Raw genomic sequence first — 72089 nt, 5'->3', positions numbered from 1 at the left:
AGATAAGAGGTCGGGCTTCGAGTCGTTAGAGGAGAGGTCAGGCCTCAAACCTTCAGGCGGAGAGGTTTGTGTGGTCAACCCCGAGTCTTTATGATAGGAGGTCGGGTCCCGAGTCGTAAGAGGAGGGATCAGGCCCCTTACCAACAAGAGGAGGGGTACAAGTGGTCACCTCGAGTCATTACGAGGAGAGGTCAGATTTCAAGTCGTTAGAGGAGAGATCGGGCCTTGAATCGTGCAGAGGAGAGGTAAACCTCGAGTCGATGCGAGGAGGGGTCGGATCTCAAGTCGTTAGAGGAGAGATCAGGCCTCAAGTCGCGAAGAGGAGAGGTTTGTGTGGGAACCTCGAGTCATTGCGAGGAGATGTCGGTTCTCAAGTCGTTAGAGGAGAGTTCAGGCGTCGAGTCGTAAGGATGAGAGGTTTTGCTGAAAGTGGTCTCGTTAATGAGTATTGCCTTTGAGCGCATTAGCGCGAATAGACCTCCCACTATTGAAGCATAGTGTACTAAACAGTTCGAGGTGGGAACCAGGTCTGCGGCCCCAGGTGGAGTTTAGGGAGTAGGGGGTATACACGGAGTATATCATGAGTCTGCCCATTGTACCCATGGACCCAGAGTAGCAAACTGGGGGGACGCGGTGGCTCGCCGTGCCTTGGAATACAATCCGTAAACCGGGATTTACCACCTGTGGTTACCAACTAAAAAAAAAAGTCTGCTCGTTAGTACGCAGCGTCTTAGAATATGCGGTTTCAGTTTGGACACTCTACCACTCCGTTCACAGCGACAGGATTGAAAGAATCCAGAAAACAATTCTGCGGTACACATTACGCCGTCTGCCCTGCAAGATCCCGTACGGCTACCTCCTTACTCTGAGAGGTGTGGCCTACTATCAATGACGCCTTTGAGTCAAAGAAGAAACTATCTTCAACGAATGTTCATCTACGATATTTTGACCAACGCTGTTGACTGTCCTCAACTGCTCCAGAGTTTAAACCTCTACGCCCCAGCTCGACAACTACGCAGTCAGTTGATTTTTTGAAACAGAACAGAATTTGGACAAAATCACCCCTTACACCGATGTTGTCAAGCTTTTAATGTTGTCTCGCACTTATTTGACTTTCATATATCTAAATCTACGTTTAAAAGTGCAATCCGTGATGTAAACTAATTTTTAATAGTTTTGTAATCTTATTCATAAATTAGTTTTAATATTAAGTCTTAATTTTGTCTAGATTATCTAATTTCAGAAATTCAATGCTTTACTTAGAAAAAAAATTTAATTCAACAATTTTTAGGCAATTGCAATTGAAATGTCATGTCAATATATCCTAATATCAATATCCGAAGATGAGACTTTTAGATACGCTTTCTCGGAAAAGAAAATACTAAAAGTGGAAAGAATTAAAAGAAAAGAAGGAAACAAGCTGATAGATAAAAGATCAGTAAAAATTACTTTTGAAGGTCCTGAACTCCCAAGAACCTTGCAAATTTTCGATGTTTTGACGAACCCTGAAATGTATGTGTACCCAGTAAGAATTTGCCATAACTGCTGGCGCTTTGGACAGCATGTAACGAAAAACAAAAACTGCAATCACTGTGGTTTGCTACTTACTGATGATCACAAAGATTGTTCGAACATTAAACCAAAATATATTAATTGTAAAGGAGATCATCTCTCCAATTTTAAAGATTGTCCGAACGAGCTAGGAGACAAAGTATAAATAAATCAATGGTTTTCAACAAAATGCGGAAGCTAAAGATTTATACCCAAAAACACAAAATCGATTTACGACATTAGAATCACTCGAAGAATTTCGGACACTGGAACCTCCGATAGAGAAAAATGCAGGTTACAGACCAACCCAACAACAAAAAGTATTACAATATAATAATATAATCAATAGTTACAAAAAAAACTAACAGAAATAAAAAAAACACAAATTAGTTCAAAACAACTGGTAATAGGGGAACCTATCACAATTAAAGAAAAACCAATAGAAAATAATCCTCTTAGAACCACAGAAAATGAAAAAATGAACATCGAATATATACAGGAAATAACGAAACAAACTATGAGTATTTTTACACAACGAAAACAAGACTTCTGAAATAACATCTGATCTCATAGAAGTTGAAATAGGATCTACAATAAACAAGGCTATTGAAAAACTAACAAAGCCATTATAAAAATCCATGAGCTTATAACTCAGGAAAAAAATATTACAAATTAGTAAACACAACAAGTAAAGTATATCAAATCATGGACAATTACAAATTCCACCTAAAAATATCACAATTGAACATCAGGAGCAAGGATGGAAATATTGAATCACTAGCCTGAATGTTAGCGATTTTTCATCAAAGTACCTTTGATTTGGAAGCTTCGGCGATGCGAACGTAACCATGTGCTCGCTTCCTGGTCATCATTGGAAATCTCGAAGGAATCAACTTTTAAAATTATGAACGAATAACAGCACATGCGGGAAATCGTAGTGAACTGATTCAGGAGCTTAAGAGCAATTCACAAAAGAGAAGCAATTAAGCATTACATCACACAAATGATTTATACACATATTTCTACTACAGGAAATCTGGATAAAACAAACCGAACAATATAAATCGCTAACTTTAAAATAATCAAAAAATGTAGACCAGAAGGGTATGGAGGGGTATGCATTCTTGTCCACCCTACCCTTAAATTTGAAGAAATAAATATTCCAAATTTAGATTTGGAAATGATTGCAATTAAAATTAAAAACATAAAACCCCAATCATTTTTATATCGCTATATAGGAGCTTATAGCATAAAATGAAAACCTACAAAAAATTAAACAGCCTTTGAAAAATCTTTTTGATTTCAAACAAAATAGTGGATCACCAGTATTACTTGGAGGTGATCTAAATGCACATCATCCCATATGGGACAACGTCGCCGAAAAAAAGACAATAGAGGTGAATATATTTGCGACCTTTTAGATAATAACGACCTTGTATTTTTAAACACAGGTGGTGCCACCACATGGCCGAACTTAATCAAACACCTGCAGCTTTAGATTAAACATTGACAACATCTGATCTAGCGGGTAAAGTAAATTGGAGTATAAGTAATAAAGATTAAGGATCAGATCATAAACTTATTAAAAGTGAAATTTTTAATTATAATAAATTTGATATAAACGCTACAATAGAATTAGTAAACAAAGCAAAAGCAATACAAAAATCAAATGAAATAGAACATGAGAAAATAGTAGATGTTAATGATTTAAATGAAAAAATAGAGAAAGCAATACATAGTGCAAGTTACATAATAAATCCAAATAAAAAAAAAGAAAATCAAACCTTACTGGAACGAAAATTTGAAAAATCTTTATGAAATAAAAAATAAAAAAACTTATTGAATTCAGGAAATATCTCACTTTAGAGAATAAAAAAGAATTCAAAACTGCAGAGTACAAATTTAAAAAAGCTCTAAATAAAGCAATCAAAGAATATTTAACAAATATGCTAGAACAAATAAATGAAGATACAAATGTCGTTGAAATGTGGCAAATTGTTAACAAAATTGAAGTAAACTTCAAAAATAAGGAAAAAAAACTTGGAAATAATATCAAATGAAAATCTCGACAATAAGTTCATGGATTTAAATTTCGAAAAAAGAAATATTCCTGGATTTGTTTCAAACAATTATGAAGTATATCACAAAAAATATTCTGGATATATTCCCATAAAAAAATATGATAAAAATTCTTAAATTGAAAAAAGATAGATCAGCTCCAGGAGAAAACAAATTATCACATTATATGCTCAAAAATATTAAAACGGAATTACAAATAAAAATTTTAGAAATTACAAATAAGGTTTGAATGTGTGGAATAATTCCGGAAAAATGGTTAAATTTTAAAATAATCCTTATCTGCAAACCCAACAAAGACAAAACCCTAGAATCATTAAACGACCCATTGCGCTAATAAACACCAACCTAAAAATTATCAACTGTGAGATAAAAAATAGACTTCAAAAATTTATAGATGACAATAATCTTATGCCAAATCATTCATACGGTTTTAGAGCAAATTTTTCATCAATCGACTGTATCAACAATCTAAACTCAATAGTAACAGAGGCTAAAAGAAATAAATTGGAAACTATTTCCGTATTTATTGACTTAACGAAAGCTTTTGACTCGGTCGAGGGAAATATCCTTTTTGAAATACTAGATAAAATGAAATTCCCGAATAAAATATCAAATTGGTTAGAACAGTATTAACCTAAAAGAAAAGTATCACTACAACTTACTGACAAATTCGTCTCAAAAGAAAATAACCAAGGTTTACCACAAGGTTGCCCCTTGTCACCAACTTTATTTCATATGTACACAAGACAACTACACAATAATATCTCGGAAAATATAAGCTTATTACAATTCGCGGATGATTTCGTTCTTACTGTATCTGGAGAATCGATTAAAGGGGCAGAAGAAAAATGCAACATAGCAATTGATGAATAAGTAGAACAACTAAAAAGATTGAAAATAGAAATTAATGCTGAAAAAACAGCAGCTATCTTATACAAAAGGAAAATCACTGACAAAATAGAAGTTAGGATGCAAAGTAATATAATGAAACAAGTTGATAAACATAAGTACTGAGGATACATTATAGATGAAAAACTAAACCATAAAAGCCACATAAATCATCTTAATAAAAAAATTAAAAAAAGATTAAACATAATGAAAGTTATTTGTTAGTAAAGAATGGAGCAAATCCAAAAACAGCTTTAAACGTAAACAAAGCAATAATAAGATCCCAAATTGATTATGGGATTACTTGGTATGGTATCACAGCAAAATCTAATTTAAACAAACTTAATACGACATTTAATGATTCTCTGAGAACATCACTAAGACTTTTGAAATCGACACCCATCAATGTCCTTTATGCAAAAGCAGGAGAGATGCCTATAAAAATTAGAACGAAATGGTTAGCATCAAAAGAAGTTATCAAAGCCTTTAATAATCAAAAACTTGAAATTCGAGGATCTTCCAAAACAATATACACGTACGGAACTTTCATGTTTCTCGCATAAGAACATTATAAACCAAACTGCTACAATTAAAAATCAGAAACAATTTACAACAAAAAAAGAAATCCCTGGAAATAGAAGAGGAAATTGAAAACCTGAATAAAAGAGAAAAAATAAGAGAAAAATCGGAATTTACTTTGAATTCAATATAGAGAAAATAAGCTGCCTAGTAAATATAAACCTAGCTATTATGAACGTTGAATTAATGGCCATCAGTGTCGCATAGATAAAATAATATAAAAAAAGAAACAAATTTTGTTATATGCTCAGACTCAAAATCAGGGTTAATTACTCTGAAAAACCGAAAATGGAGAGATAATTTTATAATACAGGAGATTCTAGATAAAATCCAAAATACAAACAAAAATATCAAAATGCAATGGGTCCCTGGACATGCAGGAGTATTAGGCAACGAAGTTGCAGATGAACTTTCAAAAAAAGGCTGTGAAAGCATAGAAATCTTAAATACAAAAATACCATTGAACGATTCAATACATCTAGCTAAAACTGAATCTATTAAAAACTGGCAGGAGGAGTACAAAAACATTTCTACACAAAAAGGCAAACTGCACTTTAAAATTTATAATAAGACAACACTTAAACCCTGGTTCATTAACATGAATCTCAACACTCAACAAGCAATCACAATAGGAAGACTAAGAATATTTCATACAATGACAAAAGAAAAACTTTACAAATGGAAAATAATAGACGATGACAAATGTAAAATATGCGGAACTTCAGAAAATATTGACCATCTACTTTTCAAATGCTACAAATATACCCTATCCCGAAACAACTTTCCTTGCCTTGTTTTAAACGACAACATAGAAACACTACTTTTAAACTCAAAAGAAAAAACATACAAAGCAATATCAAAATTCTTGGAAAAAAACAAAATCGAAATTTAAAACTACATTCTCCTATTCCATTTTTTCGTAAAGAGTCCAATAAACACATACACTGTCAGAGCATTAAATAAAAAATTACAACAACTATAGTCGATCGAATTATTAGACTAAAGGGGCGCTTGAGCCCACAGTACGAAGCTTCATGGTTTCACAAAATTGACACGACTTGGCAATATAGTTTCCAAAGCCAAAAAAAGCTGACTGGCCATAAGCAGAAGAAGAAGAAGAAGAAGAAGAAGAAGAAGAAGAAGAAGAAGAAGAAGAAGAAGAAGAAGAAGAAGAAGAAGAAGAAGAAGAAGAAGAAGAAGAAGAAGAAACATTTGGATCTTTATTTAATTCTTATTCACACGTTTTTAACAATAGTTCCCAGCTCAATTTTGGGATAAAAAAAATTAAAAAGGAAATTAGTTGTTAACACATTAGGTGTTTTTAGTATCAAATAATGAAAAATCACTCATTTGGTTGTTAATCTAGCTGAAAACAGAAACATTATAATAAATGGATTTAAACTTAAAAATTAAACTATCTGACGTTTTTTTTATTTCTCGAAAATATCAAATCGTGAAATTTAGAACAGTTCAGCCTTTTTTTCAGTATGTTTACCGGAGAATCTATATATATAAAAATGAATTTCTGTCTGTCTGTCTGTCTGTCTGTCTGTCTGTCTGTCTGTCTGTCTGTCTGTCTGTCTGTCTGTTCCCTATAGACTCATAAACTACTTAACCGATTTGCGTGAAACTTGGCAGGTGGGGGTATTGGAGGCAGGGGAAGGTTCCTATTGTGGTTTGAGACCCCTCCCTCTCTCATTAAGGGGGGAGGGGCCTCCCAAACAAAAGACAATTTTTTGCATAACTCGAAAACCCATCAAGCAAATGGTATCATATTTGGCATGGGGTGGTATTTGGGAACGAGAAATATTTCTATGAATATTTGGTACCCCTCCCTCCTTTCAGTGGCATGATAGGAAGGGGGGAGGGGGGCAACCTTACAATTTTTCATATAACTCGAGAACTAATCAAGATATTGGATCCAAATTTGGCATGGGAAGGTATTTGGATACGAAAAATATTTTAATGATTATTTGAGACGCCTCCCTCTTTCCAGTTGAAAGGGGGAGGGGCCTCTTTCATATTTTTTTATATAGTTCAAAAACTAATAAAGCAAATGGAACCAAATTTGGCATGGGAGGGTATTTGGATACGAAAAATATTTCTATGATTATTTGAGACCCCTCCCTCTTTCCAGTAGGGAGATATAAAGGGGGGAGGGGCCTCTTCTATAGTTTCCAACATAACTAAGAAAGTAATTAAGCAAATGGAACCAAACTTGGCATGGGCGGGTATTTGGGAACGTGACATGTTCTAATGATTGTTTGAGACCCCTTCCTTCTTACAGCGGGGAGGAAGGAAAGAGGGAGGAGAGTTTTATACAATTTTTACTGCATAACTCAAGAACTACAACAGCAAATGGAGCCAAATTTGGCATGGAACGATATTTGGGTACGAGAAATGCTTCTATGAATATTTGGTATTCCTCACTCTTTCGAAGAGGTGGATGAAAAGGGGGAGGCGAGGTCTCCCTTACAATTTTCAGTATAACTGGAGAGCTGATCAAGCAAATTGAACCATATTTGACATGTGAGTGTATTTGGATACGAGAAATGTTTCTATTATAAATAGAAGCCGTACCTTTTAAGCGGTAAGATATAAAGGAAGCAGGGGGGGTTTCCATTTTTTTTTGCATAACTCGAGAATTATTCGAGCAAGTGAAACCAAATTTCATCATAATCATCAAAAAGTATTTGAGTACGAAAAATACTTTTATGAATATTAAGTTATCACCCCTCTATTGAAAGAAGAGAACGGAAAGGGGGATGGTACTCCCTTTCAAGTTTATACATAACTCAAAAATTTACTACTTATATAAAACCGAATTTGGCATGGCATGGAATATAGGAAGGGAAGAGGGAAGCTTACATTTAACTTTTATTTAACAAAATCCGAGAAATGGACAATACTTAACATGGAAAATCATTTTGGTATGACTCTATGATTATTTGACACATCATCCTCCTTTCAGTGAGAAGGTACATGGGAGGAGGGAGGTGAGTCCAATACAATTTTGTTAGCATATGTTCTAAATTTATGCTTACGATGCCAACAAATGGAAACAAATATGGCATGGAAAGGTACTTGGTTACGAGATATGTTTCTACGGCTCCATACAAATTTTGATGTAAAGCTTAAATACTTATCAACCAATGGAACTATATTTGATATAAGAGGATTTTTGGGACAGAGGGGGGGGGGCTCTCTAATCAGTTTTTTAGCATAAATCCAGAACATATCAAGCAAAAACAACCATACATTATAAGTTAGATTATTTGTGAACGATTAATTTGGGACCCTTCTTTTTTAGGGCGAAACTTAAGGAAACAGATGAAAATTATCAGATCTTTAAAACAAATTTATAAATCAAGATTCAGAATATAAGTAATGGTTTGTGTTGCAATTTGAAACTCCAGCTGAAGCTCTCATTTTATAGTGGTTGCTTATTAATTTCGTCATAATTTGATTTAAAATAATACCAAAAACAATAAAAATTTGAATGATTTCTGAAAATATCATTTGATTCTGAAAGGTGTAGCAAAGTACACCGGGTCAGCTAGTTTTCCTATATTGAATTCTTCTGTCCCTGAGTAGTGTTGTCGTACAAATATGTGCATTTGTTTACAGCTTCCGGTCAAAATAACACGAAAACTTCCAGATAATCGATTCTTAACATTCAAATTCTTTCACATTCGGCTATTCGATGGGATTTTTTGTTTCAAGTAGAAGCGCTACCTTAGAATATTCAATGCAACTGGGTTGGTCCAGAAGAAATGTGTTGAAAAAGGGTTTCGAAAACAAGTTGAACCATTATAATAAAGACACATTTTCAAATTTTTAAAGAATTTTCAACTTTCTGTTCATTTCCAGAGAAATAACCGTTAAGAACCAAAAAATGCGCTAAATTTAGTTCACAAAATGGGACTTGGATTTTTTGCTATCTTCAAACTGAGTTTTTGAGTTAAATTTCTTGACCGTGCAGCTACTCGAAAAATTTCGCCGCACCCCATTACATGTTCATAAAATTTTGTAAACAGTACGTGCGAACTGTCACCACAAAAGGGAACATACGTCATCGTGAATCGACCCATTGCTTTTATTATCCTTTAGCAACACTGCTGGCGTAATAACTTTTTTCGCATCATCATAAAATCTCTTGAGACTAAAATGCATCAAAATGCATTTGTGCCTCGAAGATTCAAAGAATTTAGGATTTCTGACAGAAAAAAAATAATTCGAACAAAACCAAAAAATACTGCAATTGGTGCTTTATGCGTAATGACATCACAAATATATCAAAAACTATAAATTTTCATTTGATTTTTCATTCAAAACAAAGTCTGTGCAACATATCCCTTTTTTTAGTAGGGTGAAAACCGCATGTTTTTATAAATTTAAAAATAACTGATGAACCGCATATTTTTTCTGACTATGTCAATTTAATGTCCCATCAACCTTACAACTTTTGATGTTAATACCTACACGCGGTAGACATTAATTTAAAAACAAGAAAAAAAAAATCTGACACAAATCGACGTGCTCTAGTGTTTCATTTCGTGAAGAATTGTAGTTTGCAACATGTGAGGGACAACATAAACTCAAGTCTGAAACATTTATGATAGAAACGTGGTCGATTCGACATGTTTTCTAAACAGACATTTCCTTTTTTCCACCAGGAAAAAAGTTCATCGACTGCCTCAGCAGAGATCTTCTGATATATTGAACCCTTTTTGCAAACGGTTTTCGTTTTTTTTTGGGGGGATTTATGTATTTGTTTCAAAAAGGCAAAGAAAACTTGAAGGAATAGTTCATCATTTGTTTTCTCTTTAACAATTCAATTGAAAATTTTATAGGAATTTATTATTTATTTTTAAGAGTTTGACCTCGAACTGATCCAGCTGCAGGAATAGGGAAACTGGGATTAAGGCGCCCACGTTAAGAAGAATCTTTTATAACTCGTAAATGAAGAATGCAATCCATTAAGCTCGACAATAGTTTTGAAAAGAAGAATGTTCTTCGCCAAGTTTATATAAACAGGAACACTCAAATCAATTACAGATATACGTCATAATCGTTAAATTTTGAAATGTTTTCTAAAGTATCATTTCCATTTCGTTTGAGGAAAAGTGCGCATATGTGTGCACACAACGCCCTGATTAATGTTTAATACGTGATTAATTGGTTCAAGTGCCCCCGAAAGTATTTGCCAGGTGAAAACACTTCTATTTTACTTCACAGATGAAAAATCTATTGCTACGTGCAGTGCTGCCAGATATACTGACGTTCTTGATTTCAAATATTTCAGTTTATATTCAAGTTATGTCTTTCAATTAATCATAGAAATTTCTTTAAAAGAGTTGTGATGAAAACTGCATATAAATTTAAACAATTATTAAACATATTTGTAGATAAAATACATGGCGCACTTTGCCCTACCTCGGCACGTTTATTAAAATTTGAATAATAAAAGAAAAAAAAAACAACAGAAATTTATCGTTGTGTGATGAGTGTCAAGACCAATGTTCAGCATTATAAAAGATAACAGGAGTTTAATTTGCTTTCAAATGCCGTACACAGAAAACAATTTTGACTATTACGTGTCACTGAAAACTGCAACCTTTAAAATAAATCACCTGTAATTAACCAAACCTCTAATTTTTAATTGTTTTCCTTTAAAGTTAACGAAGATTTATTTATTATAACAGCAAATGTCCTGTAAAAAAGTTGTACACTAAAAATTAAATGTCACGTAGTCATGTTTTCGACCTGTAAAATTATGGTAAATGTCCTTTTTTTTTTTGAGCAGGGAAAAGCCCCCTGGAGCAGTTTAGTTACGACTCCTCCAAAGGGCATAAAACCTCCTCACCATTTTATTTTAATTTTTTTTTCATATGATTTTTTCATTAAGATTGATACAATTTTGTTCTTCATTCACAATTCACACTTTGTAATAACTCAATTGGCTATTGATGGTTTGTGACGATGGGTGGTAGTAGGTGGCGGTGGGTGGCGGTTTGTGTGGCGGGTGAGCGGCGGTGGGCGGCGGCTGGTGGTAGTGGCTCGGTGGAGGGAAGAAAATAAGAAAATATTTTGCAAAAGTGGCATTAGTCGACTGTTTATAATGGTTGACGCGCAGATGATGAGGACTGGTAGCTGCTTGGTACCTCCAGCGAGATATAATCTCTTTGAAGGAGGTACACTGGGTTTATGGATCAGTTAGTGACACATCGGTGGATGGTTTTTACTAAATGTAATCGGAGATTTTGCAGCGGATGTGTTGTTTACACATATTTTTAAATTTTATCAAGTTCCTTTCTTCTTTCAATATGTTAGGAAGTTGGTTGTACTTGGACTTGGAGAAATAACTGGGAGACGATTTAGTGAGATTAGACTTTGGACGACTAATATCTAGCATACGATTACTTCTCAGATTGTATCTATGGATACGGAAATTTAGCGTTTCGTTGTGATGGGTTGATTGGTTGTTTAATTTGTTGTGCACTTGTGTAAGGCATTGTAATTCCCTTAGTGCTAGGATGGGTAAAATTAATTTGGTAGCTTCTTCGTACAGGTTTACTGTGGGATGTAATCGTGGTTTTCTATAAATCGTTTTCAAGCATCGGTTTTGAGTAGCTTGAAGCGATTTTAGTTTTGTTTTTGTGGCGCTTCCGTATATTGAAACCATGTAATTTAATCTGGATTGCACGAACGCCAGGTACATGGCCTCTAACTGTTTTGTAGGAACAAACTTAGACACCTTCCATAACAGGCCACAAGCTGAGCTAACTTCGTTTTTAATATGATTAATGTGAGGCTGCCATGATAGTTTGGTGTCAAACATCAACCCAAGATATTTGTAATTATCGACCTTTTCGATAATCGTAGAGCCAATAGTTAACTCTCGGACCTCTTCGACTCGCTTTCTAGGTGAGTGAAATATGACGTATTTGGTTTTTGATAAATTGAGTGATAACAGGTTTTCTGAGAAGAATCCCATTAGTATCTGCATATCATGTTCCATGCGATTTACCAGTTCATTAGTGTCTCTTCCAACATAGGTCAGCGATGTATCGTCAGCAAACAGGCGGGTTCTTCCATCGAGTGCAAGCTTCGGTAGATCATTCACGTATATTAAAAACAGGAGCGGTCCTATGTTACTTCCCTGAGGTATACCAACTGACATCGGTCTAAGTGCACTTTCGGTATCATTTACTCCCACGTACTGGAGACGATTTGATAGGTAACTTTTAATAAGATCGTTCGCTTTTCCTCGGATTCCGTAAAACTTCAGTTTTTCCAACAACAATATGTGGTCGACGGTATCGAAGGCTTTTTTAAGATCGAGGAAGAGAACTGCGGCATATTGTTGGTTTTCAAATGCATCGTAAATTTCCTTGGATAGATCACTAGCTGCGGTTACAGTACTAGATCCTGTTCTAAATCCGTACTGATGGCTGTAGAGGAGTTCGTGAGACTTGAGAAAACTAGTTATTCGAAAAACTAGAAGCTGCTCCAAGATTTTGCTTAATACTGAGAGGACAGATATTGGTCTATAGTTGTTTACGTCATTTTTGGGCCCACTTTTATGAATTGGAACGATTCGAGCGACTTTCAGAAAATTCGGAAAGGTTCCGGTAGCTACGCTTTCATTAAACACATCTCTTAGCAGATTTGCGAACAAAACATGATGTTTTTTCACAAAAAGTGCACTAATTCCATCGGGTCCGATGCTTTTTTTTGAATCCAAATGATGTATTCTGATCAATACTTCTTGTTCAGTTGTAGGAGTAAGAAAAATAGACTCTGGGATAGCATTGGTCAACGTCCCATATTTATTTATATTTCGTTGACTACTAATAGTTGAGGCAAGCTGCGGGCCTATATTCGCAAAAAACTCGTTGAAGTGACTTGCGACAGACGAAGGGTTACTGGTGGGCTTTTCGTTTATGTTGAGTGTTATTTTGTTTGCTTTCACATTTTTTCGATTGGTCAGAGCGTTTATAGTATTCCACATTGCTTTTTGATTTGAGGACTGGAAAAGTGATCCGTAGTAACTAGTTTTAGCTAGCGTTTTGGCTTGTTGAACTTTTTTAGACATCTGTACAAGTAATTCCTTGAGTCGACAATCATGTGGGTGGCGTTTGCATCGTGCTAGGAGATTGTTTTTAGCTTTAAGCAACCCCCAAACATCGTAATTCATCCAAGGGCAGAAACCTTTTACTTTGGCTTGAATTTCAACTTTTTTAGAGTATTTTTTAAGGAGATTCTTGTGCAGATTGATCACATATTCGAGTTTTTCTGATGCAGAACTAGCGGAGATATTGCGGGTCGAGTTTTCGAATTCAGCGTCAACTTTTGTATAATCAACTATGGTTTTCTGGAGAATAGTTTTGAAAATACGTCTAGCCAGATTAACGCTCGAAAAAATAATACAATGGTCGCTTATATCGGATAATAAGGTTTCATTAATTACTCTGCCAACAATAGCTTCCGAGCATACGACATGGTCCAATATATTACCACTTATTGGTCTTGTTACAAACGTATTGGTTATAGCGAAATTGTAACTGTCTAACATGGAGCAATAGTCTCTAGTAGAGTCGATATGAGTTTTGTTGGCTGGGATGTTGATATCTCCGACGATTAAACATGGGACACCTCTTCTAGTACTAGCTAGTAAACTCTCCAGTTTATCCAGAAATAGAGGCATACTAAATGAAGGAGGTCGATAAATGGCATGTAGATGATGTAATTGAGAATCTAGTTCAATTGTTACATGAATGTGGTGGAATCCTTCCGAATAGTAATTGATGACTACGTCGCAAGAGAGATCTTCTTTATAGAAAACCGCAAGTCCACCACCATCTCTATCGTGGCGACAAGAAAATATCCCCTTGTATCCCAGAAAGTTTAAAGATTGTGCCGCATGCGTTTTGAGCCAAGTTTCTCCAATAACGATCACATCAATTTTATTCACGTATTGCTCAAGAACAAAATTTATATCATCGACTTTGCTTAAGTTGTTCAAACCTCTAGCATTTAATTGCATTAGACGCAAAGTAAAACGAGAGTTTGAGCTTGTTGTATTTTTATTTAAAGATTCTATTGTTTCATAATAATAATTGAAATTTGGAGTATTCATTTTACAATAAAAGTTTGAGTTTGCTGTTCCGTATGATTATTTAGTTTTGGACTAGCTTTGGTTCCGGTTGCTCTGGAGATGAAGTTGAGTTGGAAGAAAACAGTCCACGCTTGTTGATGTTTTTCGATAGGGCATACAATTCTTGTTTACTGCTAACTTGCTCCACCTTCACCGTCTTGACGTCTAATCAGCACTTTTCCGTTCCTCCCTGGCCAAATATATTTGAATCCATATTGTTCCTGGACGCCTTTGGCGCATTCTAGAAGTTCTCTTCCAAACGAAGTCATTTCATCTCGGATGGTTATCTTCTTCGTAGATTGAGAAAAGACATCGCTTACAGCAGATGCAACCAAAACTCCATGCGCGCGTTTGTGATCAATTAATTTTTCTTTAACTGTTTCGTCGCTAAACTGAACAAGAATTGGTGCAACAACATTAGACGAATTTTTCGATCCAAGCCTCCTAGCATTCGCAACTTGTTCTAATTCTAACGGGCATTTAATTGCAGCACCAATTTTGCAGACCAGCTCAACCGTGTTCTCATTTTCAGCAGGGGGCACTCCAAGGATTACAGCATTTTTTGATGTAAAGTTTCTGTTCATCTTGTCCATCTCGAGTTCCAAGTTATCCACTTTAAGCGTAAGTTCCCTGTTGCGTTCTTCTGCTACCGCTAGCTCAGATTTGAATTTCTTGCTTTCATGTTTTAATGAAGACAATTCATGTTTGAAAACATCGAATCCATTCTGCAAAGTATCGAACTTTTCAGCCAAAAAGTTCTGCGACTCTTCAATAGTTACCGAAGTCTTGACAAGGGTAGCAATCTCATGACGAGTTTGTTCAAGCATAACCCGTGTTTGTCCAGCATCTTGTCGCGCTTCTCGAACTGCCTGACCCAACGCTCGCATTTCGGCTTGAGCTACTCCAGCATCTTGACGTGTCTCACGTACCGACTGGCTCAGGGCACGAATCTCTTTAATAATTTCGTCGTTTCCAGTATTGACTTGGTTCAGTAGTGCTCCTTTTTGTTACAGGACATTTGCGTAATTTTACAGGAAATAATTAATTTTTGCTGTGTAATTCCTTACGCGAAAAGTCGAAAAATTGCAAGAAAACTTTTAAACCATTTTGTTTTTATTTTTCGTCAAATTTACATAAAATTGAAAACTTACAAGGTCATTCAATTCTTATAAGATGATTAAAAATTAATGCTCCATCGTGTTTATTAAAATTCTTTGAATTTAACGAAGCTCTAATAAGGTAGTATGACGAAGTTTTCATTATATTGAACTTCGATTCCAGTTATTATGCCGAAAAAGCTTTTTTACTGCATTTCAGACCATTTTCAGAACATCTATACATGTTGAAACGATTTCGTTTTCCGATACTGAAACCCGTTAATTCTTCGAATCATCAAAAACACCGGTAATCAATGGTTCCCCGGTTCAATCCGAAATCGAACCAATAAGTAACACGGGTAGCAGTCCGAGATTCGGAACACTTTGGAGCCAATTTGGGTTCATTCATTAGGCAGATCTTTCGATGTTTTTCGCATTATCGTCACATAAAATGAACCCCAAATATCCCAGATCCCAGACTGGCGCTGCGCCATATCATATTCGAAAAATCCATTGCCAATTTGTTTTAATATGAATTAAATTACGGGGGACCGACTGAAGACGCAGCAACAACGAAATCCGAAACACACAAAAAAAATAATTCACTGAAATCAGAAAATTACAGGGCCACACGAGATGCAACGCTTACTGCGATGATATCCTTCCCCAAAACGAATGGATTCCAGCAAAGAAAAGTGGCGACCAACAAAATCCAAGCAGTTATTTTCCGATGCACGCCCCCAAGCAAGCTAAATGTTTCGCTTTAGTTTTGCTCATCACTCCAAATCTTTCCCACACCGGTATTTTTCGGCTGTTTGGGAAGCTGCAGTTTGTTATGCGTCTATGTAAGGTGCTGAAATAAAACTTTTAGGTGCTTTGTTATGTTCTGAGCAATTAGGTTTTTTGAAAAACTTGGTAGGTATATTAATTTCTTTTATACTAAGCTGTCCAACATGGATCTATCGAAATTACAAGGCTTGATTATAAGACTCATTTGATAGTTAGTTTTAGGATTGATTGTTTGCTTGTACCCTACACAATATCAAGGCATCGTTTTTCACGGTGGGCTTAGGCAAATAAAATCATTTAAAAATACAGCGTTTAAAGCGTAGGATCAGCTTCTCAGCCTTTCGTAAATCTGCGCTATTAGGCTAAATACGGCCGTTAGTATTGTCGCTGAATCCCCAAACCGGAGTTTTCATCATCAACAGCGACGGCGACATCACTGACGACATTTCTTGTTGACCGGACATCTATCTATGAAACATCTTCCAAGTGTCGGAAATCAGAACCAAACCAAACCAAAGGGTTGCCAATTGCTGAGGTGTAGGTGTTTGATAAATTTTTCACCATCGCTGATTGGCAAGTTTGCCAATCACCAGCGTGAAAACTCAGGATTTCAACTGCATTGACAATATACCGTCAACTGGAGTATCATACAACTCTTTTAAACTTCAATGGCTTCTAAAAACTCAATATCCACAGACAATAATACCGCTTGTACATCAAAAGTGTTAAGGTTGATGGGACTTCAAATTGACGAATTCAGAAAAATTATTGATAACAGCAGTTATTTTTAAGTTTACAAAAAAAAGCTAAGAAAAGGGGGTAAGTTGCAACAAATTTGGTTTTTAATTGAAAACAACATAAAAAGGTTTGAATATTCATAGTTTTTTTTTATATACTCGTGATGTCATAACGCAGTATTGCAGTGTTTTTTTTTAATTTTAGGTTTTTTCAAATTAAATTTAACATTTTTTGTCAAAAGTATTTTGGTTTGAGAAAAAAATACACTTTTCTATGAAATGCTTGAAAATTTTTAGAAACATTTCAATGCATACCTTCTGGAGTTTTTAGTATTTGAATTTATTTTACATTTTCATTTGTTTTGAGAGAAACGATAGAAAAAAATTACAGAATCAAGCGCACAATTAGCTTCATTAAATATAAAATTAAATAAATTGCTCTAAGATTGACAGATTTTAAATCAGTTAGAATGTTATCGAAAGAAGATTTTTTTTTCAGTTAAAATGCTGAAGTATTTTCAGATAATCGAATATAATACTCTTCTAAATTCATGATTAAATTACTTGATTAATTAACAGTTATTATTTTAAAGCGAAAAACTCATATTCTTCAAAATAACTATAAGCAAATTGTTGTAGGAGTCTAACCAATTATATCACAAAAAGAAAGTTTTTTTTACATAATTTAACAATCGAGAAATTCACTACCTTATGTGTGGGATGTTTAATACGTAAGTACAGTTTCACTTAAGCAAAATAATACAATTTTTAAGAAATTTAAAACATCTGTCCCTGATGAACGCATACTTAACGTCTAGATGCTTCATCCGCTGATGAGTTCGCGCCTCTTCCAGATACTAGATGCAAGGGATGTTGTCCTCCATTAACGAGAAAGGAGTGCTGACCACACCCAATTCACCCAGAAAGTTTGTTAACCACAAACTTTCCTTGGCTGCATGGCAAAGGATTCCTATCTCAGCGCCTTTTCGACGTATTCTGCTGGCGAAATTTCGAGGATACTCTTGGTAACGTTTCGAATGATGGTCATTCCCAAGAAAGTGTTGAATTCCAACAGATCCTTCATCTGGAATAGTCTTCCAAGCTCGGCCTTGTTCCAGATAACCTCTGAAACGTCTTTTCCGGCAATCAGGATATCATCCACGTACAAGATAAGGGGGAGTCCTCGCTTGCAGGACCGGTAAATGCAGCAGCCACTCTTCAAGGGATAGAAAGAGAACTAAGCTTTCTTGTCTCGTCGTCGAACCGCTAGTTCCAAGTACGACCCGCTTGATTCAAGCCGGCTAGAGGCTTGAAACTCTCCCCATTTTGGCAACCGGTGCATTGGTTTCCAGTGGTTTCAGTGGTTTCCAGAAGTCCAATCCTGGTCTTCGGGAACATCCTTTGCGACCAATCGAGCCTTGTGGCGGCCATCCGTCACGGTGAACACCCACTTGGACAGGATGGGTTTCCTGTAATCAGGGGGCAAGCTAACCGCTTCTCAAATCTTGTTCTTCTTCAGGGCTGTCATCTCCTCTTCGATGGCGACCTTTCAGGAATCCCAGTCATCCCGGTCCTTCAGCTCAGTGTTCTGAGGTAGCACCTCATCAACAACAGCGGCTAAGTTAGCCACGTAGCGCTGTGTAGTTCCTCCTTTACGCTGAGTTCGTCTCAGGGCCGGTTCAGGGATGACGGAATCGTGGTAATCGACCGGAAATTCCGCGCTGATCTCGTGGTCGCTCTTGCCGTGATCGCCAACAGCCACACTGTTAACCACAGTGTGATCGGGAGCAGCAGGCACAGTGTGATTGGTTATCCGCTAAGATTTGTTTTCTGTTATTGGTGTATCTTTGGTGTAGCATCGCTTCGCACTGGCTCCAAAACGCTGGTGTTATTGAAGATCTTGTTGTGGTGTATCTCGCTAGATCGACTAGAACAATTTCAAAACCGGTATCTGTTATTCGCGTAACCCACTAATACCACGTGTTTCGATTACGGATCAAGCTTCTGCCGCTTTTCCTTGGGGATCTGTGTGACAACCGAAAATGCGCAGGATGCTCAGCTTTGGCCTCCGACCGTACCACATCTCGGAAGGAGTCTTGTTGATCACAAGACCTTTTGTTAATGATCTGTTTGTGAGGTACAAAAAAGCTTCATCCCACGGCGTCTTCGACAATCCGCTACCATGGATCATCGTTCTGGCATTATTCATCAGTGTACGGTTAACTCGCTCGCTGACGCCGTTCTGCTGCGGAGTATATGGGACATCATTTGAACTCCTTTCTCAGAACAATGAAATTTGTTACTAACGTATTCACGCCCGTTGTCGCATCGCAGCTTGCACAACTTCTGACCGAAGTGTGCAGTTGCCATAGTCTCGTACTTCTTGAACCACTCGTATACCTTGCTTTTGTGTTTGAGCAGATAGAGGGTCATGAGGTGGGTGTAGTCGTCAGTGAACATGACGAAATAACGGAAACCGTCAAACGTCGACACCTCCATATACCCACACACGTCCGAGTGCACAAGCTCTAATGGTCTGCCCGACCTAGGCAGCTCGAAGTTTTGAAAACTGTTGGCTGCTTGTCTACCTGCCATACAGCTTTCGCGGACAGCTTGTTTCTCCACCTTGGCTGGAATATGGTAGATACCCTGTACCACATTGTCACGGACCATTCGCTGATATGCTCCATCGCCAAGATGGCCGAGTCGCATATAACATTGTTTGACAGCTGGCTGACTTTAATAAAGGCTTTCCGCCTGATTTTAGGGCTTCAAAACAAATTCAAGCAGTACAAGCCGTTCAGAAGTATTCCTTAGGTAAATCTCCCCTGAAAACTCAAACTTGACTTGTCAAGTGAAAAGTAACCCTTTTCCCGTTCGTTCGAGTTTTCGTCGAGCTCTGGAATCACAAATACATTATACAGTATAATTGGTACAATTGACTTCCCGACCATACTGTTCAAATACTTTGTTCCAGTTCTCTTGGCCTTCAGACATTCGCCATTTTTTGCTGTGGTGATGACGAAAGGCTCTGCAAGAGTCCTGACCTCAAACACAGGCTCTGATCTCGAACAATGTGTTGACAATCGACAACGAATCGAACTTTGCATTGCCTCTGGTGGCTGACAGCCTCAACTGGCTTGTGGTAAGAATTTCTGGCAAGTTGTTTTCTGGTAACCTCAGAAAAACAACATCTTTTAGTCATCAACACCTTTTCTCGATGACTTTGAGCATTGGCTAGATTTGGCAGCATGGGGCGGTTTAAGTCGCTGGCGACTAACCGAAGCCCATGCTACCTCTGCCAACAATAATTTAACTGCTTGCAACTGTGCTTTTGCATGGTAACAGCAATGCATAACCAGAGCATGAGAGTAATCCTCTCGGCTAGCAATTCCAACCAACTTCTCCAGGGTGCTCCCGGCCGTCAGACGTGAGCTTACGCATGCTAACCACAGCGTGGCTCTTGGCGGCATCGAGAGTAACCCTCGCGTAAACGAACGCTGGCGGCGCACAGTGGTCCAATTCTCAAAAAAGCTGGCAAAAAGTCTGTTTTCAACCATTTTTGCTCTGAAACCTTTCAAAATTGTTCAATAATCATAATTTCACAAAAAATAACATATTATTTTCATATTTTCTTTTGAATTTTTTTTTTATTGTAAGAATTCGAAAAATTTAATTTATTTTAATATCTCAGTAAGTAAATTCTTGTATTAAAATTTTCCAACAGATTGCTGCAAAACCTATCACAAGGTTAATTGAATCTAAAATTATCTCAAAATTACAATACATGTGAAATTAAATCAATCCAGATTGACCTGACAACGCTCTAGTACCGATCATTTTTTTTAAATTTTTCATTAATTAACGAGTCAATATAGAAATTTTATGATAGATGAGAATTGATCAACAATTTCGCCACTACTGATCAAAATTTTGAAATTAGTTTGTAGGCTTTTTTTTAAATAATCATTTATTATAGCAATGGTTTTTTTTACAAAACACTAAATTTACATTTTAAACGAGAAATACAAACTTTTTGCTTCATATTTTCTAAATTTTATAATTTAACTTTTTATATTTATTTTTAAACTTATTTCATATTTCATATTTTTAAAATAATACCATAAAAGTTTCTAACAATTTATAAAGTTTCAATTGGTTCTCATGAATATTGAACAGCAAAAAAGGTTCTATGATTTGAACAATAATCAGAAAAATATTTGAGAAACCGTAATATAATTATGTTTTGGGAGTTTTCCTAATAGTAAAAATAACACAGAAATTCATACTGATAGTGCTTCAAAATATGAAAAGGATGTTTTTTGAATGGATTTTTGAGAAAAATCAACCTAGAGATCCAATTAAATATCAATTTAGTTCGTGTTCCGGGAGATTATTGGCTTAGAAGTCAAATTTGATGAAAAAAGTGGTTCAACTCTTTGACGCCGTTCTCCAAAAATGGCAAAAAAGGCAGCCCAATTTGCCATATTTTGTAGTCCAGAAATGCGGGAATCTATCCAACGTAAAATTAGAGTGGAGTTATGTGGAGTTTTTTTTAAATCTCTAGTAGAAGTTATAAAATTCAAAATATTTGTCGTTTTTTGCAACTAAATTCCATATAAAAAATTTCAACTTTATTCCAAATCACAAATTTTTATTAGATAAAGTGTAAAATATGCCTAACAAAAATAAAAAAATTATTGCAAAGAAATATATATTCGCAAGGCCGTGCGAACGGGGGGGGGGTTTTAGGGGTTTAACCCCCCCCATGAAGATTTTTCCAAGTAAAATTTTCGAAAAAGTAAAGAAAAATTACTTGATTTTAGAAGGTGTTAAATTATTATTATTATTATTATTATTTCATTTATTCATCGAACATATTTGTTTAAATGAATTTTAATATATATAAAAAAACAGATCAGATAGAATTAAATAGACTGGACTGACGAACACGACGAATAAATCGACTAGCTGGTTCATTGAACTGGTGCAGATGTTCAGCGTCCTGGAATACTCGCATTATCGCACTCAATGGCTCATTATAGCCGTAGGATGTTCGGTGGACTCGAGTTGATAGCAACGAGTGAGATCGTAAGGTCCTTAATGGCGCACTAAAGCATATCATTTCCAGCAAGTGTGGTGACTGGACCTCACCGTTCAATACTTTAGCGACGAATGTTGCTTGTTGAATCCTTCGGCGGCGTTCCAGTGTTTCAATACCCAAAAGCTGGCAGCGGTTGGGATAAGCGGGAAGATCCTCAGGATGGTGCCATGGCAGATGTCGTAGGGCGAATCTTAGAAAACGCTTTTGTATGCGCTCAATTCGTAGGATCCAACACAGCTGGTAGGGGGCCCAGACGATTGCAGCATGTTCTATTATGGACCGGACGAGTGCACAGTACAGCGACTTCAAGCACAGCGGATCAGTAAATTCTCGTGCTATTTTTGAAATGAAACCAAGTTGTCGATTGGCTTTATTTATGACGGTTGTTCGATGGCTGTTGAACGTGAGCTGTGCATCAAGGGTAACACCTAGATCGTCAACTTCCAATACCCTTTTAAGATGCTGATGATCGATGCTATATTCGTGTAGAATGGGTGATTTTTTTCGATGGAAGGTAACTACATAGCATTTAGGGACACTGACAGATAACTTATTCTCTCTACTCTAAGGGTCCAGCGCCGATTGACCGGCGCATAGGGCTGAGATAAAAGATCTCCACTGCTGGCGATCCGGAGCCAGCGTCTTCACTTGCTGCCAGCCAAGGTTCTCGTCAACTGTGCGGATTCCAGCGGCTAGACTTCGCCGCCACGAGCTTTTGGGCCTGCCTCTTCTTCGATGCCCATCTGGATTCCAGTCAAGCGCCTCTCTGCAAATCTCGTTTTCATCTCTTCGCAGCGTGTGCCCAATCCATCTCCACTTACGTTCCCGAATCTCGATTTCTAGCGCCTTTTGATGACACCGGCGATGAAGTTCAACGTTTGAGATCCAGTTGCCAGGCCACCAAGCGCGGATGATGTTCCGCAGGCAGCGATTCACAAAAACTTGCAGTTTTCGCGTCGTCACCGCATATGTGCACCAAGTTTCACACCCGTACAGCAATACGGATTTGACGTTTGAGTTGAAGATTCGGATCTTAGTTCGTAGAGAGATCTGGCGTGACCGCCAGATGTTTCGGAGACTCGCAAACGCAAATCGGGCTTTTCTGATCCGGGTTTCGATGTCCTTCTTGGTACCACCATCAGGCGTAATCTGGCTACCAAGATACTGGAAGCACTCCACTGTCTCAACCTGTTGTCCAGCTACCACGAAATTGGAACGATTTTCTGTATTGATTTCCATCGACTTGGTCTTTCCGACATTGATTTTGAGACCTGCTGCCTTGGAGCTTTCGGTGAGGTCGTCGAGTTTGCTCTGCATGTCTTGTTGTGTTTGGGCGAGCAAAACAATATCGTCTGCCAGGTCAAGGTCGTTCAGTTGCTCCATGGTTGAAGGATTCCACGGCAATCTTCGGTTTGGTCTACAGTCAATCGATCCAGTCAAGATCTCATCCATTACGATGAGAAAAAGCAGCGGTGACAAAATACATCCTTGTCTCACTCCAGCAGTTACCGGGATTGGTTCGGACAAGACACCGTCGTGCAAGACCTTACACGAAAATGCCTCGTACTGTGCTTCGATGAGATGGACTAGTTTCTCTGGGACCCCTCGTCGTCTAAGAGCAGCCCAGATGTTTTCGTGGTTCAGTCGGTCAAATGCTTTTTCGAAATCAACGAACACCAGCAGAAGAGAGTCCTGGAATTCGTTGATTTGTTCCAGTATTATTCGTAGCGTTGTGATGTGGTCCACACATGATCGTCCGGATCGGAATCCAGCTTGTTGCCGTCGGAGTGTAGCGTCGATTTTCTCCTGGATCCTGTTCAGGATCACTTTGCAGAGTACTTTAAGGGTTGTACAGATCAAAGTTATGCCACGCCAGTTACCGCACTCTGTTAGGTCTCCTTTCTTTGGGACCTTTACGAGGATACCCTGCATCCAGTCGGCCGGGAATGTTGCAGTATCCCAAATGTCAGCGAAAAGACGGTGCAACATTTGTGCTGACAAGGCAGGGTCGGCTTTGAGCATTTCAGCAGGAATGCAATCGATTCCAGGCGCTTTGTTGGATTTCATGTCCTTGATTGCCGCTTCTATTTCAGCCAGCGTGGGCGCTTCCGAGTTGACGCCATTAATGCGACTTACTGTGGGCGCCTCGAGCTGCGGGTTCTGTTGGCCATTGCTATTTGTAACTCGGAAAAGTTGATCAAAATGCTCAGTCCAACGCTTGAGCTGATCTGTTCGATCTGTCAGCAACTGACCTGCTCGGTTTTTCAGCGGCATTCTTGCATTAGTCCTTGCACCACTAAGGCGGCGAGAAATATCATATAATAATCGGATATCTCCAATGGCGGCGGCTCTTTCTCCCTCTTCGGCTAGGGAGTTTGTCCAGGCTCTCTTGTCTCGTCTACAAGCTCGTTTAACTGCCTTTTCCAGCTCCGCATATCGTAAGCGGGCGGCTGCTTTGGCTGACCCGGTACATGCCTGCTCAATTCCGACTTTCGCCTTTCTCCGATCATCGATCATCCTCCAGGTTTCATCCGACATCCATTCACTTCGTCTTCCACAAACTTTACCGAGAGTACCATGGCTCGTCGTGATAAAGGCATAAAGGGATAACTTATTCAGTCTACACCATTCACTAAACCGATCGAGCAGCGATTGGAGGTGAGCACAATCCTCGGAGCATTCTATTGGGACATATATTTTCAAATCATCAGCGTATGCAATCTTAGTTCCATCATCCAAACTGATTATCAGATCGTTGAAAAACAATACAAACAGCAGAGGTCCAAGATTGCTTCCCTGAGGCACACCAGACCGATTTATGAAAGGAAAGGATATGCTGTCACCAAATTTAATTCTGATACACCGATCTGTGAGAAAGGATTCCAACCAAACAACCATGTTCTCATGAACACCAAGTTTAGATAGTTTGGCAAGCAATATTCTGTGATCAATCCTGTCAAATGCAGCCTTGATGTCGGTGTAAACAGCATCTACTTGCTTTTTACACTCCATCTGGTTCAGGCAAAACGATGTGTATTGCAAAAGGTTTGTACTCACCGATCTACCAGGCATAAACCCGTGCTGTTCAGCCGCAATATATTGGGATGAAGCTCGTAATAGAGCGCCACTCACGATGATTTCGAAAAGTTTAGAACCTGCCGACAAACTAGTAATACCTCGATACTGCTTGACATTTCTTCGGTCACCATTTTTAAATATTGGAACCATAAATGAATTTTTCCATTTTTCAGGAAATTTGCGTTGCTGAAGAGATCTGTTGTAGATTCGTGCTAGAGGCATTGAAAGAGCTTCGATGCAGCGGCAGTAAATCACAGCTGGAATTCCATCAGGTCCGGGAGCGAATGAGGCTTTCAATTTCTTCGCAGCATTTACAATTAGCTCTTGGTTAATTACAAAAATGTTAAGCTCTATTGCATCAACTGGAACATAAGAGTTGGCCTGGACTGGAAAATAAGTGTTAACAAGAAAGTAAGAGATTTTTCTCGCCTCCGGCGGAAATTAGTCTTCAATCACCCTAGGCTTGAGACATTTTATTTCACGACATTGCATACATATTGATACACGAATCGTAGATTTAGATTGGAAATTCAATCAACCTTTAGCATTGAAACTCTACACTTGACATACAAAAACGCTACCTCGTCTGGGTTTTTTATACAGAATTATAACCAAACAAATTCAGATCGTGAAAAATTTTTAATTCAAAATGAATTTATCGAATACTAATTTTATGCATCAACAAGTTGGAAGCCATGCATCATAACTCATGATGGTTATCAGAATTAGCTAATTAAAATCTAAAACCTAAAGAGAATACTCTTCTTTTTTACTAAAAACTTTGATTTACAAAAAATTGTGCTGATATGAAATATTCTTCAAGAAACCAATTGCAGTCTAATTTTTTTTTATTTTTGTTCTTCTAAAAGTTCAACATCACATTAGAAAACGTTTGATAAATAACACAAGGCCACGAAATTAACATCCTTTGAGGCACAGAGAATTTGAAAGCTAATTTTGACTAATAAGATGCAGTTTTACTATAAGCTTTTGTTTTGTTGAAAAACTTTTGCAAATATTTTAATATCGTTTTAGAAATTTCTGCATTATTTTGACAAAACTTTAAATCAAAAACACAAGATCTAAAAATAAAGGTATAAATCAATTTTTGGAACTTTCCTCAAGACTTCAAGTTATTCTGAATTCTGCGAAAAAGTTTAGAGGCTTTCAATTTATGTACTTTTCCCCAATTTTAATGAAGTTTTAAACCAAATTGAATTCTAATTTTCAGAAAAAAAAACTTTAAAATTACCGAATTTAAAGTAATACTATTAAAGTTGTTATTTTAACCTTCAGTATTTTTTTTGCCTTTTATTTGAATTACTGGACGAATTTTAATATAGAAAAGGAGTTTTATCTTTGACTTTGATCACTAGCAATCTGGAAAAAAAAAATAGTTTCTTCTTTTTATCAAATAAAATTCAGTTATCAGCTATTGAAGTTCGAAAAGTTTTTTTTTCCTAATCGAGAAGTCATATTCCCATTGTAAATCGTAATAATTCTTTTTTCCAAATTCAGGTTACTATAGTGATTTTTTTTAATCAATCCTTCATTGAAAATTAAGAGAAGAAATGTAAAACAAGATGAATAATAAATAACAATCATAATAATTTTGCTAACAATTTTTTATCATGGTTAATTTTTTACGTGATCTGACATTTATTTGAAGATTCAGATTTTTCAAAAATCTGGTGTAATATTTTAAGAACCCTTTTTATTTTCAAGCAAATTTCTAGTCCAGAATAAGGAACATCGTTTTGAATAATTTATCACTGACTTACCGAAACATGCACTGGTTTGGAACATGAAATTTTGATTCGTTTTGAAAAAGTTGATTAGTTTTATTAGTAAAATTTATTAATTTTTGAGTTTGTGTGATAATTATAAGTATGAAAATGGTTTAGAAATGAATTTACTTATTTCTTGTGTATTTTTGCTATTGTTATTATTTTCGGCTAAATTTGATTTTCGAAAACCCCCCCCATGGACGGGTCCTTCGCACGGGCCTGTATATTCGCGATTTGAATATCTATTGGTTTTTCAATGTAAGCAAATCTTTGCGAATTTTTCAAAAAATATTCAATCTTTTCTTAGCATTTCTTTGAGAACTCCGAAACGGGTAAACTTAAGACTATCATTTTCATGGTTTCATTTAGCTTGAAAATGCCGGAACACGATGAAATTATTGGATAGATAATTATGAGCGCTTCAAAAATCGACTTTCTGCCAGCTTTTCTGGGTTTTGGACCACTGTGCGGCGTCTCCTGGCTGGCCTGGGACATCTCGCTGCTTGGTGGTTCTCTGGCTGGTCCCTCTGGATCATCTCGGCGCTGGCTGGTGGCCCTCTTCCAGATTTTAGAACTGCAATAGAGTTAATCCTTATTCTCATTCTTCGTCTACTCGTTACAATGTTATTTGTATCATAAGCGATAACTTATTTGTCACAATTCACACTTGGATAACCTGACCGAGAAAGCACTCATTTCTCAATGAGTAACATAATATTTGTTTCAACCCAGAATATCTGACAACACTGTTGTGTTGCCACGAATCTAATTTGAGTAGTCTCGCTCAACCGTGTGATGCTGTAAACATTTATAACGTGCACGCTCATTTTTATTTAACCATTTTTGAATAAAAATAACCATTTTCTAGTATTTACTGCAGAACTACCAATATGGTTATTTTTCATCAATATTATAAGGAACAGTTTTAACCATATTCGGGTATTAACCGAAAAAAGGATGAAAATTTAACCTCAATCGAAAAACAGAACCGAAAAAACATTGTTTGTCTACGCAATCGATCTTGCTTGAAGTCAATTTTTTCCAATATTTTATAACTTCCTGTAAACTTTTATAACAGTTAGCATAACAGTCTTTTTGAAATAACTGTAATTTGTAAAGTAAATAAATTACAAAAGACTACACTGCACTATGGGGTTTGAGGCGGCAAAAAGCGAAAACCTGAACTCTATCGGATCGCATTTTTATTTTTACTAGTTGATAACTTAATATTTGACTAAGATATTCCCAGTTTTTAAACTCATTATCTCGAATACTGAACGCACTACAGACATCAGACTTTGAAAAATTGAAAAATTTATATGATGAAGAAAAAAATTTAAATCACAGATATTTCTATGGAAAAAAGCTATCATTTGAACCATTCAAAATTTTTACACACTAAATTGATCTATGATAAAAAATGAGTAAATAATTATTTTTTTTAAAGTCAAAAACTTTAAAGCCTTACCAAAAAATCCCCGCATTTCCCCATACTCTTTTTATTATCAAGATCTAGTTCAAAGACCTAAAAATACAATGAAAGAGATTCCAGGCACCTTAAAGCACCGTTTTTTTTGAGTAACAGTCAAATAAAGCTGAAAATATCATACAAATGAGTATTTTTTACCCATTAATGAGTATAAATTCAACAAAGTTTATGTAAATGTTAATGTTTCTTATGATTGATCAATCATATCACACTTTTTTTTTCTTGAGTTTCGTGAAATGTCTTGATGATATTTATCATTTAATGATCAATTACTCTAAAACCCGGTTTTCAAAAGAAATAAAAAATAGAGCCAAAAATAACACCAAGCATCCTACTTTAAAAGTTGCTTATACGAAAATTTTGTATGAATTTATATTAAGTTTGTTAAAATAGTAATTTTCATACAAAATTTTCAAAAATTACGAAATAGTCCAAAACACCTAATCATTGTTTGTTATATGATTTTAATCGCCGTAATTTGTATGATTATAATTTTAATGGCATGTGCGGCGGAATGAAAACTAGAGAGAATTTATTTTATAGAATTTGAAAGAAAGGTGGATAGACAGGCATTAGTGCGCCAATAGGAGAATGCTTGATAGGTGTTGAAATTTTAGGCTATAGGGCATGTTGATGAAAAGCTCCCATGAATTGCTCCCGCCTTTGCTCTGCACTAGCTAACTATACATGAGCTCAGTAGGCCCATGGGTTGCTACGTTTTTGCTCGTTTGAAGTGTGCGTGAAAACACGCTCTCAAACCACTGGGCTCGCTATACATGGGAATTCTCTTTCTGGGTTTCTCATGTATAGTTAGCTAGTGCTGAGCAAAGGCGGGAGCAATTCATGGGAGCTTTTCATCAACATGCCCTCTAGCTTAAAATTTCAACACCTATCAAGCATTCTCCTATTGGCGCACTAATGCCTGTCTATCCACCTTTCTTTCAAATTCTATAAAATAAATTCTCTCTTGTTTTCATTCCGCCGCACATGCCATTAAAATTATAATAAAACACCTAATCATACTTTTTGCCGTTTAAGTGCACTGGTGCAGTTTTTATCTTACAAGGTAAGTTATCATTTTGAAACATCAGCAGTGAACTTCAAAAACAGAATTTATTTGCAGGAATCGGATAACCTCACCGAATGTTTCGTTACCGTGAATGGAGAAAACAAGTCCCAGCAAATGCAGGACATCTGTAACGAACTCCGCTCGATGCCAACCAAACAGCGAAGGCGAGGAATTTTGAACCATCTGTGGTATGAAGCAAACATTTCCGCGGTCATGTCCATCCTCACGGCAGCCGAAAAGAATCAAGTGTTGGATTTGGAATCTGGCGCGACAATTGGCAAGACAGCAAGCTGCCGGATTCGAATCAAGCGACTCAACACGGTTGAAAAATAACCATATTTCTACTTCTCCCCGAAAAGTCATTTTATCGGTTCTCATGGAGAACTCATAAAATGGCATTTCCCGGGAAAAGGTCAAAATGGTTATTTTTTAATCGTAAATGGTTTAATAATTTCTAGCGTGTGTTTATCATCATCAACCTCTAGGTCAAGCAAATAGAAATTTAGCTGCAGCATTTTTTTACTTTTCGACAAAAAAATAAACACTTTTTGATAAGATTTGTAATCGTTTATAATAAAAATTTGTGCCGGAACCAAACAAAATCAACAAAGCTGTTGTTTTATAGGTGAGGCATGCTCAGTTTGGTGAAACTTGTAAACTTATCCAATGCAAAACTCTATCAACGACTTAAAAAAAGTTTTAAGAATGGTCATTCCTATGAAACAAAATTTGATGCCTGCTCACTGGTCGGTGATTTAACCAGATAAATTTGACGTTTGAGCGATTTTTTTGTTTTTTTCTTCTGTTTTCCACCCCTGGATCAACCTATTGTTCTCTGCAATCATCAGTTGCGAATGGGCGCAAAGATGGATATGGCAGATCCTCAACGATTGTCTCCGGAAGTTCCGAGGCCGAGAGAAACCGTGAGTCGAGCAAAATCTAAACAAAAAAAAATTTAGTTGTAGATTTTTAGGAAAGTTAGATTCATTAGAGTAAATTTTATAAAGTTCAAGGTTGTAACTCACAATTTTAGTGGCGTTGTTCCCTACTTTTTACGCACAACGTTAGATTTTCAGATCGCTCGTGAATCTTGCTCTAACCTTCAATTTATGTTAATCATTTTTTACAATACTTGGTTCAAGTTTTATGTCAGGACTCACAATATTCTCTCGGCTTACTCAGCTAATATTGTAGAACAATTTTAGCAAATACTATGCTATATAGTTTGATTTGATCAAATATGAAAGGTTTTCTCGGTATTAAGCTTCTCTCTAACCTATCCAGAAAGATGGATTTTAATAAAGTATATTGTTTAAATTACTCTTCAGAGTACTTACGGCTTATTCAAACCCGATAATATTTACTTGACCACCAGTATCCAAGTAGTGGAATGTCTAAATAGTAGTATTCTCTATAGATTTAGAACTATCTGTAAATTTAATACATTTTGCTATCAATTTCACGTTTTCCTCAATTTCAATCCTCTTCCTGTCTCTTTTAACCTGACTTTTAACGCATGGTTTTTTTTCAGGGCTACGTTATAATATACAACAGTGCTCAGTTTTTTTGTCTATAAGGTTACACTTCGTGCAAGGACTAAGCCTTCTCGAGCGCAGTTGCTTGTGGAGTCCATAGTCGCACGACTTCCGGTGATCATTGTCTGCGATCACCAGTGAGCCGGGATAGACAAAGTCTTCGACTAAATCCAGCTCGTTGCCTGTGGGTGTAGGAGAAGCAATTTCAAGTTTATTCGCATAGATTTTGACATATTTTGTACCAGAATTCACCAGATTCTAACTTTTTCTTTTATTGATAAGCACCCCAAGAAGAGGCGATAAGTCATATGCTGTCCGCTTATGGTCTTTTACGTTTCAATGTATTACAGGTGTCACTATTTACTAAAGAAATAGTTTCCTCAAATATATTTATTCGGTTGGAAATCTTCGATTCAAAAACATAAGAGGCATTTAGATGGATTTCTTCCAGATGAAAGAAGGTCATTTAAAAACTCTCTTCTCCTTAATGACAATGAAAAAAATTTAAATATTAAAAAAAAAGATTACAACTTAAAAAATCGAAATGGCTAATAATAAAGTTCTATTAGATGACATTTGAACAGAATGCGTAATCCGTCTGCGTAAAAAAATAAGTAAATTTGACGCCAAATTCATAATTTTAAGTAGTTCTTTTTCAAAAGTTCCGCCAAAACTGGCCCACCGCGCACGGAGTTTCCAGATCAAAATCTGTGGCCCCTATTGTCCATCGGACCGAGCGTAAGCATAATCAGTAAAATTCACCTCAGAAGTCACGAGTTCCCAGGGGCTCTATTTTGGCGATCGATGACGACTCCTCCGACAAGTCCAGCCGAGTGTTTATTTCGCAAGAGATGAACAATTCCATGCTTCAAATTTGCCATCGAAGCCGCCGCCACTAATCCGCAAGCCAGCCAGTCGGCCAATCGAAGCAAGAACGACGATAATATGACGAAAGAAGGGCTATCATTCGGTGTGCGGCGCATTTTTATGGGAGCAAATATCTCCCCGACGACGATTTGAGCTCGAGACCTTGTCCGTCTGGCGGTAAATGAGGAGCCCAGCTTTTGTGGATTGTGGGAAGATTTGTTCTCCCGTGTGTGCCCTGCAGCTCCTATTTTCTAGCATCTCTTCGCATCGCAGCATCTTTACGCAGCGCGATGTCGTGAGTGCTTCCAGGCCAAATTTATCGGCCAGATTCACCTGGACTGGAACTTCTCAATCTCGGACTTGGTACCTGTTTAATTTGTTGATCCTTCTCCGGGTGCTTTTGTTGCTTTGCTGACGGCTGACCGGTGGCTGATGCATTAATTTCTGACATCCCAGGGACGATCTTCCGGGGCCCTTGGAACCGCAACAGAGAAGAGACCGTTTGCTGGTGCAGCTTCAAATTCCTGCTCGTCAAAAACGAATAAAAAATTCGCCGGTGGCATTGAATTTTTTAGAGATATCCACGCCATTCATGAGCGAGAAGCCCAGCTTGATGATATTTTGGAACGCAGGTGATACTTTTTTCTGTCTAAATTCCAGACGGCTGCATTTTGAGCTTAAGCTTCGATAAGTTTCAACCGAAGAGATATGTTTTGGCATTTTTGCATAAATGCATTTTGTCTAAATTTAAATTGTGATTAGGCATAATTCGGAGCTAATTCAGTCACCGCGATAATTATATTTCTTTATTCGTTTTCATACGAAAAACAGCAACTTAATGCGAATTTCCAAAAAAAAAACCACGGTGGTGTTGGTGTTTTTTTTTTTCAATTTTCAAAGTGGCAGCTTGCAGCTGGAATATCTAAACGATATGGTCATTATGGAAGTGGTGGTCACGCGAATTCGAAAAACGAGGAAATAAAATTGACTAAAATATTGCATTTGATATGTGTTCAAATTTCGGACAGCTTTGAGGCATTGCTGAATTCAAATTATAGTTTGACTGGCCGGAGGCAAGAACATCTTAAATGTAGTTTTAAATATTTTTTTAAATTTTTTTATAATTTTATTAAAAACAAGAACTTCTTAAAAACTGAGACGATAAGAGAGCTACGGATTCGAAACATATAAAGTGAAACTCAGAAGTAAAAAACAAACACTTGCTAACGATTCAACCGCACATAATAGCAAACCAATCTAATCAGTTATAAGCAACATTTGCAAAAAATAATTTTAAAAAAATGATCGATGAAAATGGAACATCTGCCTAATCTTCAGACCGAGCTCAATTGCTCTACTATGACTTGCGGTGCACTTGACTGACCATAAGTAATCGACGGGGCAGATGGAACAAACAAGTTTCAGAACTTCTCTGGAGGGGTTAACTAAATTTCTAATGAAACGTTTGGCGAAACTAATTCTAATGGACAAAACATACAGAGCGTTTTCTAAAGCGTGCTTAACTGTAGGTAATGCAACCTGCACTTTTTTTTGTTTGCTTCATACCCGATGGGAGGAGTTTGTTTCAAATTTTAAGCAGCTTGCGTGTCGAAGTTTGACTTTTTCGATACCCTGCGGTCTCAAAGTTTGACTTGTTTAGTTTTCCTTTCATCCAGACGAGGACTTCAAAATACCACAAAAATCGAGAAAAAAATGACATGACTTGGAACTCCTCCAAAGATGAGTCGATCTGTTATGATTCTCTTTTGTGAGTTCAAGGTCTCTTACAAATCGCTGTCAAATTGATGAAAAATTATGAACATCATCATCGTTCGATGCTTCATTTCTCACGGAATATGTTAGAATGGTTCAAGCAAGGTTGATAAAGGAAATTGAAAAATAGTTCCCAAAAAAACTGAACTGGCTCAATGGATTATCGAAACAGATCGTCGAGCTCAATAAAGATCTGAAAGCGATGAAGTGTCTTAATCTTCATCTGCGGTATTTTCTTCTCGCCGCTTACACAATCGAAAACTCCTCCTTCTTCATCAGGAATGTGTTCCAATGAGTAGCTATCCAAATTGAGCAGGTTGTTGGAGTCATTTTTATCGATCGTTCCATTAACACCTATAATGATGGCTCGAACTTTATAAAGAAAATGTGTTGTGAAGATATAAATCGTTTTAATAAATATCCATCTAAAAGAGGTTGCGAGAGAGAAAAACCAACTATGCTCAAAACGAACACAAACATACACAGGATCTCAATGAAACTTGATGTTTCCTCGAAGATATTCCTTTTTACTTAACTCTAAACGTACAACTTTCGAGGATATGATGGCTAGCATCTTAAAAATGCCAAATCCACCACCATCAGAACGTGTACTATTTAGGCAACAATATTGCATATTTACAGAATAAAAAAGCAATAAAACTTACATCTCCCCCAGTTTTTTTTGCATTTGTATTTGTTCGAATATTCGATCAACTTTTTGCATGGAAACATTTCTTAACCCTTGACATTCCTGACTAAAACCACAAACAACAGACGTATAAACTAGCCCATGAAACTTGTATAAACTTTTGAACCAATTTTTGTTTTTTGGCTGGACCACCAGGTGTCTCCAAACACACCAAAGAGAACTGTCGAAACCAAAGTGAAAAAAAAACATAAATTTGGTCAGATTTGAACAGGTCGTATGAACTGTTTTGCACGTTTCAAGATAATTGCTGCTTAAGTTTCGTAACACTTTCGTCCGGAAGCATAATTGAAAAATGTCTTAAAAATGATTCGCTATCAGTTCTGATGGGTAAGACTGAATGTTCCTAATTGACTGGATATAGCTGATTCGTCCTATGACGATAACCTCCCCAGAAGTGCAGAAACTTATTAGAAACTGTTAGAAATTTTGACCACCTGGACTGGAATGAATAAAAGTTTATCACCGGTACTTTATACGGTTTTTATTTATTGACTTTTTTCGAGGAGTGAAACGAGCTTTTTTTTAATTTACGTAACGTTTCGGATTACTCTGGGGGAAATCTAATGATAGGTGAAGGAAATTAACCCAAAACATTAGGTAAACTTAAGAAAAAAAAGCTGTTTCACTCACGTAAAAAAGTGAATAAGTGAAAACCGTATGAAATAAAGGAAGTGGAATTCTGTGCAGTCAAAAGTAACTCTTATTGAATTTATCTAAAAATAAATAGAACCCACCTATTTTAGAGCGGCTTGAGTTTAATTATGAATGAATTCATATAAAATTTCGCCTTTTCGAAAACTGTAAGCGTCGAGGTGGTCTAGCGGATAGGCTAGCGCAAGACTGATAAGCCAGGCGTACTGAGTTCGATTCCCAGTATCGGTAAGAAAACTTTTGGGTTCGAATCCCATAACTAAATAATATAAAATTAAATATTTCAAAGGGAATGCATATGGGGTGGAATCTCAAGAAACTATTGCAAGCGGAGTAGATTGCCAACCATTGTAGGTCTCTGAGGGTTGGATGCCTTCTCTCGATGAACCATCGGCCGTGGAAGCCCTAGAAGAAATTCTAAGGCCAAGCCACACAGACATAGGCTGGACCTTACTACCGATGGGGGAACCATACATACGTACATACATACATACAATAACGCCTTTTCGAAAACTGGGCACTTGAAAATTTGATTTATAATTTTTGAATGGTGCAATAAGGCTATGATCATTTAGCATCCGGGCAGTTACAAACGTGTGTATTTTAAAAACAATTAATTTGATCGAAAAACTTCCTATGGGAGAAATGAAGGTATACATTGTTAGACCTGAATATTGTTAGACCCCCGGGGGTCTAACAATATTCATTACCTTTACTTGAACGTTTTTCACAAACCAAAGTGTTTTGTACATTATTTAATCCTAATATTGAAATCTCCATAGTTCATATTTATTTTGTGTATAATTTTATATTTCGTTTTCAGAATGTTTTATTATTTCATTTTATTTATTTATAACTGCCTTTATTCCCTACAAATATGACATTTAATGTAAAAATATAAAAAAAAAATTATCAATGATTTCAAGAAATACTCTAAATTTTTCAAAAAATCTCTTTTTAATCTTGGCACACTTTTTTCAGTCATGTATTGATTTATTTTTTTACCACAGAATCAAAACCTTTGCAAAATCATGATATTTTACACAAACTCACCTGGAGAAAGCAATTGGAATCTGGTTGGAACCTTTCCATGGGTAGGCATCTCGAAGAATTTGATCTCTTAAATCCGGTTTTAACATAATTTTTTTGTCCATCAGAACACATCTTTCATTTTGCATAAAATCCGGTTGCACAAATTGCGATATTTGGAACTGATCATTATTAGTTATTAACTTGGTGTCTACTAGTCAGGCAACACTTTTTGCCTGCCGGAAATGGATTTTTTGCATTATTTAAGGAGTCTGCATTCAGTTATCCCCAATAACCTTAGACTTTTTACCATATTTGAGATCAAGGGTTCCACTAAGATGCTTGGTTAGAATTTAGATTTTTGTGACTTAGTTTTTTTCTATGATTTTTTGTCTAACAACACACGAATTAAAAAAATTAAAAAAAAATATGTTTGTAAGTATATGATTATTCATTTTTAAGTATTCATTGATATTTTCCGTATGAAATTGTAACTTAATAGAAGATAAGAATTCCACAAGGATGGTGACTCATTAATAAAACCTTTAAAAAGGTAACTTTAGAAAAGTAGTCCTTAGCCTAAAGGGCTAATTTTTTTTTAATGAATCCTCTAGAAACAATATATGAAATTTGCTTTCATCGACGGTTAAAATTTTTGAATTTGTTCAAAAGTCTGGTAGATCAAAGATATTTGATTTGAGCATACGATAAGTTCTTTTAAGAGTAGCCTTCAATTTCTTTAAAAAACTTATTCTATACTCAAATCAAACACGCTTAATCTTCTAAACTTTTTTGCGAATTCCAAGATTCTATCCATTGATGAAAATAAATAAAATTTTCCAAAAAAACAGTAAAAGATTAAAAAATTTCGAATCATATTTGCTTGATGCAAACTTGAACTAAATTTATGATTTTAGTTTTAAATTTGGCTTTAAAAAAAAGCTGCAATATTAATAAATTTAAACAATACAGCGAAAAACTAAAAAAAAATTGCAGATTTTTTAGGTGAAGATCAGGTACATGTTTTTTTAAACAGGAAATATTATTCATAAAGAATCATTTTAATACTAAAAACCTTGTAGATGATTTTTTTAAATTTAATTTGGGATATTTTGCATGAATCAAAACTTAGAAAGTTAACTAAAATTCTACTTTATATTTCTAAAGCATTTTCTTCGTCCTGACTCCAGAAAATGTTTTAGAAAAGAAATTTGTGAATTGATAAGCTCTGAAGACCAAAAACAGCTCATCCGAACGAAAATTTCGAGGCTAGAGAGGCTATTTAAGCCTGCAAAACCATATGAAATTTCGTAAGTCACGTCACTCGAGTCACAGAATAAGCCCAATGATTCAAATTTGATATGAAATGACAACCGAATTCGAACAAGGATTTCAAAGCAGCTTTCCATTCCTAATTTCTTATGATTATTCGAACTGAAAATCAAGAATCCTAAACTTGATACAAAATCAGAAATACGAAAATATGTAGAAATACAATTTTGGTTATAGGAATATTGAACCAGAACCTCCAAAATGGGTTTAATTTAAAATATAATATTCAGACCTAAATTTCTAAGGTTGCCACATTGCCCGGTTTTAACCGGATTTGCTCGGATGTTTAATAAAAAATTTGGGAAAAGTCTGGTCCTACCCGTTTGCCCAGATTTCATTGGAAAAGCCCGGATTTTCCCGGGTTTGTTCTCATTCTTATTCTCAAATAAAATTTGTGTTGAGTTTTTTTATTTATGCGTCCAAAATTTTTGCAGCAAGTTTCAAAACATTATAATGAAAGGTTTTTTAAGTTTTTTTATTCTAGATTTTTGATAAGCAATTCCTAGGTTTTGACCAAAATTGCCCGGTTTTGCCTGGATTTGATCGATAATTTTGAAATGAAATAGGTACCCGGATTTTACCAGGTTTTTATATAAAACAGCCCAGATACGTGCCGAAAAAAATCTGACAACCTTATTCTATGAACAAGTGAGAAAAATCTTAAAAACTGTAGCAGAATTTTGAACTTGAAATGGGTTTTTGAGGTTTTTGTATTAGTTTTTAGTTCAGATAGCTATGAATATCTTTGCTCTATTAATAATCATAAATTGATTATGAATTTAAAATTTTGAGTGTAGAGTAGAATACCTCACTTCCATTTTTGGACCCTCAGTCGTCGGAATATATTCAGTCCTGGAATATCAAACAGCTGTAACTTTTTATTTCTTAAACCGAACCTAACCAAATAACTTATGTTGAGTTATTTAAAGTGTTAAGATTGAATTTGTTGTCCATGTATCTAAGTACATATTGGACATTTCAGAATTTTGTGCTACGTATTCAAATGTAGAGGATACGTTTTCTGTAAACATTGGTACTACTTTATCCTCAGTTATCTAAATTTATGACGATCAAATAATTCTGATTTTTTTTCTGCTTTGAAATTGAATAAGATGACTAATTATAAAAAAGCAAATTAGTGAATAAGACTGAAATACTTTAAATACCTAATTCTTTCACTGATTTCAAACCACGTATTGCCTTCACCATGCAGTATCAATTATATTCACTTGAATGGAAGAAAACAAGAAACATTTCATGAACTATAGGGGAGAATAAGAATACTTGATCCCTGGGGATACTTGATTCCTTTGCCATATCTCGAAATAGAAATGTCTTACAAATATCAAATGATCAAGAATGCTGTTTTCTCAACAATTTTTTAAAAAATTTATTTTTCGAGTTATTGAACTTTGTTTAAAAAATAAAACAAAATGTCATTTGAAGATCTTTTTTATCACTTTAAAATGTTTCTCACATAAGAAAATTATAATGAAAATATTTATTCCAATATGTCAATCGTTAGAGTATAATATGAAATTCATAATGCCATGTTTTCAAAGCAATAGGAAACTTTCAATTTTTTTAAAGAAGTTTTCCAAAATGTATATGGGTATCATGAAATAACTAATATCTGTTCAATAAATTATGTTTATCCAGTAATTAATTATTTGTTAAAAAGGACTTAAAATACTATATTTATCTAAAAACCAGAAAATTGCGCCTTAAAGTATGCAATGACTTAAGGGTACTAGACAAACTTTTAGAACTCTCTTTGTCTGATACTTACAAACTTTGAAATGAGAACTAATATGGCAAAAAATAGTCAACGGACCTTTTATCTTCGGATTTTTCTAGATTTTTACCTAAGGTCAGGGCACTCTGAATAAAGGATCAATTCTCCTGTAACTCCAAAAAATATCACAATTTTTTTATTCTCACGAAAATGGTTCTAGTTCATCTACGAGTTCATGTATCGTTCCAACTTTTGGAGCATACATACTTGAAATAACACGCTGTCAGAAAATGCAAAAGATGGCGAGTTGCTAAATTTTGCCAAAATGATATGATGAAAATAAGAAAAGGGGATCAAGTATTCCCATTCTCCCCTATATAAACGGAATAATGTGATTAACAATTTTCTTCATTTATAAGAGATTTCAATCGATCTCGAGACTTTAAAAAAGTGAAAAAGGCGCTGGGTTTTAAAGTACCGTAAAACGAGTAACTTTGATCAACATGAAATTTTTCCACATAATCATCAATAACAATCAAGTCTAAAGTTAAAATATCTCAAAATATTTTTTTTCTACATTTAAAACCCTATAAGATGAGTTTCGAATTGGGAAAAATTTGGTTTGTTTTTCTTTAAATTTCAAATGTAAGTGAAAATGTAACTTCAAAATTTTGAAATATCTATTTTTTAGAAGGCTCGCAAACGAACACCTTTCCTGATGGATTCAAAGCGTTTGAAAGCAACTGGTTTGGTGTAGTTTTTATTGTATTTTGAGATAAAATTTTAGTATTAAAAAAGGGACATTTCCCAAGAGTAAGCCAGTCTAAAGGGTGATACGGTCAAAATTTGGTCAAGGGAAAGTGCGTGTAAATCGGTGAAATCATTTATTTAAAAAATCAAATTACCGATTTTATGTCTGCCATCCAAAACTCGATGAAGGAGCTGCACCAGAATCTTATCCAGCTGAAACAATCTCAAACGATTTTCGCCAACCAAATATCAAGCATGAAGGATGTTACTAAATGCACACACGACACCGCTGAGAAGAATACCATCAACATAAATGAACTTCTCAAAAACAACAACAATCTAGAAGTGAACTTTTCGGCAGTCACTCGCAAAATTAATCGACTCGAGCAAATGACCATGGATCGTGATGTCATTATCTCGAATATGGAGCATGGTAGTGGACAAGAAAACACTCTTAGTTTGGTCGAGGAACTCGCTGAGAAATATCATTTGCCTCTAGATGTTGAAAACATCTCTCTTTGCACCCGGATGAGAGGAAAGAACTCCAACGGAATCGCTCCCATTTTGGTTCGCTTTGATAACGCAACGAAGAAGGAAAGGTTCATCGATGCCACACGGAAAACGAAGATGTTCAACAAACAGAGCAACAATGGATATCGGCGTAGGATTCATGTGAACCATCATTGGACTGCTGCATACCAAGAAATTCATCATAGGCTGAGGAACGGTACCACCGGTCATAACATCTGGTATAGAAGAGGTCGTTTTTTTCTCAGGAACCGTAGTGAGAATACTCCAGCTGAGATCATCGAGATTCAGTCATTGGGTGATATACCTAACACGCTCCATTAGTCAAACCAGTTGTGAACCAGCTTTTCTCACTTCTCATACACTCACTTTATTCATTACAGACTACTACTTAACAACCATGAAATCCCAAATCAAAACAAAATCTCCAAAAACTCCTTCCCCTTTCCTGTCCAAATTCCTATCCCCAAAACCAAACGCTACTGTTTTTGCTGATACTCGGACCGTTGGTGTTATTGTTGCTGCTGCTGTCGTATGTTACCAAACAAAATCTATCTTTGATAACCTCTCAACACAACTGAAACTCAACTCTCATGGTTGATTTAGAGCAATTAGCCAACGGGATTGTAACATACGGAAATACTGTAAGTAATATAGCGCCAAATGCACTGAACATTTTATATATGAACATTCGTAGCTGCAGACACAAGCTGGACAACTTCGAATGTATGTTGATATCTTTACGCAAAAAGATCGATGTTATTGTTTTCGTGGAGACATGGTTATACCATAACGAACTCTTCGACATTACCGGCTACAATTCATTTCACTGCACCAGACCTGGCACCCGAGGGGGTGGTGTTTCAATTTTTATTAATGAAAAAATATCTTCTTATGTTCTCCATAATGCACACATGGATGAATCAGATTTTCTTCTGGTAGCTTTACCGGAGTACTCATTCAATATATTTGCCATTTACAACCCAGGGAGAAATTATCAGAACTTCTTAGTTAATTTTGATGAACTATTATCGAAATATCCAAAGACTATTGTATTTGGAGATTTTAATATCAACCTTTTGAATAGAAAAGATAACCTTACGATAACATACCGTAGTTCAATCGAAGGAAACGGATATATTATCTTAAATTGCATTGAAACAGATCATGCCACCCGGCTGTCTAATAGTATAGCAACTCTAATTGATCATGTGATTACAGATCTAAACGAGCAAACTTTCAATTTCACTCTTTTAGAAAACGATCCTGATTTATCTGATCATAGAACTATAGTGATATCTGTGAAAACCAATCCAAAGATTCAATCGAAACAATCTGTTAAAACAGTTTTACAGTATGATCATATCAGAGAAAATTGTCTCGAAATAAATCATGTAACGGACTTTGTTCAATTTGTTGAACACTATAAAAAAGTAATACTTGACCATACTAAAACTTTACCAATTCGGAACACACAAAAAATAAAAAAACCGTACATCAATTCGGAATTACTGGATCTGATAGCGAAAAAGAGAAAATTGTATCACGCCTCTAGGCAGAACTCCATATTTGAATCAGAATACAAGAGAGTAAGAAATGAGATCAGAAATAAATCTAAAGTTTTGAAAAAACAGTATTTTGACAATCTGATTACCAATAGCTTACAAAATCCAAAACATTTGTGGACCAATATTAATAAAATCGTCTTTAACAAGCAATCATCTAAAAATTCTTCGTTTGCTTTGAAAGAAGATGGAGTTTTATTAAGTGATGAAAAAACCATCGCTGAACTTTTCAATGATTTTTTCATAAACGTGAGTGAAACAGTTATAACCAATTGGATAGAGCCTGAAAAAGATTTCGAAATCCCGGACTTCCAATTTTCATTTTCAACAGTTTCACAAGATTATTTGTCAAACAAAATCGATGATCTTAAAAATAATTCTGCAACTGGAATGGATGGAATATCAACCAAGTTTTTAAAAAAATACAAACACAGATATATTCATAAATACACTGAACTTGTAAATCAAAGTATAAGATCGAACTCCTTTCCAGATGTTCTTAAATGCTCCAAAGTTACTCCAATTTTCAAAAATGGTGATAAAACGAAAATAACGAATTATAGACCAATTTCTGTCCTGAATGCGTTATCAAAACCTTTTGAAAGATTGTTATTTGACCAAATTGAGCAGCATTGCATACAACATAGCCTTATTCATGCTAATCAATTTGGTTTCGTTCCCAAATCAAATACACTGAGCGCGTGTTCTAATCTGATAAGTACGATTTCAGAAAGTCTTGATGAGAAAAAAATTGTTGCCTGTGTATTCATAGATATCCGCAAAGCTTTTGATTGTGTTCATCACAAGATTTTAGTAAAAAAATTAAATATGTTCGGATTCTCAGGAAATGCTAGAAAGCTTATGAATTCGTACCTGTCCAACAGACAACAACTTGTAAAAATTAATTTCAAAGAAAGCAAAACCATGCCTATTAAACATGGAATACCTCAAGGTTCCATCCTGGGACCTTTGTTATTCATCATGTACATAAATGATATATTTTCCCTTTCTTTGAAAGGTAAATTACAGCTTTTTGCAGATGACGCATCTCTGCTTTATGTAGTTGAAAACCTGGACATGCTGAAAGAATATATTTCACATGACATGCTTATCCTAATATCTTTCTTTAACCAAAACCATATGGCATTAAATTTGGAAAAAAACAAACTTCATCTTATTTAACCTACATAAAAAATCAGATAAAATTCCAATTTCTGTTAATGATATAGCTATTGAACAAGTTTCTAAAGTCAAATATCTCGGATTACTGATTGATGAAAATCTACGCTGGAACGAACACATATTTCAAGTAAGCTCCAAAGTCACCACATTCATATTCGCTCTAAAGAAAATACGACATCTTATTTCTGAAAACGTAGCATGGAAAATATATTATGCTTATATACACCCGCACTTTGCGTATATGAATTGTATATGGGGATGTGCAGCTTCTGTACATCTGAAACCTCTTTCAACGTTACAAAATAAAGCATTGAAAATTGTGAAAAAGCTTCCAATACTTTTTCCAACTAATCAACTTTACTCTGCGAATGTGCTTCCCATGCATATTTTAAATAAATTTGAAATCTGTATTTTGATCTATAAAATCTTAAACAACTTGACAAAAACCAACATTACACTTACTTTCATTTCGGAGATCCACTCGTATAGTACAAGAAGTAATGTAAACTCGAACTTTTACATCTCTAGAAGTAGAACAACGAATGTCTCTAACAGTTTTTTGAACAAAGGTCTAAATCTGTTCAATACTTTACCTCTGCATATTAGAAACATCGAAAGTCTTCCGCTTTTCAAGTCTAAACTTAGAAGTTACTTATTTAACGAAATTCAGCCTAGTAGCACTCGCCCACCTTGATGAAATCATACTGTACATAGCTGGTATGACTAGTCGGGGGGTTGGGGGCTACAAGGCTTCGCAAAAACCAAAAAAAAACTTAATATGCCTAGCCCTCCCAAGAAATACTACATCCACCGAAGCAACGCGAATGCAAGCGCGGTAAATCTTGCGAAAACATGGACTCTTGGGAGATCTGGAAACAGGAAATGGTTTCCTTGCTACGCACAACCTGGTGTGGGATTTTTTGAAACATCCTTTCCTCATCCTTACCCTCCATTCCCCTTCCCTTTATCCCGTCCTTTGATCCTTTCCTTCCGTAAGTAGTAGTCAAACAACTTAGCTTTTTAAATAATAGTATCTAAGCACTCGTTTATAAACACACACACGCTACAATCTTAATACTCCACTAAGTGACCGACAACAGTTTTTTTAACTTATACGGTTTATATTCGCTAAATAAAGTAAAAAAAAAAAAAATTTCTTTTTCAAGTTTAATTAGAATAAAATTCAGGAAAAATATTCAGTTAGGCTTCCGCTTTTCCAAATCCGAATTGCCGGGCCTTACGCTTAACCCCTGCCATCAGATTTTGTACAGCCACCTTGTCCATCTTCTTCGCCGCAGAAATCCAGTTTGCCTTGAACTGCTGCTCGTCCTTAGCAGTTTTTTGGTCTTCTTTAGGTTCCGCTTGACAATAGCCCAGTATTTCTCAATTGGGCGGAGCTCTGGCGTGTTGTCCTTGGGAACCTCCTGCACGTTGTTGGCGGCGTACCACTCCATGGTCTTTTTACCGTAATGGCAAGATGCCAAATCCGGCCAAAACAGTACGGAACAACCGTGTTTCTTCAGGAAAGGCTGCAGACGTTTATTCAAACACTCTTTCACGTAAATTTCTTGGTTGACAGTCCCGGAAGCTATGAAAATGCTGCTTTTCAAGCCACAGGTACAGATGGCTTGCCAAACCAGATATTTCTTCGCAAACTTTGACAGTTTCATGTGCTTGAAAATATCTGCTACCTTTCCCCTTCCTTTTGCCGTATCAAACTCCTGTCCCGGAAGCTGCTTGTAGTCGGCTTTGACGTAGGTTTCGTCGTCCACTACCACGCAGTCAAACTTCATCAGCATCATCGTGTACAGCCTCCGGGATCGCGCTTTGGCCGTCGTATTTTGTTTATCATCGCGATTTGGAGTCACTACCTTCTTGTAAGTCGATAGTCCGGCTCGTTTTTTGGCTCGATGCACGGTTGTAGACGATCAGGTATCAGGTATCAGAGAAGGGTTGGCTCAATAGCGGCACGTTATCCAAACAAGCGGGAAAATTGTGCCTGGCCATTTATTTTGTAGATTTCATCATTTACCTGATAAAACCTAGAATCAATTAGAAGGTTTCAATTTGAGACTTTAAAGCTCTTTTCCACAAAGGGTAAGGAAAGATAGTATCTTTGTAAGTTTTAATTTCCTAAAATCGGATTCACTTATAACGTGTTGCCCTAGAGCACGAAAGCGTAGTTGGGCAAATGAGGGACAGTTACATATCAGATGAAATGAATCTTCCACGTCTGATTCACAGCTTCCACATAAAGGGGATTCAGCACGCTGAATATTGTACATGTGATAATTAAGTTTACAATGACCAGAAAGAGCTCTGATCAAGATGCTACAGTGAGATTTACACAAAGTTAACAAATATTTTGAGGCCACTTGAGATGGTTTTTCTAAAAATAGTTTAGTTTGGCGACAAGTGTCCAACTCTTCCCAGTATCGTTCATGCTGAGCAGAAGCCCAAGAACTAATTTGGTTCCTGACCCAGCATGGCGAGATTGGGACAGCCGGTTCTGGTCCGCAAAACTCCTTTTCCGATCCAACTCTGGCTAGTTCGTCGGCGCACTCGTTTCCAAAAATTCCCTTGTGTCCGGGTACCCATAGAAGGTTTAAACCGTTCCTTTCAGCAAGTTCTACGACTGCTTTTCGACATTCGATAACCAGTTTTGATCTGGAACTTGAGGTGTTAAGCGCTTTTATAGCCGCTTGGCTGTCGGAACAGAAATAGATTGTTTTGAACATTATTTTCCTCTGGAGTGCAATTTGCACACCATACATGATAGCATATAGCTCAGCTTGGAAGACTGTACAGTATCTTCCTAAAGGTTGAGCGTGTTCAATGTTCAACTGATGACAGTAAATTCCTGCACCAGCACGGCCGTTTGATAATGAGCCGTCTGTGTAAAATACTATATGATGAGCCATTTGTTCCTCCACGGAACCTGTTATCCATTCTTGAATCAACGGGAAATTTACACTAAAATTCTTGTAGGGAAAACTATTCGCAAGTGTTAAATCGCTAGGTGCTAGATGGAACAAATGTGTTTGGACAAGTTCCGGCCACACACTTGTATGTCCCGGAATTCGCACAGTATTCTCTGGTTGCCAAAAACCAACTGCCTGTAGACGAAAAGCACATGAAAAGGCTTCCTGTTTAAGAAACACATGTAGAGGTTTTATTGAGAACAGGGCTTCTAGTGCAGCAATAGGGGATGTTGTGAACGCTCCGGACATCCCTAATAGACACATTCTTTGAATGTGGTTTAGTTTAGTCCGAACTGTTGCAACTTCACCTTTTTGCCACCATACTAAACACCCATAAGCCAAAATAGGCCGTACTATTGTCGAGTATATCCAATAAATATGTTTAGGTTTGAGACCCCAATTAATTCCAATTGCGCGTCGACATTGCCCAAAGGCCATGCATGCTTTTTTTATTCTGAATTGAATGTGCGCAGACCAACTTAACTTGGAGTCAAGTATAACGCCCAAATATTTCACTTGATCAGATACATTTATTTCAGAACCATAAAGGTATAGGGGGCGAACACCACGAATATTTCGTTTTTTTGTAAATAGAACTAAATTGGTTTTCAAGGGATTAACTAAAAGATTAACCCGCGAGCACCAATTTTCTACTGAACGCAAAGCTTGTTGCATGATGTCAAAAAGTGTGTTTGTACACATACCCTTGATCAAAAGTAGATAATCGTCGGCAAATCCATAAGTAGGTATTCCTTGATCGTTTAGATTTTCTAACAAACTGTCCGCCACTAAATTCCATAGGAGTGGTGATAAAACACCTCCCTGAGGACATCCCCGGGTGCTTATTTTTTCTATTTCAGCCAGTCTTAACTGAGAGTTAAGATACCTGTTGCATAACATAGAGTATATCCAATTTATGATGATTTCAGGAATACCGTGTCGATGCGCTGCTTCTACAATTGAAATGAATGAAACATTGTCAAATGCTCCTTCTATGTCTAGAAAGACTCCTAGACAAGATTGTTTGTAGGAAAATGCTTTTTCAATATTGTACACGATATTGTGCAAAAGAGTTATTGATGATTTACCAGTTTGATACGCATGCTGCGTATTATGAAGTGGGTGATATATAAGACATTCCTCTCGAATGTAATGATCGATTATTCTTTCTAGAGTTTTTAAAAAGAATGAGCTGAGACTTATAGGACGAAAACTCTTTGCTTCATCGTATGAATCTCTTCCACCTTTGGGAATAAATTTAACAGTTATTTTTCTCCACATTTTAGGAATATACCCAGTTGCAAGACTGGTTATCATTACTTTTTTCATTACAAATTTTAGATGATCGTAACCTTTTTGAAGAAGAATGGGAAATATTCCATCTCTACCGGGAGATTTATACTGAGCAAACCCATTTGTTGCCCATTGTAGAGATTCATATGTAATCACTTTGCGAGCAAAATGCCAGGTTTCTAAACTATTTGTGAAACAATCTTGTTCAACAAAAGGGGTAGACTGAACACAACCCGGAAAATGAATATTAAAAAGAAATGCTAATGTGTCTTCATCATTAGAAGTGTATTCTCCATTTGAGGTTTTGAGGTTTGATATCTGATAAAACTTTGATTTAGCCAAGACTTTGTTGAGTCTACAGGCCTCATTTAAACTTGATATGTTTGTGCAATAGATCTGCCAGCTCGAACGCTCAGCTGCTCTCGTAGCCTTCCTGTAGGCTCTTCGAGCAGCCTTAAAAGCTTCAATACCTTCCGTACGCCGTCTGTTCCACGCACGTCTGCAACTTTTCCTCAGTTTTGCAAGATTTGAATTCCACCATGGTGTAGTTTTCCTATTAATTTTTAGAATGCGTAGTGGGCATGCCTCTTCATAGGAACTTACTATCATTTCTGTCATGCTGTTCACAACATCATCTAGATCAGCAGGAGTGTTTATTTCAGGGAAGAACCCATGAAATCGGGTAGCTAGATTATCCAAATATTGACCCCAATTAGTTGTTCTTGGGTTTCTAAACGAGACTGTATTTAAAAACTTTCCTGAGTGATCAAAGAATATAAATCTGTGGTCTGATAACGATTCTTCGTTTGGAAGATGCCAATTAGTCAATTCCAGTGAAACGGACCTAGAACAGAGAGTGATGTCAATCACTTCCTGCCTGTCGGTACGAACAAAAGTAGGATTGTTTCCTAAGTTGAGTATGTCTAAGTCAGTGCTACTCAAGTACTCCATGAGATTGGCACCTCTAGGATTAGTATTTGAGCTTCCCCAAATAACATGGTGAGCATTTGCATCACAAGCTATAATAAGCGGTTTATTGTGAAAGTCGCAGTACATAACAACGTTCTTCAAACCTTCCGTGGGAGATGGTTGCTCATAAGGCAAGTAAGCTGAACAGTAAATGTATTTTTTCGTAGTACTGTCGCTCATCAAAGTAACTTCTATAGCACAGATATCCCTAGTTGTTAATTCCGTTACTAGAATCGCATTAATAGCGTTATTAACAAGGATGCATGCTCGTGGCATTTCTCGAGCGCTTGTCATTCCTTCTTTACTGAAGACAGTAAAGCTAGGCTTGACCATGTTCCCGATGTAAAAATTCCCCTTTCTAAAATAAGGTTCTTGAACCAATGCAATTGATCCAATCCCATTTTGGATGAGCCGACATAAATTTATTGCTGCTGTTCGTTTATGTTGAAGGTTAATCTGTACAACTTTAATCGAAGCCATGGCTGTGACGAATGATGAACAAACCGACATTAAACACGCAACAAACAACAACAACACATTTTCTACAAATTAAATTAAATCGAGCCAAATTGATTATCAGTATTGGTAACAGAACGCAACCGAAAGTTGCCATGCTGAGCGCATAATCCATATAAGTAGTACGGAGGAATGTTGAACTGTAAGAACAGAAATAATTTTCCACATGGGAGTTAATGTTTTTGTTGATTAGAGAGTTTTCCATATGTATTCAAAGATAATTTTAAATTTCTATAAGATCGAAAATATTTCTTGCTAACGGTAGAGAATATTTAACGTCCCCCCTACCCTCGCCTTAACGAGCTTCCTCGGCGCAAGTCCTTGAATCTTGGGAACACTATAGGAGGAAACAGCTTGTGTTGTTGCAATTGATGGCAGTAATCACTATTGGTGTGCCCTCCTTGAAAATGCTGCTTTTCAAGCCACAGGTACAGATGGCTTGCCAAACCAGATATTTCTTCGCAAACTTTGACAGTTTCATGTGCTTGAAAATATCTGCTACCTTTCCCCTTCCTTTTGCCGTATCAAACTCCTGTCCCGGAAGCTGCTTGTAGTCGGCTTTGACGTAGGTTTCGTCGTCCACTACCACGCAGTCAAACTTCATCAGCATCATCGTGTACAGCCTCCGGGATCGCGCTTTGGCCGTCGTATTTTGTTTATCATCGCGATTTGGAGTCACTACCTTCTTGTAAGTCGATAGTCCGGCTCGTTTTTTGGCTCGATGCACGGTTGTAGACGATACACCCAGCTTATTTGCGGCGTCTCGGAGAGAGAGGTTAGGGATTCGCTTGAAACTACCGGCAACTCTCTTTGTCGTCTCAGCGGCTTCCGGTTTTCGATTTCCTCCCGATCCAGACTTCCTGGCTGTCGACAAACGTTCCCCAAACACTTTAATTACATTTGTAACGGTTGATTTGGCAACTTTTAGCGATTTTGCCTGCTTTGCGTGCGAGTAGCTCGGATTTTCGCGATGCGCGAGCAAAATTTTGATACGCTGCTCTTCTTCCATGCACGGCATTTTGACAACTTAAGAGTGAATTCCAAAATCAAAATAGGAGCAACATTCTACACACACACACACAAACCTTCAAAATGAGGGGTGTTCAGGTTTTTTAAATGCAAGATTGAAAGAAATACGTCAAGTTGATATTTATCAAATTGTGACCATATCACCCTTTAGGACAAAATTCTAGAAACCCTATCAAATGGTAAAGTTTGAGGGAAAAATTTAAAGAGGAAAAGTGCGAGGGCCTAGTTAATTGAATGAAGCAAAGTTTTTTTTTTTTTGTAGTTAGAATTTTATAAGTAACTAGCTGACCCGGTGTGCTTTGCTACACCTCTCAAAAACAAATGGTATTTTCCGAAATTATTGAATTTTTTATTGTTTTGTTGGCATTTTTTAAATCAAATTATAACATTATTCAAAAGCAACCGCTATAAAATAAGAGCTGCAGCTGGAGTTTTTAATTGCAACACAAAGATGACTTAAACTATTTTTTTGAATCTGGATCTATAAATTTGTGTTGAAGACCTGATAATTTTTATCTGTTTCTTTAAGCTTCGCCATTAGCTGGGAGGGTCTCAAAATAATCATACGCAAACAATCTAACTTATAAATAAGGTTATTTTTGCTTGATATGTTCTGAATTTATGCTAATAAGCTGATAAGAAAGCCCCCGCTGTCCTTCCCGTCACCTCCCCTTTCTTCACCTCTCTACACTGTAAAGCGTAATGGTATAAAACTATAACAATCGTAGAAATATATCTCGTCCCTTCTCCTATGAACCTACTCACTGGAAGGAGGATGGTGTGTCAAATAATCATAGAATCATACCAAAACGATTTCTATGTTAAGTTTTGTCCATTTCTCGAATTTTGTTTAAAAAAAATTAAATGTAAGCTTTCCTCTTCCCATCCTATATTCTCAATTCTATCGTTCTGCAAGAAAGGAATTGTTTCACATAGAAATATTTCTCGTTTTGAAATTCCATCCCATGCCCAATTTGGTTTTATTTGCGTAGTAAATTCTTGATGTATGCAAAAACTTGAAAGGAAATACCATCCCCCCTTCCGTCCTCCCCATTGAATGTAGGGTTGAGAACTTACTATTCATAGAACTATTTTTCGTATTCAAATACTTTTTGATGCCAAATTTGGTTTCATTTGTTCGAATAAATCTCGAGTTATGCAAAAATGCATATGTATGGACGCCCCGCTTTCCCCTTTATCTAAATCTTTCCGCTGAAAAAAAGTGGGGCTTCAATTTATGATAGAAACATTTCTCGTATCCAAATACTTTTACATGCCAAATATGGTTCTATTTGCTCCATCAGCTCCCATTTATACTAAAAACTGTAAGGGAGACAACTCCCCCCCCCCCCTCTTTTATTCGTTTCTTTAAAATAGTGCGGTATACCAAATATTCATAGAAGCATTCCTCGTACCCAAATATCGTTCCATGCCATATTTGGTTCCAATTGCTATTGTATTTCTCGAGTTATGCAATAAAAATTGTATGAAACTACCCTCCATCTTTCTTTTCTCCACACTGGAAGAAGGAAGAGGTCTCAAACAATCATTAGAACATGTCTCGTTCCCAGATAGCATGCCAAATTTGATTCCATTTGCTTAATTAGTTCGCCAGTTATTTGAAAAATTATAAAAAAAAGTCCCCTCCCCTCTTTAAATGTTTCTACTGGAAAGAGGGTGGGGTCTTCAATAATCATAGAAACATTTTACGTATCCAAATATCCTCCCATGTCAAATATGGTTCCATTTGCTTAATTAGTTTTTGAGTAATGTAAAAAATTATAAGAAGACCCCTCCCCTTTTATATCTTCCTACTGAAAAGAAGGAGGGTTCTCAAATAATCAGAAATATTTTTCGTATTAAAAACCCCTCCCATGCCAAATTTGGTTCCATTTGCTTTATTAGTTTTTGAGTTATGTAAAAATTATAAAAGATGCCCCCTCCCCTTTTCAACTGGAAAGAGGGAGGGGTCCCAAATAATCACTGAAATATTTTTCGTATCCAAATATCTCCCTATGCCAAATTTGGTTCCAATATCTTGATTAGTTATCGAGATATATGAAAAATTGTAAGGTAGCCCCCCTCCCCCTTCCTATCTTCCCACTGAGAGGAGGGAGGGGTACCTAATATTCATAGAAACATTCCTTGTTCCCAAATACCACTCCATGCCAAATTTGATACCATTTGCTTGATTGGTTCTAGAGTTATGCAAAAAAATTTCTTTTGTTTGGGAGGCCCCTCCCTCCCTTCATGAGAGAGGGAGGGGTCTCAAACCATAATAGGAACCTTCCCCTGTTTCCAATACCCCCACCTGCCAAGTTTCACGCAAATTGGTTCAGTAGTTTTCGAGTCTATAGGGAACAGACAGACAGACAGACAGAAATTCATTTTTATATATATAGATGTTAAAAAATTTAGCCCCTTAATTTATGTAGTACCATTATCTATCTATCGATTCTAATTGTTGTTCGGCCTTAACAGATTTAGGACCACAATATTGTTTATTTTTTTGACCACGAAGAAATTTAAACCAAGAAACACCAAAATTCAGCATTATACCTATGTATATCTCAGAATTCACTGGACCAAAATTTACAAATTTAGTATCGTTGAGTCACCGAAAGTGTTGTATTCAATTTTGTCGAGTTTCATGATTAATTCTATATCATAAGAGTTGGTCCCGAACTGCCTTAGCAATTGATAAACGAGTATTTGTAAATATTATGAAGGCGTTTTGTATCGTTTATGATCAAAAAAACTCGTCAAAACCGTCAAAATTGAGACTGATCAATGTTACCCCAAAGCATCAAATTCTAAACAAAGACAAAATCGATTTTTAGTTCAAATTTAAAGTAGTCTAATAAATTTCTGCAACCATGTTTTACGTTCATAGGAGTCCACTACTGGTTTTCAAAATATGAAACATACCACCATCCCCTATACTGAAAAAATAATCGAAAAATATAGAAAAAAAAAGTTCAATCTTACCCCGGATTACGGCACTATATATCGAATTTATGATTCAATCCTACTGAACTAAAATTGACCGAGGACGAATATTTTACATTTTAACACGTTCATTATAGCTCACAACAAATCAAACTGTTGTAGATAGCTCCTTTTTTCTTTTGCCAATTTCTTGAGATCTGTTTTCCTGACTTATTTTTGAGCCCTTCCATTACAATCGTTTAAAGATCTTTAAGCAGAAAACGACCCCTCAGCACCTGAAAAAACGTACACACTTGGTTCTGGCTCAAGTTGAAACAAATAAAAAAATAAATAAGCATGAAACAAATTGACGCACCTGAGCTAAAAATACCGAATCATCGCCATTCGCCGAACGAAAGCCAAGAAATGCCCACGCAGTCGTCGAAATAACCTGAACAATAATACCTATAACGTGTCCCAGGCGTATTTATCGGGGAAAAAGAAGTGTTTGAGGAAACTCTAGAAGAAAAATAAAACTAAAACGGCCACCTCACCATCTTTCCTCCATCAACATCTCTCAGGTGTTAATACAAGTGTGCAGCATCATCAGCAAGAGGAGACATCCGTATGTAAGGTACAAAAGAGGAACAATCTCATTTTTACCCTCTTGTTGTTTTGTTTTTTACTTTAGTCGCCTTCCAGAGGTTCAATTCTTTGCTGGGACCTCTCGAAGGTTTGGCGCCGAATCGCCCGTAGGAGGGCGTTGAAGATTTCGTCTCCTCGACTTCAATTTTCACATCTCGCACATCCCGAACCAGGGTTCGCAGTCAGATCACCTCATCAGATCATCGGGTCAAGGTGTGGAACCCTCCCTGGCCATTTGGCCATTTTGCTATGGTCTCGTTCGGAGGATGATTTTCGGTTTCTTATTTTCTCGTTTGAGCTCACTGACGGTGGTAAAGATATTATGATTATTTATCTCCGTCAATATTTCGACTTTGGTTTTGTTGGGCGGTTTTGGATTTCTACAACAGCAGAAGTGGATTGAATTTGCTTTTTGACCCTAACGAGCATCCTCACTTAGGCAGCAGTTGAGAATATTTCGGCCCCGTTTGTCTGGCTTACAATTGCCACTTTGTCGTATAAACATGAATCGTTTCAAAAGTTTGTAGATTTCAAAGACCTATTTTTACTTTATTTTGAAAGAAGAAAATTTAGATATATTGTAAATATTACTGTATAAATGGTGGCTCAAAAGCAAGAATCAGTGACGAAGTAATTGAAATCGTTCAAGCATACAGCTCTATATTTTTGTAATAACCTTATCCACAAATGGAATCCTCCAGATGAAAGAAAAGTTAGAACAAAAGTTATTCTTTTTAAAAATTAGATTTTTAAATTTGGATTTTTTTTTTTTTTAATACCGTTGAACTTGTTTATTTTTTTTATTCGGACATTATGATAAAATGTTAACTCAGTTGATAGGCCTTGTCGGTAGAAGTCATGTTATTTTAGTAAGAACATTTCAAGATTTTGAATATAAAAATTTGTTCCATCAGGGCCAAACTGATGTCATGTAATGAAAATGATTCTTATCAAATTCTACTCGCTATTTTTTTTTAAATTTATTCATTTGATTTCTTTCTGCTTTCTGCTTATTTTTTTATAGGATTCAATTGATGATTCAAATGAACAAACTTCTCGAAATCTGCAAGACGATTTGATTTTTGTTTTAAAAATGTCTCAAATGCAATTTAATCAATACATCTTTATTATCTATTATTTCACAAAATTGGGAAGAGCTAACTAATGGAAAACTTTAAAAAGTTTTCTTTCGCAGAAGTCAAAACGACTTATGGTCCCTTGGGAATGAAATCTTTGTTTTATGTTTTATTGAAATGTTTCAAAGTTTTATCAGAAAAATACAGAATTTTCCATTATAATTTATACATATTTTCAAAAGTTGCAAGAAACCAAAATTAATCAAATTTAGCTCTTAAATTCTTTGCACCTAATTAAAATTTGAATTTGGTGGCTGTAAAAATTGATACTTCCGGATCGTGATGACAATAAAGCTCAATGTCCAAATTCGTAACGTTCCCTTTTATTCGTACGAAGCTCTACCGGGACACGTTTTAAATTCCTACAATTTTAATATAATTAATTTAGGAATATTCTATAGAACTATTTTCAAGCTTACGTTTAGTGAACTTTCTATCGCTTACTTCCGTCTCGATTCCAGCTATTTTCCGCCGCTAGTCCCTACCTCAATTCGATTTTGGTTCAATCTGGCGATTCCTTTGTGCGTGGTATTGTAACCTGTGCTCAACCTTCCTGCGCAGTTTCACTTGCAAATGCCTTAGCGCGTAAATTTAGGGGTTTAACTCGAACTCAACAATAACCACTGTGAACTTTAGCTTTAGTTTTCTTTGAATCACCGAACTACCATCCTGGCTTTGAATTGAACAATTCTAGAGTTTGTTATTGTTTATTTTTGTCCTACGACTTTCCCGCCGAATAAACCGCTTTCTTTTCTCTCGCTCTTTTTCCCTGTTCAACTGTCATCAACTTGAGTGCGTTCAGTGCTGCCCGTTTAGTAGCCCCGTTCAGTAACAGTGGCCTTGTGTAATTTATCAAAATCCTTTAAATGTCGAGATGAGAATTTAGAAAAAAATTAACTCGAATTAAAATTTATGCTGAAATTGGTTGATCTCTTGAAGAATCTTTCATATCAGCATTAAATTAATTATTGTTTTATAATTATAAAAATGATTAAAAATAACTTAATGGGTGCACTTATTTAGATACATTTCTTACTAATAATCAAAGGTTTGAAGAACCTCTTAGCTGAATGAAACTATGATCGACTACTTTGAAATCATACATTTCCTAATAAAAATCAATTTCAAAGACAAGCAAGGGTTTTATTTTAAAATTTTATTCGAAATTGAAAGTTAAAAACTAGTTTCAATTCGTAAATGTTATGTACTGTTGTCTTAGGGCAAGAGTGATACAAGATTAAAAACCGCCGGAGTCGAGAAAATTTTACAACATGTTTGTTAACACTTATTTATAAAAACCTTTTGGGATGAAGTAATTTCCCGTTACTATGGTAAATTCATTTCTTGAACTGAAAAAATTTACATTGAAAAAATCTCCATGGGGGGGAGAGGCGGTAAAGTACTGATCTAGCATTTGTTGTCAAAATTTTTTTGCTACGATTAATCCAGTTTTCCATGGAAGAGAAGGATACTTTTGTTCAATTTTAACTTCAACTGTTCTTTGCTGGATGAAGAAATTATAGATTTGCCTATTATCAATTAAATCCTTTTCTTTTTGAATATCTTTAGCGATACACAACCATTTTCTGAAATTTACAGTAACATTTTTCAATACTGGTTTACTAATGAGAAAATGTTGAATTGGTTGATTATTTTTATTACTATTTATACAAACACTTCGAACATCAATCTAAAAGCTTACAGAATGAACACATAGAACAAAATGAACAAACTTCCATCGATCAAAGCTCAAACATATCACAGTAGCTTGTGACCGCCATAGACAAACGACCAAAATCTCGTTCCGTAAGACACCAATCTATGTTTTTTCAAATTCTAACTTTCATAATGTATTTCCATATAACTCGACGTTACAGCATGTGCCAACTACCGATCGACCAGCAATGTGACAATAGACTTATCTTAAGTAAATTAACAAAGGACAGATACGTTATTGTAAGTAGGACCAAACAACACTTAGAACATGTATAACACTTTTATTCTAACTAAAATCTTAAATTTATATTAAACTATCTCAGTTTCCCTGAAGATGGTGCCAACAAGCACCGAAACGTTGGACAAATAATAAATTTCTATGTTCGGATTATAAAGACTGCTTGGCTATTACTAAAAATAAACAACGTACAGTCGAAAAAAAATTTTCATCTTTAAATATAAGGTTTCTTATGAAAAGCGCTTTACATTGGATCTCTGGATCTAACAATTTAAGGCCACCCTGATCGTTTGTTAAATACAACTGATTCCGCTCCACTCTAAAAAATTTGTGGTGGTTCCATAGAAACGAACCAATTAACATTTTAATGATCCCTAATTGTTCATTACTAGGAGGAATCAATTGACCGATGCACCACAATTTTACGAGTATATACGTATTGGATATAAAAACTTTTTCAATCAAATTCAAGTTTCGCCAACTATACAAGGGTATTGAAGATTTCATCTTTGCTATGATTTGATCAAAGTTTGTTTCAGTCATTTTTTTTTTCAAATTTGTTTGAAAAACTACACCTAAAATTTTCAATTTTCCCATTTCTTCCAAACGCTGAGGACCAATTTGAACATTATTCATTCTAAAACAACCTGATTTTTTTAAAATTTATTCTTATACCCGTATCTTTTGCAAACATTTCAAATATTTCCAAAACTTTATCAAATTATTCATCAGTTCTTATAACAATTGTAAGAGCATATGCTAATATTAAAACGAAATTATCTACCACTAATATTCCTTTGACGGTTGCTTGAATCTGTTTTATAAAAAGGTTCAATATAAATAGAAAAAAGTATCATAGACAACGGACAGCCTAATTGTAGATATTTTTCAAACATTCGATTAATTTATTCGGTAGTCCAATTTTAAGTGATACTTGCCAAAGTTTTTCATGATTCACTCTATCGAAAGCTTTTTCCAAATCAGCACTCAAAATCCCTATTCTAAATCGTTTCTATTGCTGAGCTTTAACTATATGAGATTGAATTATGTCTAAATTCTGCATACACGAGCTACCTTTATTATCTGCCGATTGCTCCGATCCAATAATCTCGTTTTAATGTGTTGAAGTTCTTCCAGCTATTATTTTAGTGAATAGCTTATAATCTGAGTTTAGAAGACTTATAGGCCTGTAGTTGTTTAAATCGTTCTTACAACCTGTTTTTAAAATTGGTGTAATTATTCCCGCAGAGAAATTTTCCATAGGTTTCATTGTATTACTTAATAACCTATTAAAAAGATTCAACAATTCCTGCTTAACTGTGTCAATCATTACATTATAAAATTCATAAGTGATCCCATCAGGTCCCGGAGCCTTCTTTTTTGTTGAATTTTTAACGGTTGATAGTTCTTCTTCTGTTATACATAGGTTCTACAAATTTATTCATAGCTTGGCTACTGAACTTTTTATTTAAAAAAATTAATGCTTCAAAACTATTATCCAGCTTATTCATATCATTGAACTGTTGTTTAAAGTGGGTTTGAACTCTAGTTCTTATACTTTTTGGATCACTTATGACTTCATCATTCTCGAAATTTGATAAATACCTATTTTCTCTTGTTCAAACATAATATTTTGATTACATCGTAAAGCGTAAGCATTGAACCGATTTTGTTCTGCATCTACAATTTTGGATTTAACTATCGCTAATTCATCCACTACGTCCTCATTCTGTGATTGTTTTTGCTGCATATCAAACATTTGTTTTGTCCATTTATCTTTTTTAATTCGAATTGATTTATTAAGTTCATAAGATTTCTTGTTAAAGAACTGCTTGATTTTATTTTTTACATCGTAAGACCACCATTCACTGAAACTTGTATTGTATTAACGTCTTGTTTTGAGTTGCTTATAACATTCTACAAATTCTTTTCGAGAAACTTGATCATATATAAGCTTAGTATTAATTTTCCAATACCCCATTCCCATAATAGGAAGAGTTTGAGATTGATTTATTTTGTGACTAATTACGACTGCATTATGATCTGAAAAAGCAACAGGGAGGGTTTCTACGTTTCGAAAAGAGTCATTAAACGATTTACTAACATAAAACCTATCCAATCGGGAAGCGGAATTACCCCAGTGGAAAGTAAATTGTTTCTTTTTAGAGACTGATAAAGATAATACGTCGATAAGAGAGAAACATTCTATCAACCTTTTCAACGAAATCGAGAAATTATCGGTGTTTTTTCTAGTATCATTAGAGTCTATAACACGGTTATAATACCCAGCTAGAATAGTTGAATTAGTTCCGATGTTGTTTAAATGAGGCGCTATAGTGTAATTGAATAGTTCTTCTCTTTCCGATCTATGCTGTGATCCAGCATGACCATAAACGTTAACCAAGTTTATCTAATCAAAAACTACCGATATAATTCGTCCAGAAGGATCGAACATAACATTGCTAAAATCCAGCGAATTTCGAAACAGAATTGCTGTTCCTTTATTAAGGGAACTTATATCACAGAGAACAGACGTACAAGCTCGAACAAAAAATCTTCAAAAAATTGTGTAAAATTTCAAATGCTGACATCCAGAAAATACGTTGGAAATTGACTAGAAACAGTGCCATCTATTGCGCCGTTCAAAAGTTAGAAATCAAATTTTAACGATCTTCGTTTTCGAAAAGGCGTAATCGTATATGAACACATTAATAAATTAACTAATGTCGGTTTAAAATAGACGGGTTCAATTTATTGCTAGATAAATGCAATAAGAGTTACTTTTGACTGGGCAGAATTTCACTTCCTTTATTTCATCAGTTTTACTTTTTGACTTTTTCCAATGAGTGAAACAACTTTCTTTCATTTTTAAATTGACGTAACGATTCGGATTACTTTCCTTCATACATCATCAGATATATCATCATGTCTCCCAGAGTAACCTGAAACGCTAACAGAATTTAAAATAAAACAAAGTTGTGCCACTCATTGAAGAAAGTCAATAAGTAAAACCGTATAAAAAGCACCGGTGATAAACTTTTATTCATTCCTTTATTTTTCACTACTGACTAACAGTTCTTCAATAAGTTTTTGCATTTCTTGCACGGTTATCGTCAAAGGACGAATCCGATATATTCAGTCCTTTAGGAACATTCTTGACGATCGGCCTTAACCATCTGAACTGATTCTAGACATCTCAAAGCGCGTTACTTTCAAGTATCACTTTTGCATTCCAATGTCCAAAATTTAGCACTTCTAGGTTGAAAGAAATAGTGATTAACTTTTAAGATATTTTTTTATTATGCAAACGAACAAAAGTGTTGCGTAACTTTTACAGCAATTTTCTTGAAACATGCCAAACAGTTCATACGACCTGTTCAAAACTGACCAAAATTTTGTTTTTTTTTTCTCAGTTTGGTTTTGACAGTTCTCTTTGGTGTGCTTGGAGACATCTGGTGGCCCAGCCAAAAAACAAAAATTGGTTCTAAACGATCGTTGGAAATTTTACACAAGTTTCGTGGGCTAGCTTGTACGTCTGTTCTCTGTGCTTATATTACTATCGCATTATAATTGGGAATGAAGGAAAAATCATGGAAGTGAACCTCTTGCAACATGACAACATCTAGATAATATTTTATAATAAACTCTCGTAAAAGATTTTTTTAGATTCTACGGCTATAGTATTAATATTTATGGTTGCGATTTTTCTAATGTACTGCATCATTTAAAATTTAAGAAATTAAAATTTAAGGAGCAAAAACAAAAAAAAAAGACAACAACAAAATATGTACAGTCAAAAACTAAACAACGTGATACTTGAAGGTTTTGTTTGTTTTATCTACTATTGTGATGTGCTTCGTACCTTTCCCGAAGAGGCCGTCTTCGAATTTGAGGCCAAAGTTTCCAGTGAGCTTTTTTTCGCCCGCCGCGTCTTCGATCTCCCAGCTCTAACAAACCCATCACTGAACCTCAAAAATACCCAAACTTGAGAACTTTCCCCGCCAACCCGAATGAAACTCCCTCCCTACAGGTTTGGCTATTGGCGGCATAACCCAAAGTTAAGCTTTTAAAGGAGAACTCATCCCCCAAAATCTGATACCGCAATCAAATGGAAATCAAAATAAAAAAAATTACTGCAGGTACGGGAATCACACCCATACCTGCAATGGCTCTGCGATTACCATCTCAGGATGCTAACCGCTCGACCACTGAAGAGTTGTTGAGAGAGGCAGCTACATCATCGTATATCTGAAACTTTCTGCGAATGAAGCGGGAATAAAAGTTATCCCCCAAAAAAAACAGTTCTTCGCTTTGAACTTACCCCCCAAACCTAAATCTGCCGCGATGGAGGTAACAGAATAAGATGCGCTTACAACAAAAACCCCCCAAAAAAACAGTTCTCCGCTTGAAGGACAAGTTTGGCGTATTGGCCAGCTGTGATTTTATCACAAACTTTAGTTGTCAATCTTGAACTTAGGTTTGGCGGGTGGCAGTTCTCAAGTTTGGGTATTTTCGATTTTCAGTGATCGTCATTGTTGTTTACAGATGCTGTCGAATCCGTCGAATCGTCCGAGTGAGTTCTCTTCAACCCAGTGTTGGAGCCTCCCACCTCTGTGTCCATATATCAACATTGCTGTCAGCGATGCTTTCAGACAAAGAACTTAAGGTGGCCCTCCAGCTTGCATAGGAAGCACCTTTTTTTTAGGCCCTCGTAAAAGATGCGCCCTCGGTGATTAAGGAAGGTATCGACAATGTCATAGGTATTTCCTTTTTCAGGTCACAGGTGAACAGGTCAAGCTCGAGTTTTTGTGGGAATTTCTCACGAACTACCCTTTTGACGTTTCCATACTTGGATAGAACTGCCACGATATCAGAGTCTGGAACCTTTGGAGGAAACTAAAAAATTCTCACGTATTTCGTGAGCCCTCCAGTGATGCCTATTTTCACAGATACCTTGTTGCCGTTAGAGTACTCGAAAAAATGTGATTCCGGATTTTGTGCCAAAGCCTCCTGCATGCTTTCTGGCGTATTAAATTTGATAAAGATCGACCTTTCCTCAGCGATCTTATACGTCGACTCCATAGATTTCATATCTGCATCGAATGCCTGGAATTTAAATGGTATCGTGTTTTTAACCGGGCTTTCAGCCATTTTGGAGCACGTGGTCCGTATAAAGAGGTTAGAAAAAAACCAACTCCACCAGTAAAAAGCTTTCTCTCAGAGCTTGAACGAATAAAAACGTCTTGCACGAACCAAATCTGATCGTCAGCTGCGATTAGGGGCCTTTTGTACCTTGAACGTTCGAAGCCCAGCCTTAGTTTTTCCCTTCTGGATAATACTTCGGCTTAGGTGCAGCTTCTTAACCACATCGCGAACGAAGGCGTTTGGGTTTCGGTTGAGCCCCAACTACGCGGTCGTGATTTTTGGTGTTGTACGGAATACTTTTTCCTTTACTTCTGGGCTTCCGATCGGAGGTCAATCGTTCCTCGAACCGCTTGCGACACCGTGGAATTCGCGATTCCCAGAAACTGAGAGAAGAAATACTTTTATCTCAGCCCTATGCGTCGATCAATCGGCGCCGGTAGGTAGGTAATGTTTTAGTGATGGAACGATGCGAGAGATCCTTGTTCTCGTGATGAATGCGAAAGATTTTATCACGCACGAGCTGTTCTTTCGACTCCATTTCCGCGAGTTTTGATAACAGGACTTTAAAACTTGCAGGATGTAAACAATGCACGATGAACTAAATCCACCCAAATTTTCATTTAATTCTACCCAACGGTTAAAAGTTGGTGTAATTTCATAGTGTGGCAATTTCATCGTGGACACCCTTTAAAGTTATGTGATGCCACAAATACGCATACCTTTGCTCCTGTAGCGTTATTGAAGAATAATTGAATTCACATGTTTCAATTGATTAAAACATATGAAGGATAAACTCAACTGGGCTGGGCTATAGGGTTTTGAAAAAGTTTGACTGTATGGCTAGGAGAGTTCACTTTATTTGTGTCTAAAGAATTCTTTTTGAAGAACGAGGAATATTGGTGCAAACGTGAATAAAAAAAAACAAACTACTAAATATTTCTTCGTTAAAACATGACCCATCATAATTTTTTAGCTTGCTTCTTGAAAATGCGTAAGGTTGGATTTCTATAGAAGGTGACACATATGCTAACTGACAGCCTTGGCAACATACAGCGCTTGCGCCTTTCTTGGTCATGAAATTTCGAAAAATATCAACGCATGCTTCAATGATTATGTGTTGAAATTGGCTGGATTTGATTGTGAGATTTGCCTAAAAGGTAAAAATTAAAAGAATACGAGCCTTGTTGTGATGAAACACTGGGGTTTACTTTTTCTTAGGTATCGTTCCGAGGTCCTTTTATTCATGGATAGCGCATAAAGTCTAGTCGACAGCTAGTAGAGGGTGTTACTTCTCTTCATTAAAAAAATGTATAAAAAAGTCTTGGTCTGACTTGCTATGGTGAAAAACGAAACGCTGTGCAAACTGTGAAAAGCTTCAGGGTAAAACTCACTGAAAAATAAGTAAGAAAAACCTCAGGCCAGGAAGTAAGGGTAAATGATAATAGTGAAAAAATATAAAAACGACCAAGCCAGCACTTGACAGCTGGACAGGTATCTTAACGTGTGCGTAATAGCTGTCGAAGATTAATTACAATCAATATGTTTTTAATTTTAAAACAGTTGCGTGTTCATCCAAATAACTCATACACCTCCACATCAAGCAATCAATTCAAAACAGATCACACGAAGCCATAGTGTCGGGTATGTGTGCATTAAGTTCATACGTTGGCGAAACTGCAGTGAACTCGTGCACCTGTGGTGGATTAGGGGAGAGTGGGGATACTTGATCCCCTTTTCTTATTTTCACCATATCTTTTTGGAAAACTTTAGCAACCCGCACTCTTTTACATTTTCTGACAGCGTGCAACTTCAAGTTTCTGTGCTCCTAAAATTAGAACGATACTAGAACCCGTAGATGAACAAAAATGCTTCTATTTCGTGGGAGTAAAAAAATTGCGATATTTTTGAAGTTAAGGGAGACTTGATCCTTTATTCAGGAAGCCCTAATACATGGAAAAAATCAAACAAAACCCCAAGATAGAATGTTAGTTGACTATTTTGGTCATGTTTGTTCTCATTTCACAATTTATAATTGTAGGAAAAAAATTCTATAGCTTATTCTCAACCCTTATGACATTGCTTACTTATGGGCGCAATTTTCTATAAACAAGAGAAAATCAATTATTTTAGCCCTTTTCTTCAGATAAATGATAGATGAATATTAGCTATTAGATAAATATTAGTAATCTCGTAATCAACAATGACCACGATCCATTGAGAAGAAGAATATCGGGATCTTTTGTACCCAAATATTAGGGATCAATTGTACCCATAATCAACATTTTAGAAAACTTTTTCCGAAAAAAGTTTTCCATCGCTTTGAAAATATTGCATTTTGAAGTTCATATTACACTCGAAAGATTGATGTATTGGAATAAATATTTTTGTTATAATATTTCCATGTTGGAAACATTTTAATATGATGAAAAAAGATCTTCAAGTCACATGTTGTAAAATTTTTCAAACAAAGTTTAATAACTCAAAAACTTATTTTGTTAAAATTGTTTGAGCCTCAACCATTGCTGTTTTGTTCCGTTTGGCACATTTTTCTAGATCATTTGATCTTTGTACGACATTCCAGTTTCTAAGGAATCAAGTATCCCCAAGGATCAAGTATCCTCATTCTCCCCTATCTACATATCTAGGAAGCGATGAAGAAACCCATCGCATTCCTACCCACATTGAAACACGGACGGGTCGAACACATGAGATTGTGTCCGACCGGGCAAAAAATCACCCAAGCAGCGCTCACACGTGCTGTTCTATTGCTAAGCCAATTCTATCGATGCGTGCTACTTTTTTAGGTACATCGGATGGTTGCTACTTTTTGTTTCGCATATTATCCATCCAATGCCTTATCAACATTGAAACGGCGCGCGGCAAAGAATCACGCAAGTAGTTCAAAAGCTGTTCACAAAACAAAAGCCCTGCTCACATTTTCACCAACTATTCAATTTCTTCTACCCAAAGCGCTCTAGCTTTGATCTTTCCACCTATAATACTTTCATGTTCTTTCTAAATATTCTACCTTGAATTTTCACAACTCGCCGAAATGCCAAAAATTAAATAAGAAGACAGCTAAGACCAGAAAGGTCCAACTTGCCTATAAAGCTTTTGCATATTTAGACTTTTGGCGCATCTTACATGTATCTCGCCCCTTTTGATTGTTGTATGTACGTATGTATGTTGGTTATCCACCATGGGTGCACGGATTCACCGCTGTTTCTGCCTAAGTATGTGCCCACATGTATTCTAAGATTATTAAGTTCGACAAATCTCCAACGTGTATCTCGCCTCTTTTGATTGTTAATAAGAATTTTATTTTTGATTTTCGTATAGAATCCAGATATCGAAGAAGTTGACTGAAAATTTTATTCAAAATGACGTATAACCAGTTTGTCGTTTTACCATTTGACAATGTTGTTGTTGTTTGAAACAAGACCCTAGCTTAGTTGAACATCAGTCAACCATCACCAACTTGGAGTGTAATTTTTCAACATCCTGTATCCCAGCTTGGAGGATCATCATCACATTCACATGAAACCACTCATTAGTGCAGTCAACCCAACTCTCGCCCAAATATCATCGCACATAATATGCATATGTGCGATTCCAAGTGTTTCATTCAACCAGGCGTCTGGCTGGACTCGTCTCTCTTCCTCTGTCGACCTTTTGTTGAAGGAAGACTCTCTCACATGTGGATATGAACTCATTCAGCCAAGTCCCGTCAACCCATCTGTGATCCCACGTTGTGGCTTATGGAAACATATTTTCCCGTTTTTTTTCCTTTCTTATTTCTGTCTTAATTTTGTATCTGATGTTTACATCCACCCATTTCCGACCTCTTCCTGCTGGTTATTTTGTGTAGATTTTTGACTTCACCCTTCCCTGGAAAAGATTTTTCACGGCGTCTCGCATTGCACATTTGCGTACCAAATTGGATAAGTATAATGACTCGCTGCTTTTCGCCACCGACTGACTAGCTCTGTCTGACTGTTTGTTGTAGGCCAGCAGAGGAACATTTTTCTCCCAAAAAAAAAAACATGTGTGTGGTTTAAACAAGACCGCGCTTGTTGAGAATGGCGAAACAGCATGAGAAGACCGAAAAAAAATCTGTTCTACTCGTATTTTGTGTCTGGCTAAAGGAAGAAAAAAAGGGGAAACTAGGCTGGGTTTCGGGAAACGTGGCGAAAGTCGTGTTACACTTGATTCTACCGGCAGACGCGCGAGATCACAAGTCAGGAGCAGCTCAATGAATTGATATAAACATATTTTCCGGCTGTTCACAGATGAGAGATCCTTCACTGCTCATCGAAAGGAAATAGGGTGACGCGTTGTTAGTCACGCAGTTGTTTGTAAGGCTTTTAATTTTGCTACATAGGAAACTTCGTTTGAGGATTGAGAATCATCGATGCAGAACGATGAGCGAAAAATAATTTGAACGAAAAAGAATTTAAACCCTACTTATTTTTTAAAACTAAATACCAATAATATCGAAAAGAAAAAATTCAAATGAACATACATTACTTAAAGGGTGATACGGTCAAAATTTGGTCAAGGGAAACATGTGTAAATCGGTGAAATCGTTTATTTAAAAAATCAAATTAAATTTCTTTTTCAAGTTTAATTAGTATAAAATTCAGGAAAAATATTCAGTTAGGCTTCCGCTATTCCAAATTCGAATTTCCGGGTCTTACGCTTAACCCCTGCCATCAGATTTTTTACAGTCACCTTGTCCATTTTCTTTTTTGGTCTTCTCTAGGTTCCGCTCAACAATAGCCCAGTATTTCTCAACGGAGCTCTGGCTTGTTGGGAGGGTTCTTGTCCTTGGGAACCACCTGCACGTTGTTGGCGGCGTACCACTCCATGGCCTTTTCACCGTAATGCAAGATGCCAAATTCGGCCAAAGCAGTACGGAACAACCGTGTTTCTTCAGGAAAGGCAGCAGACGTTTATTCAAACACTCTTTCACGTAAATTTCTTGGTTGACAGTCCCGGAAGCTATGAAAATGCTGCTTTTCAAGCCACAGGTACAGATGGCTTGCCGAATCAGATATTTCTTCGCGAACTTTGACAGTTTCATGTGCTTGAAGATATCTGCTACCTTTCCCCTTCCTTTTGCCGTATAAAACTCCTGTCCCGGAAACTGCTTGTAGTCGGCTTTGACGTAGGTCTCGTCGTTCATTACCACGCAGTCAAACTTCGTCAGCATCGTCGTGTACAGCCGTCGGGATCGCTTGAAACTACCGGCACTCTCTTTGTCGTCTCAGCGGCTTCCGGTTTCCGATTTCCCACCGATCCAGACTTCCTGGCTGTCGACAACCGTTTCCCAAACACTTTAATTAAATTTGTAACGGTTGATTTGGCAACTTTTAGCGATTTTGCCAGCTTTGCGTGCGAGTAGCTTGGATTTTCGCGATGCGCGAGCAAAATTTTGATACGCTGCTATTCTTCCTTGGGCGGCATTTTGATAACTGAAGAGTGAATTCCAAAATCAAAATAGGAGCAACATTCTACACACACACACACCTTCAAAATGAGGGGTGTTCAGATTTTTTGAATGCAAAATTAAAAGAAATACGTTTTTTTTTTTTTTTTAAATATGTCTTTATTTGTATCAAATCATGATTACACTTATATTACATTATTGCATTAAACTAGGTGTTCAGCTCAATAATGAACTGTTCATAGCCCTATAAGTAACTAGATTATAAAAATTTATTTATAAGATTTAAATTTGCTGAGCGCAATCAAGTTTTTAATGTAGGAGAACATCCTGTAATAGCAAAAATATGTTATACTTAAAACTAAACACTATCTTAAAATTAAACTAAACATAAAGAGAACGAATCTCTGCGATGGAAGACTGCATCGATTTGCCTCTGAAGTTGGAGATGATTTTGTTGGCCATCTCTTCGATCGATTCTATGCCTGCAATCCGATGAAGATCTTCGGTGCTGTGCCAAGGTGGGAGCCGCAAAATCATTTTCAGAACTTTGTTCTGAATCCTCTGGATGGCTTTCTTCCTCGTCGCGCAGCAGCTAGACCAAATCGGAACTGCATACATGATCGCTGGTCGGAAAACTTGTTTGTAGATGAGCATCTTATTTCGCAGACACAACCGGGATTTCCTGTTGATGAGAGAATAAAGAGATTTAGTGTATTTATTACATTTAGATTGAATATCTTCAATGTGATTTTTAAAAGTAAGATTCCGATCAAGTGTGAGTCCCAAGTACTTCACGTGATCAGACCATTCTAATGAAACCCCATTAAAAGTTATGGAATGATTTTCATTAGGTTTCAAAAAATTTGCTCTTGGCTTATGGGGAAATAAAATAAGTTGAGTTTTGGAAGCGTTAGGAGAAATTTTCCACATTTTCAAGTAATTCAAAAAGGAATTTAAATTTTGTTGCAATCTACTGCGTACCACCCGTAAATTTCGACCTTTGGCTGAAAGCAAAGTATCATCAGCAAATAATCTTCTACCTTTTCCTTCTGGTACATCAGGAAGATCAGAAGTAAAAATATTGTATAAGATTGGCCCAAGTATACTACCCTGAGGGACACCAGCTCTAATGGGTGTACTTTCAGAGCATGAATTTTGATAGCTTACTTGTAAGGTTCGGCTATTCAAATAATTTTGAATAATTTTGGTGAGATATACAGGAAAATCAAATCGAGCTAATTTAGCTACTAAACCTTTGTGCCAAACACTGTCAAAAGCTTTTTCAATATCAAGAAGAGCAACACCAGTTGAATAACCTTCAGATTTGCTAGCGTTAATCATATTAGTTACACTCAAAAGTTGATGTGTAGTAGAATGTCCATGACGAAAACCAAATTGTTCATCAGGGAAAATAGAATTCTGATTAATGTGAATCATCATTCTATTCAAAATAACTCTCTCAAATAGTTTACTTAAAGAAGGAAGCAAACTAATTGGTCGATAACTTGAAGGCTCTGAAGCACTTTTTCCAGGTTTCAAAATTGGAGTTACTTTGGCATTTTTCCATTTATTGGGAAAATAGGCCAAGTGAAAACATTTGTTGAAAATTTTAACTAAAAAATTTAAAGTGCTTTCAGGCAACTTTTTAAGAAGAATATAGAAAATCCCATCTTCCCCTGGAGCTTTCATATTTTTAAATTTTTTGAAAATCAATTTAAGTTCATCAATATTTGTCTCACAAGAACTTTCAGACACATTTTGCTTAGAAAGAATATCATCAAATTCAAGGGAAATTTGAGCATCAATTGGACTTACAACGTTTAAATTAAAATCATGAGCAGACTCAAATTGTTGGGCTAATTTTTGAGCCTTTTCTGAATTAGTTAAAAGAAGTTTATCCCCATCTTTCAAAGTAGGAATTGGCTTCTGGGGCTTTTTCAAAATTTTAGTTAATTTCCAAAATGGCTTTGAGTAGGGTTTTATATCCTCTACTGCTTTAGCAAAATTTTCATTACGAATGAAATTTAAACGACGTTTGATCTCTTTTTGAAGGTCGCAATAAATTAATTTCAAATAAGGATCTCTAGTACGTTGATATTGGCGTCGACGAATGTTTTTCAGTCGTATCAAAAACTGAAGATCATCATCTATCAAAGGTTGATTGAATTTATGTTTAACTTTAGGTATTGAAGCGGCTTTAGCATTGACTATTGCAGTTGTCAAATTTTCTACAGCCAAATCAATATCTTCTATTGAATTCAGTGGAACGTTTACATCTAAATTACGTTCAATAAAATTCATATATCGCTCCCAGTTAGCCTTTTGAAAGTTAAAAGTTGATTTTAAAGGGTTTTCAATGGGACTTTGGGATAAAGAAAATGTTACTGGAAGGTGGTCTGAATCGAGGTCCGCATGAGTAACTAATTGACTACAATGCTCGCCTAAATCCGTTAGAACCAAATCAATTGTGGAGGGATTTCTAATTGAAGAAAAACAAGTATGCCCATTAGGATATTCAACAGTATAATAACCTGCAGAGCAGTCGTTAAATAAAATATTCCCATTTGAATTTGATGAAATATTATTCCAAGATCGGTGTTTTGCATTAAAGTCACCAATAATAAAAAATTTAGATTTATTTCTGGTGAGTTTTTGCAAATCTCCCTTCAAAAAATTTTTCTGTTCGCCGCTGCATTGAAAAGGCAAATATGCGGCAACAATTATAATTTTCCCCATAGAAGTTTCTAATTCAATTCCAATTGTTTCTAAGACTTTTGTATTGAAAGAAGGAAGAAGTCTAAATTTGAGACGACTATTGATGACAATAGCTACACCCCCACCTTGTCGATCAAGTCGATCATTTCGTAAAATTTTAAAGAAAGCATTGCTTTTCAAGTTATTGTCTGGCTTTAAAAAAGTTTCAGTGATGGCAGCAATATGTGTGTTTTGAGTTTTCAAAAATAAAAAGAACTCGTCTTGGTTAGCCAGCAAAGATCTAGCGTTCCAATTCATAATATTTAAACATCTATTTGGATCCATGAGGGAACCGTAAAGTCATAATAATTTTGTTAGCATAATTAAAAGAAGTTTGGAAAGCTTCAAACATTGAATTTGCTTTCAACATAAGTTGCATCATTTCCATTAAATTTTGATGCAAAAATTTTAATTTTTCCTCAGTAATCTCACCCAAATCAACATAATTGTTAGAATCAGAAGAGGAAGGAGAAGAAAAAGTATTTGAATTTCGGGGATTTTCCCAAGCCTTCGCATGAACGTTGAGACTTGGTTTTTTCCCATTTTTATTAGTTAAACCTGAAGAGGGCAACCCATTTTCAACCACCTCTGAGAACGATAAACAACGAGTCTGTGGCGCAGAATCAGCCCAGGTAACATTAAAATCACTTCGGGTATTACCCAGCCGTGATTCCAATGTAGGCCGAGGCTGACCGCGAACAGGCAGGTTGTTTGCCGGTCTGACGTGTGAAGACGAAAAAAAAGAAGGAGGAGAAGAAACTTTTCTGGAAACTTTGGGATTTTTCCTAGAAGCAACAATTTTTGCCCTAACGGGACATTCTAGAGAATTCGAGGAATGATTACCTGCGCAATTCGCACACTTAAAAAATTCTGTTTTTGGCTTATCACCACCAAAAAGGCATTTAGATTTTTCATGATCGAATGAGCCGCAAAACATGCATCTGGCATTCATTCTACAATTTTTAGTGCCATGACAAAAAGCTTGACAACGACGACATTGCGTAATATTTTGTAAAAAATTGGTATGGGATTTACGAAAAGGTTCAAATTTTACTCGACAATGAAACATAAGACGAGCCTTTTCCAAAATTTGCAAATTATTGACCTGATCCTTTTTAAAATGGATCAAATAAAGTTCAGGAGCAAAACCAACACTACTGGTATTATTCGTGTTGGTTCTTTTCCTCATTTGAATTACTTGAATTGGAGAAAAACCTAACAAAGAATTTAATTCAGCTGTGATCTCATCCGGTGTCTGATCGCCGGTGAGACCACGAAGTACAACTTTAAATGGACGATCACTTCTAGTGTCGTAAGTAAAAAATTGATGTTTTTTATTATTCAAATAATTTAAAATTTTTTGAAAATCATTAAAAGATTCCGCCAATATACGAGCAGTTCCCCTTCGACCGATCTGAAAAGAAATCTTCACATCCTTGACGAAAGGCATTGAAGTCAGGAATCGTGACCGTTATTGGTGGAATCTTTTCGTTTTTAAGAGTATAAGAAGAAGAAGGTTTCTTAGTACTCTTATCAGAATTAAATATGAATATTTCCTCATCACCGATGTTATGAAGGACATCGAATGAGTTGGAAATTTCAACTTTTTTGGGCGATGGACCTGAATTAGTTTCGGCAATACGCTTTCTACCAGCCCTTGAGCCAGCCGATGACTTCCCCATGCTGGAAAGAAAAGAGAAAATATGAATAAAAGAAAATGAAAATAATTTTAGCACTGAAAAGTGCTGATTGAAAAACAGGTAAGGAAAAAAAAATAAATAATGTAAAATGTTCCTGCAGGTACACAGCAACGATACGATGCTCCGGCGTACGTGTTGACGGCTCAACGATACAGATGGAAGTGAGAAATACGTTTATATTGACAAAATTTTGACCGTATCACTCTTTAAAATGGAAATAGAAAATTTGAAATGCCTGTAGGAAAATGACTGAGCAGATACAAATTGGAAGTGGTGATTAAAGTTTCTTCCTGGAACAAGAGGGTGAAACGATACATGCCGATCATCAAGCTTTTTAGTAACTTTTCCAAACAAGGGGCTGAAGAAAACAAAAATTCCCGTACATAGTTGTCGTATCCGGACGTTTCTTTTTTATTCCCAGATTTCCACAATTTGCATTATAATTTTAAATGCAACACAACAATCGAGTGCTTTCTTTTTAAGCTCCGGATTGCACGAAGGCACAGGCAATTCTCTTTTGCTACAGA

This window comes from Uranotaenia lowii, chromosome 2 (genome assembly GCF_029784155.1).
Source record: "Uranotaenia lowii strain MFRU-FL chromosome 2, ASM2978415v1, whole genome shotgun sequence".
NCBI classification, from domain to species: domain Eukaryota; kingdom Metazoa; phylum Arthropoda; class Insecta; order Diptera; family Culicidae; genus Uranotaenia; species Uranotaenia lowii.
This window is presented reverse-complemented; position numbering follows the sequence as displayed.